This window comes from Scomber japonicus, chromosome 14, assembly GCF_027409825.1.
Source record: "Scomber japonicus isolate fScoJap1 chromosome 14, fScoJap1.pri, whole genome shotgun sequence".
Taxonomy (NCBI): domain Eukaryota; kingdom Metazoa; phylum Chordata; class Actinopteri; order Scombriformes; family Scombridae; genus Scomber; species Scomber japonicus.
This window is the reverse complement of record NC_070591.1, coordinates 31407635-31459778: the sequence shown is the minus strand read 5'-3', so window position 1 is coordinate 31459778 and position 52144 is coordinate 31407635. Positions and strand designations below refer to the sequence as shown.

The following is a 52144-nucleotide window of genomic DNA, read 5'->3' as shown; positions in this document are numbered from 1 at the left end:
CATCCTTCTCTCACTCATGACCAAGACCCCGAGGTACTTGAACTCCTCCACTTGGGGCAGGATCTCAGCCCCGACCCGGCGAGTGCACCCTTTTCCGGCTGAGGACCATGGACTCGGATTTGGAGGTGCTGATTCTCATCCCGGCCGCTTAAAAAGAGGGACCACCACCCCAATCAGTTGTCCACCAGCGGGTTCGGGGATTGCTGCCACGACAGGCACCGACCACCTTGTGGCCACAGCACCGGTCAGACGCCTCGACAATGGAGGCACGGAACATGGCCCACTCGGACTCAATGTCCCCCGCCTACCCCGATACATGGTCAAAGCTCTCCTAGAGGTGAAGCTCTCTCTGACAGGAGACCCTGCCAGATGTTCCCAGCAGACCCTCAAAATACGTTTGGGTCTGCCAGGTCTGACCGGCTGAACGACACGACTACAAAATCATTGATCGAACTGTGGCCTAGGGTGTCCTGGTGCCAAGTGCACATATGGACACCCTTATGCTTGACCATGGTGTTCGTTATGGAAAATCTGTGACAAGCACAGAGGTCCAATAACAACACCGCTCAGGTTCAGATCGGGGGGGCATTCCTCTCAATCACACCCTTCAAGGTCTCACTGTTGCTGCCAACGTGAGCGTTAAAGTCCCCCAGCAGAACGCAGAGATCCCCAGAGGGAATCCCCAGAGGGAGCACTCTCTAGCACCCCCTCTAACGAGTCCAAAAAGGGTGGATACTCTGAGCTGCTGTTTGGACCATAGGCACAAGCAACAATCAGGATCTGTCCCCCCACCTGAAGGTGGAGGGATGCTACCCTCTCATCCACTGGGGTAAACTCCAGCATATTCGTTGCAGTATCTTGTTAAGCTTCTAAACCTAACTGAATTTTGGTACAAAATACACAGGTTTCCTAATCTTCCTTGTGAGGTAGATGATATTAAAGTCACTTTTAGTTTTGCTGTCGCCTACTCCGTTGCATCTGTTACAAATGTTAAACAGTTAACCAGAAGTTAGCTGCTCAGCCAGTGAAAGTCTGAGTGAGCATGCTCTGTCCATAGAGCATGCTCAGTATACACAGGAATGTTAAACCTGACACCACATTTAAAATCTCTGCATACTGTGTAAATACAAACAGACTTAACTAGTGATCATAGGCTTAATCAGCATTGTGTGAACTGGTTTGGCATAGGCATGGATGTAGCAGACGTTGTTTAGTTTCATTTGTCTACGACTACAGTAAATGTACGTTTAATCATGGTTTTTCTTATGAAAAATCCTTATAGAAGGATTAATTTTTTTAAATGCTTACACCAAACAACTCATGGGAAATGATTATTACTTTTGAAAAACCAGCAGCTGCATAAATGGAGTGTTTCATGTGCATTGAAACCTTATTAAGGACTTGAGACAGCACAACTGAAAAACTGCTTTGGGATACCCGAGTAGTAACTACTGAAGTATGCTGGAATGACCCAGATAAAAAGAAATGCAGAGTGGCAAGTCATGGCAGGTATTGCCTTGTCCTTCTTGTGACCCAAATGTGTCCAAATCAGCCCTGAAATCATCCAAGAGCTCAAAAGTGGCATCACGGGATGGGCGATATGTTTAAATAATTTTTACCTTTGTCATTCCAAATATATAAACTCATCCTCTGTGTATTATGTTAGCGTACTCCTCAACACTATAACAGCAGCCATCTGTGCACAACACCTGGCTGTTTAACACCTTCCCCTTTAAAGTAACAGTCACCATCACTGAAATTCCCTTCAGGCTTGGTTATCGCAGTGCCTGTGCTTAATGAACATATTTACACTTTCTCCTCCCTGTATTTAGCATACTTGGGTAAAAAAACCCTTATATTGTATATTCAGTATGGCAAATCTACTAATTGGACAAGGTGTATTTCCTTGCACATTTGAGAGACACAATCCAATATCAAGTTTGCGCACGTTTCACACATGCAAACTTTTAGTTAGTGTTATGGCTCTGTGTATCTCCACCAGGCTTTTCTGCCTGTTGAAGACTGCACTAAGTGCAAAGGAGGACAGATAAAAGTTGCAGATTATATTTAAGTACCACTAGAGATACTGTTGCTTGCTACATTGTCTCTAGTAGGACCTAAATGCTGAAGTGAACTAAAACAGTAGTTATGTCATTGAGAGCTGTCTTTTAGTTAAATTAATGTTGTTTCATGCAGTCTTAACATGCAGCCACTCCGCCTGACAGACTGATATCTTTTTTGTCAACAGCAATATACTGTATGCTGAAGTCTATTTTGCTGTGTGCTTGTCATTACTTATGTACTTATTTAAGTTTTGTTCATATGAGGTTTGGAACAGTGGTGTTTCTTTTCTATGTTCCTGTGCTGTACACCTGCCCTGCATCAAGCCTTATTAGCCCTGCCCTGCTCCCTGAGCCTCATCCCCTTGTCACTTTAGTTTGTACAGTATTTAAGTCTTGAATTTCAGTCCTTTGTTCTGTATTCTGCTAGAGCAGAATCTCTCATCTACCAGCTTTGTTTTTGCTCCACCTAACAGAAGGAACCAACCAGTCATTGACCCAGTGGAGACAAACTCTTTCTTGGGAACCTGTCTGGCACTGGGAGACCTCATTTTACAAGATGAGCCTCCAAGCCTGTTGGGGACAGCCCTGCATTTGCCTGAACCATGTTGCCACTGTGCCCACCTGACCTACATGTCCAACTGGCTCTTGTTGACTTCCAGTCTTGGCCTGTGAAAAGCTGGTCCTGCCTGCACCTGGGCCAAGCTCTGGTCCTCACTGTGCCGATGTCAACCAGCCCTACTGCTTCAGCCCAATGCACTTGTTCATCCAAGCTGTGGCTGCTATATTAAGATGAAAGAGATTGTGAACACTTACACTGCTGATTAAGGCTGGTAAGATGCCTGTATGTCCTGCATCTGATTGTGCCTTCAGGGTTAGGATTAGCTCCCCAGTTCTAGAGTCTCCATTACCTGGTGTCACAAAAACTGACCAAACCAAGTGCCAACCTCAGCAGCTTAGCTAACAGCCTTCTAAGCAAATGTGCAGCACTCCCAACCTCCTATTCATGCTGGGCTGTAGCAATCTCGTGTTCCTGAGCTGCTACAGTCTCCTGTGGTTGTGCTTCAACAGTCTCCCGTTTCCTTAGCTCCTTGTCTCACCTGCTGACTCCAAGTAATCAGCCTCACACACCAACCTCCTCCCACACCTTCAGCAATCAGCTGCCTCTGCTGACAGACTACCAGACACCAGTTTCTGCCAACCCAAAGCCAGACCTCCCAGATTTTCAGTCAGCCAGATCTCCAGCTTCCTGCCTCCTGCTCTGCACTCCAGTGGTCTGTCTCTCTTGCCCCCTGCCTCAACCTACAGCTAAATATTTTGGTGCTGGTTGCCCTTCCTAGTTTCTGGCTTCATTGCCTGATGGCACATCGGCCAAGCAACATTGGCCATCTGTCCTGCCTTCCGGTCATCCTCCAGATCTGTTACATCCTCTGGGCCTGACTTAGGCCCTGTTTATACGTACCCGGTTATTTTAAAAACGGAGACATTAATCATTGTTTGCACCCTCCGTTTAGACGCAAATGGAGAATTCGCCCCTGAAAACAAAGCTTTTTAAAAACTCCGGCCAGAGTGGAGATTTTGGAAAACTCCGTTTGCATGTAAACAGAGAAAAACGGAGATTTGGGGAGCTGAAACTGCTCCTGGGTTAAATGTGACATTGTTTACAATCTATGGTGATCATGGACGCATGCAGAATAGCAGTCGCATTTATGCTGGTGCAATCCCTTTGTATTTGTTTGCATTTGCAAATACAAGTGCTGTACTATGTGGAGGAATGAAGTGACGTTGTTGTTGTTGTTGCTATGCGGGATTCTGATTGGCTAACGTGGGCTTGAGCTGCTCTTGACAGCATATATACACGGGTTAGTGTAAACGGAAACTTTTCTGAAAACGGACTGGTGTGCACGCAGTTTTTTTGTAAACGGAGAGGATGAAATGTCCGTTTATGAAAATATCCGGGCACGTGTAAACGTAGTCTTAGTTCTAATGCTCCACCCTTGCTCTGCCCCCTTGAATACCAGCTGCCCAGAGCCAGCATGGTGTTTTAGGATCAAAGTACTGCTGCTATTAAATGTGCTTGCTTTGGCATTTTAGACCTGTACATAGAAGCTAGTCTTGGGTGGAGCTGGATTAAACTGTGGCTTAAACTGTGGTTTACCCCTTACTGCCTTATCTTCACACACTCTTTTTAAACTGTCACTTGTGAGTCTTAAACTAAGTTTATGGAAGTGTTTACTGAATTACTGTAGGGCCCCTTAACTTCCTCATTACATACAATAGTTGAGGTGAATCAGTTTGTCTCATTGTGTAGGTTAATTTATTACTGCATATATTTGGTTTTATAAGTACGTTAAAAGTACTTTCACCAAGTTGTTTTCTCTCATGTGGTATAGCATGGTGGAACGTTAGAACATGGGAATATCTGTCACCAGATCAGATTAATAATTTAGTGCATGCAGCTCACAATATATTTTCCTGTAGCTTTTGACACGTTTGAATACACCAGAGATGGATGTGTGTGTGTGTGTTGAATTTATGAAGCAACATGTTGTAGACTGAGTAATCAGCAGTAGAAAGAACAATGCTATCTGGGAGCTGCTTGCTCACTGTGCTGTCTCTTCTGTCAGTATGTGGTTGACTCTGGTCCAGTAAATAAATCAAGTGTTTTCACAATATAAACATTTTCTATATTCTGTTCATCTGTCCCATGTTTTACCACTCCAGAACCTTTTTTGTGCAATAAACAGATGATGTGTAAGCAACATGCGCTGTACTCATAATAACACAATTTAAAATGTATCATCTTTTCTAATGCAGAGACAACTAAATGTGTGTTTCCAGTCTCTAACTCCTGTGATTACAGCAACTCACCAGTCATTAGTATTTACAAGTATTATTTATTGGTTTGACTTATTAGAAATAGCACAACACAAATATGGTTATAATGGATAGAGATGATTTTCCATTTCCAGAAGGTGGTGAATGGTTCTACACTGGAATTTATGGAATGATTAGAAATAATTTACAATGTGAAATAACAATGACATAGTGATAATAGAATTGATAACATTTTAAACTGTACGTAAATTGTGTTTAAAGTCATTTTAATAAAGGAATCACAACTGGCAAGAAACAGAAACTCCACAAGAAGATCCAGTTTGTGGTAGGAAATAAACTAACTGAAACTGATCTACCTGGGAGGCGGGTGGTATCACTGTTCCTTCTTCAGTCTGTGAAACTGTAAATGTGAAACAAAGGCCTCACTCTTCCCTGCTTGAAATGCAGCTGCAGTTTCATACTAACTGTGAAGTCTGTTTCAGCTCTTACTGTCAAACCACCAACCTCAGGAAGTCACAGAGCCTGGGTCTGATGGAGATAAGTTTCCTGTTATCTCCAGCTCTGAGGCAGTGACGTTCACAAATTCTGTCATGTCGTCACTGTGTGATGGATATGAGGTTGTCATGGCAACCCAACAGGTTTCTTGGCAGAGTAGCAGGATGCCCTCTCACCCAAATCCACCTCCTCGCCTCCTGTTCTAGGAATAGTTGAGCTTTTGTAAAGATGCTGAGCACACATGGGTGAAGATTCACACACAGTGCAATGTTACATAGTCACATATACAGCCACTGACAGCTTGATTTTTAAAAAATTGCACGAGAAAGACAGACAGATCACAATCAGTCTGATGCTATAACCAAAAACGAAAGAAAATAAAAAGCTCAAGTTAGTCTTTATTAATTAATTTGATTAATTAGTGTACATTTTTGTTTAATTAATCAAGTATGGCACAAAACCAGTTATCTTCTTCAAAGGTCCACAGCTGGTAGAGAGAAATGTTGACTTCAGATCACACAGTGGTGAAGATGAAGCGAGTGATGTGTCGGTATTCCTCACCAGGATGCAGAAGACAGTCAGGGAATGAAGCCTAAAAAACACACACACAGTAAAAATAATGTTATTTTCCTAGTATTTCTATTATGAACAGTGGGGTTCTATGGAGTTAACTGAAATACAGATGTGATACGGCAGATTTCTAAGGCTGACATATAACTGGTATTATGTATATGTACGAGGGCAAACAATCAATATAAATTTTTGAATGGAAATTGAAAACATGGCCTGATGGATAATGGTACTGTGAGATAACTAAATGCTGTCTGTCACCTGGTTGTAAGTTAGTTAAATTTTCTGATATGTTCTGATACTGATACTTTGGGTTGTTGCTGTTTCCACAATGTAAAAATGCTTGTCACACAAAATCTGTCTTCTTCAGTAACACTCTGTTTAATGGAATGTATGGACTAAATTCATCTACAATCGCATGGAAAACTAAAGAGTAAATAAAACAGCCATTAAAACAGGCATGCTGACATGCTGACATTTGAAAAAGAGGTATTAGTATCACTAACTAAGTATTAACCCTGACATTGAGTTTAGCTGGCTAACTTTGGTATTTATGTGCTATAATATAATGTAGGCTGTTTGTCTTCCTCTGGGTGTTTGTTAAAGGACTAAATGTGAATGATGATGTCTTAGCTGCTCATCTCAGGCTAAACACAAACACTGAACAGCTTGTGATCACACTGCTCTGCAGAGTCTGCAGAGTGAGCAGCTCAGTTCAAACAGACTTTATAATGACAGTTAGTGTGAGTCTGGCCTCTGGTAGACAGTGCCTTTTAGATGAGAACAACAGCAGACTATGCTGCCAATTAATTCTACAAGCCACCATCTTTCATGACTGAAACACATTTTGTGGCTGAGCAAATGTGAGGGGCTGGTTTTAAGAAGACACAATTTATGAAGTGTAAATTTAAGAGTCAATATAGTGTTTAACACTTTGGGCCCCATCTTGCAGTCGGTGCACAGTGGATGGCGCGCGTGGCACATGTGTCTTTGTTAGTTTCCCCCGGCACAGTTGTCATTTTCTCGCCCTGCGCACGTTGTCTAAATAGCAAATGCACTTGCACCACTCTGTGCGCCTATGGGCGTGTTGGTCTCAAAATGAGATGGGTCAGGTTCACTGGTGGCGCGTTGCTATTTTGAGGCAGAGGAAAGCGATTGCGCTACTGACAAAAAAAACAGGTCTAAAGTCACTGGTGCATATGTCACTGTTATTTAAGGGGCGCATTATCAAGAGTCCAATATGCTCCTAGATAGGCGGGTATATAGGCGGGTATATAGGGGGGTATATAAGCGGGTATATAGGCGGGTATAAAGGGGGGTATATAGGCGGGTATATAGGGGGGTATATAGGCGGGTATATAGGGGGGTATATAGGCGGAGACACTGTGCTTGTTACCACACGAACGCGCAGCAGCACACAAACATGTAAAACATTAATTAATAAAAGGACCACAAAGTGAATTCGTATTATGATGTACATCAACATATTAAAAATGCATGTGATATTAGTTAGTCATAATATTTATCAGATTTAATTAATTGTAAAAAATGGAGAGCGCCGTTGTGGACAGTCCTAACAACCTATGAAAGTCTTTAGAGTATTGTTAGACTGAGTTAAGTTAAACTGTTCCCAATAATAGTTGGATGTGACACCTTACTGTGTGTTCTCATCAATCACTGTCATACCTGGTTAACAGCATCAGGCCAATTCTGAGTCTCCAAGCAGAAGGAGCTGTGCTTCCCGTACCTAGCCCCACCCTTTCCTACTATGGAGCCATCCAGGAAGTTGGCTGTGTAGAACTGGACCCCTGGTTGGCTAGTTGAAACCTCCAGGACACGCCCACTGGCTGGGTGACACACCCTGAGATGAGTCAACATTATGAGACAGTGATGACAAAAAGTGGACTATTAAAGACAAAGCTGTGTGTGTGTGTGTGTGTGTGTGTGTGTGTGTGTATGCTAACCTGGCAGCATGTCTCTCTGTCCAGGGGTCTCCAGGTGTTGAAAGACAGAAGTTGTGATCAAATCCTGGACCTGGAACTTCCTTCAGCCGAGAGCCAATCAGAACAAGCTTTCTGAGGTCAAAAGGCGTTGCTTCCACTGCTCTGATCTCTCCTGTAGATAGAGATAGAATGGTTAGATTATTGATCGGTGATTATCTGGGAAAAGGAGCAACTTTTGGGTGTAAATGAAGTATTGAGTGGTAGCACAGAGGTACCACTAACCTTTGCTTATACACACATATATATATATGTGTATATATACATACACATACATACATACATGTATACATACATCGCCTCAGGTTAGGACTGAGTCAGGTTTGACCAATCCCCTCTTGCACCAACTGCAGCATCAACTCCTCTAACTCTTATTTGATTGATTGTCTTTTAGGCCGTTTTCACAAAGCACACAGACTGGGAAAATAAGCGGGACCAACTTGTTTAGACTTGAATATAGTCCTATCTAACTGTAACTGTGGCACAGAGTAGACTCCATATTCTAAGTCTTGTTCTAATCTTCAGTCCTTGAAGTGGATTTTTATTCTAACACAGAATCTGTGATATAAATAAACAGTCATTAGCTCCTCTGTCTCCAGGGGAAACCAAAGCTAATTGCAGAGTAATGAGTATGTTTGTCTGACAAAGCATGAAGGAACACACACCCACACAAAATTACCAGTGCCCTTGCTTCCACACTTCTGTATTGATGTCAAATGAAGGCACACATATTTACTAATTTAAGCTTATAATGAACACACCACATAATAGAGAAGGATACAACACACACATCAACTTTCAGTTATCTCCAACAACAACAACAGGCAACAGGACCTGACCTGTGGAAGCAGACATTGAGATGGCGAGAGTGCAACAGAAAGAGAAGAGAGTGAAGCACACACAGCATGCTGCTGAGGAGCTGGAAGTCAAAACAAGAGACAACATGAAACATGATATTTAGAATATCTTTCACCACTCTACAAACATTTTCTATTTGTATTGTATTGTATATTAAAAAAATATTAAAAACAGACATACTTATATGTGCTATAAAAATACGCTTGGCTTGATCACCAGCTGTCCTGTATGTGTCACTAATAAGTGTTTGCTGTAAAGCTGGTGGGCAGCTGTCAGTATAAGCTGGTTTTTATAGAGCAGATGATATCTGGTGTATTCATGTACCAAAATGGATTCTGATGAGTAAATCTCACAGAAGAGGCTCTACAGTCTTTGTTGGTTTACTGATATGACTCTTCTCAAGTTGGAATGTACCTCAATTTATCACTTTAACTTAGGTTACCAAATTCATCAACAACTAAGATCTGTCCTATGGACACAAGGCATGGTATGGAATATCTCAAACACAGCTAATGATATAAGTTTATATAATTGTATGATGAACACAAGACATAAATGATAACTGTAGTCAGATTGAGTCTTTACATGTACCTTTTTTATTTGTGGTTTGCAGGAAAGCCATGAATGGAAAACATAGAGACAGGGAGGGGAACAAAGGTTCTCAGCTGAAATAAAGCTGAAGAAACTGCAGTCATAAAGAACAGAATGCATCTTAACTAAGATTACTGCAGATGTGATCACTTGTGTCCTTGCCTTTTTATTTTGGTATTAATAAATAAATATGATATAATTACAGTTCAGTCAGTTGTCATGTGAAATCCAAACTTGTGAAAAAAGCTTTGTAAGTTTACAAAAAAGTTTGTAGTGATGTGTTTTATTTATAATGTACAAATAATAAATGTCCATTGTGATCTGCAGCTACCAGACAGTACCATGCTGTATAACTGTCTGCAATAGACTACTGCTGCTCTGAATTGTGACCTGTAGCAGGATAAGGCACAATTACTGTGGTAGGCCAACACATTCAGCTTTAAACAGCATTTAACCCAATGTAAGTCTGTTTGATATCTTTTACCTGTAGGAATTGATGTGTCATCCACTGGCAGGTAGGACTGAGCACTAATGGACACTTCCTGGTCATAGATGTCTGCTGCAGCCTACACACACACACACACACACACACACACACACACACACACACACACACATACACACACACACACACACACACACACACACACACACACACACACACACACACACACAAATGCACGCACACAACTCAAGTTTACCCATTAGTCTGTTTACTCAATCTTCCCAACACACACATATACCAAGAAAGGAAATGACAGAGACAGAAAAAAGAGAGAATAAAAGAAAAAGAACCCAACCAACTTTCTCCCATCTATTCCCTGCACTCTTCACTTAAAGTCTGTGTAAAGTAAGAATAAATATGTGTTCTGAGTTTGACATACCACAGAAAAGTGTGTTGTTAACCACCCTGCCAAATTTGAATGATTTAAAAAATCACCAAATATATGAAATTAAGCTTCAAAGTTGTGTAAAACTCAGACTTTTTCTCTGCTCCCAAACGCTGTGAGCATTCCTGCTGAGTTCGCTGAAACCCCGCCCCCTACCAAGTGTCACCTGTCAATCAAAGTCACCACCTCTACCAGAGACATGGACACCACGTCTGAGAGCTTTCTGCTGCTAGCTCAGCGGCTAACTCAGTTAACTGGCTAACTGTAGACTGTAGTAGTAGTGTTAGATGTAGTAACAATACATATGCATAGATTGATCATGTATTTCTTACCTGTCCTGCCAGGTTGAAGTATGAGTGGTTGGTGAGGTTGATCGGAGTGGTTTTAGTGCACTTGGCTTGATATTCAGCAGTCAGAGTTTCGCCCTGAACAACACAAGTCAAATCTTACTGGATGATACACTGTTAGTGGTTCATCTCTTTCTATGCTAAATAGAAACCTCTGGTGGAATTATTTCAGGTGTGTTTACCTGTAGAGTGTATGTGACAGAGACCTGCACCTCTCCAGGATAACCCTGGTCTCCATCTGGACTGGTAAGACTCAACTGTACACCACCTTCCACTGCAGCAGCATGCCAGATAGCCTGAAGACGTAAACACATACATGTTATACAGTAAATACACAAAGGATTCATTCCAAAATAATCTGCACCTCATATTGTGTTTAATACTGAGACTTGTGCAGTGGTGAAGAATGTCCGTAAATGTTCTGCTGATATATTTAACATCATTCTTAACATCGAATGTTTATAAAAAACTGTTTCATGCAGTCCCTGATTTATAATCCACTTCTTTTTTTCACTGATGATGACATTTATTATTCAATTATTACATTAATGTCTCCCAAATGCCAGGTTCCAAAATCTAGGGGGATACAAGTAATTTGTCATACCCCTAGGAGTCCTCTTAAATGCCACTAAAAGTTCAATCCACAAAGCTGCTGAGAGTCATTTATTTTATTTTTTTTAAATGTATTTATTTCTCCACAGGGACAGAGTACATCATTATACATTTTCAGAGAACTAAAATCGTAAATGCACAAAATTGCAGCCAAGGGCTGATTTCCATTGGTAGTCCCCCTGCCAGATGTTACCGGCACAATTCCTACAATAAAAAAAATTAACTACATTACACATAATATATACGAGGCAATTACAATAAATATTCACAACAATGTACAGAAGCACACTTCATGTTGCTTTGATACATTGTGCTTGTTTAAGCTTTATACCCTGTTTCTACCCCTCCCTGAGCTACTACCTTACTGTGGTGGAGGGGTTTGCGTGTCCCAATGACCCCAGGAGCTCAGTTGTCGGGGGCTTTATGCCCCTGGTAGGGTCTCCCATGGCAAACAGGTCTGGGGGGAGGGGCCAGACAAAAGGTAGCTCAGAAGACCCCAATGACGAGCAACATAGTTGGTTTTTTGTGTCCCTTGCCCGGACGCGGGTCACCGGGGCCCCCCCCCCTGGAGCCAGGCCTGGGGGTGGGGCTCGGAGGCGAGCGCTTGGTGGCCGGGCCTTCACCCATGGGGCCCGGCCGGGCACAGCCCGAAGAAGGGACATGGGACCCCTCTCCCACAGACCCACCACCAGTGAGAGGGGCCAAAGGGGTCGGGTGCAGTGTAAGCTGGGCGGCAGCCGAAGGCGGGGACCTTGGCGGTCCGATCCTCGGCTGCAGAAGCTAGCTCTAGGGACGTGGAACGTCACCTCTCTGGTGGGGAAGGAGCCTGAGCTGGTGCGTGAGGTTGAGAAGTTCCGGCTAGATATAGTCGGCCTCACCTCAACGCACAGCGAGGGCTCTGGAACCAGTCTCCTCGAGAAGGGGTTGGACTCTCGTCCACTCTGGAGTTGCCACTGGTGACAGGCGCCGGGCAGGGGTGGCAATACTTATTGCCCCCCGGCTTGGTGCCTGTATGTTGGAGTTTACCCCGGTAGACGAGAGGGTGGCCTCCCTCCGCCTTCGGGTGGGGGGATGGATCCTGACTGTTGTTTGTGCCTATGGTCCAAACAGCAGCTCAGAGTATCCAGCCTTTTTGGACTCCTTGGAGGGGGTGCTGGAAAACACTCCCCCTGGGGATTCCCTCGTTCTGCTGGGGGACTTCAACGCCCATGTTGGTAGCGACAGTGAGACCTGGAAGGGTGTGATTGGGAGGAACGGCCCCCCCAATCTGAACCCGAGCGGTGTTCTGTTATTGGACTTCTGTGCTCGTCACGGATTGTCCATAACGAACACCATGTTCAAGCATAAGGGTGTTCATATATGCACTTGGCACCAGGACACCCTAGGCCGCAATTCGATGATTGACTTTGTAGTCGTGTCGTCGGACTTGCGGCCGCATGTCTTGGACACTCGGGTGAAGGCATTGTGAGGGTCTGCTGGGAACGTCTGGCAGAGTCTCCTGTCAGAGAGAGTTTCAACTCACACCTCTGGGAGAGCTTCAACCATGTACCGGGGGAGGCGAGGGACATTGAGTCCGAGTGGGCCATGTTCCGTGCCTCCATTGTTAAGGCGGCTGACCGGAGCTGTGGCCACAAAGTGGTCGGTGCCTGTCGGGGCGGCAATCCCCGAACCCGCTGGTGGACACCGGCGGTGAGGTATGCCGTCAAGCTGAAGAAGGAGTCCTATAGGGCCTTTTTGGCCTGTAGGACTCCGGAGGCAGCAGACAGGTACCGGCAGACCAAGTGGAGCGCAGCTAGGGCGGTCGCTGAGGCAAAAACCCGGACATGGGAGGAGTTCGGTGAGGCCATGGAAAAAGACTTCCGGACGGCTTCGAAGAGATTCTGGACCACCATCCGGCATCTCAGGAGGGGGAAGCAGTGCGCCGTAAACACTGTGTACGGTGGGGACGGTGCGCTGCTGACCTCGACTCGGGAGGTTGTGGATCGGTGGAAGGAATACTTCGAAGACCTCCTCAATCCCACCAACACGCCTTCCGGTAAGGAAGCAGGACCGGGGGACTCGGGTGTGGGCTCTCCTATCTCTGGGGCAGAGGTTGCCAAGGTGGTCAAAAAGCTCCTCGGTGGCAGGTGTCAGAGCTTGGTCCGCATTGCCGGCAATAAGTCGGACTTGTTTCCAGTGAGAGTTGGACTCTGCCAGGGCTGCCCTTTGTCACCGATCCTGTTCATAATTTTTATGGACAGGATTTCTAGGCGCAGCCAGGGTGTGGAGGGGGTCCGGTTTGGTGACCTCAGGATTGGGTCACTGCTTTTTGCAGATGATGTGGTCCTGTTGGCTTCATCAGACCGTGACCTCCAACTCTCGCTGGATCGGTTCGCAGCCGAGTGTGAAGCGGTCGAGATGAGAATCAGCACCTCCAAATCCGAGGCCATGGTCCTCAACCGGAAAAGGGTGGAGTGCACTCTTCGGGTTGGGGATGAGATTCTGCCTCAAGTGGAGGAGTTCAAGTACCTCGGGGTCTTGTTCACGAGTGAGGGAAGGATGGAGCGTGAGATCGACAGGCGGATCGGTGCGGCGTCCGCAGCAATGCGGACTCTGCACAGATCCGTCGTGGTGAAGAGGGAGCTGAGCCGAAAGGCAAAGCTCTCGATTTACCAGTCGATCTTCATTCCTACCCTCACCTATGGTCATGAGCTTTGGCTAGTGACCAAAAGAACAAGATCGCGGGTACAAGCGGCCGAAATGAGCTTCCTCCGCGGGGTGGCTGGGCTCTCCCTTAGAGATAGGGTGAGAAGCTCAGTCATCCGGAGGGAGCTCGGAGTAGACCTCCGCGTCGAGAGGAGCCAGATGAGGTGGTTCGGGCATCTAATTAGGATGCCTCCCGGACGCCTCCCTGGTGAGGTGTTTAGGGCACGTCCCACCGGTAGGAGACCCCGGGGAAGACCCAGGACACGCTGGAGAGACTATGTCTCTCGGCTGGCCTGGGAACGCCTCGGGGTCCCCCGGGAAGAGCTGGACGAAGTGGCTGGGGAGAGGGAAGTCTGGGCTTCCCTGCTTAGGCTGCTGCCCCCGCGACCCGACCCCAGATAAGCGGAAGAAGATGGATGGATGGATGGACCCTGTTTCTAAGTTTTAGTAAAGAACTGAGAGAACTAAGCTAAGCTAAGCTAAGCTAAGAGATAGGGTCACCCTGGGTTAGGGATGACATCACAGTTCAGGAATGATCTTAATCACAAGGCTCATTTGAAAGGAGCCAGGCCTGCACAGAATCAATCACTGCACAAATGCATCCAGTTAGATTTGTGTCTGACTTGACCTCTTGAATGTTGTGTGGTTGATGGCAGCTTTTATCAGCCACACAGGATGAATACACATTCAGTAAGCTACAACTAGAGGACTCTTAAAGAAACACCTGACAGTTTCAATATCTGACAGATCAATAAAGCAAATTGTCATCTGTGAATGTGACCACATACTATTGTGAGCAGGGAATGTGAAAAGAAGTGCCAACATGTTTAAGTGAAGCCTTTGACAGATGTTAAAGGGCCCACAGGAAGTAAGGGACAGCTGATTCCTTCCTGATACAGTCCATCAACAGTGAAACCATCTGATGTGCCCACAGCTCATGGTCCTGGTTTATACTTCATTCACTGTGCCACAGCCAAAGATGTGGTAATTACAGGACGCTGGTACATTCAATTATGTTGCTATCTGAGCAGTGAGTGTACTGCACAATCTGTCATCTACTTAAAGGACCAACACATAATATATTTACTAAACTAACTCATAAAATGACCGTGATATGTTATCAGAAACTAAGGGAGCATGCCAAGTTTAAATATTGGCTTCTTTAACTATAATACTACAGCCAGGATGTTCTCCTTTGAAATGACCTTTCTGGTGCAGAATGTCTGTTTTTGTTTTGGCCTATATGGTTCAGCCCACTGCTCATGTAACCTGACTAGCATGTCATTATAAACCATTACAACTGCAGTGTCCATTTTAAATCCTTGCTGTCTGTGTTACATATTCCTCCTTTAAAATATCACAACATGTTTGATGTTCTCTATATCAATTCAGGCAATGCAATCATAAAAGTATGTGTGTTTTAGTCTCATGAGGCAGTTTTTCAAAAATTAGATCAATAAATATAAGCCACTGGACTTAGGTCACTCAAACAGACATTCACAGCCAGACACCAACACACACACACAAACACACAGAGTCCTCATAATCTACTGTGTGTGTAGTGTGTGTGTGTGGTAGTGAGTGGAGCAGTTAATTAAATTATTAGTAATTACTCAATGCTGAGTACAGTTTATCCCTCAGGCCTGCTGAACACATTGCTGCTTAAAAGCCAACCAATAAAGAAAGGCTCATTAGTGTCATTTATGTTAACTATTTAATTTGCCAGCTGCTAACAGACATCACACATCTGCTCAACATTACATTATGATGTATGTAGAATGGATCTAATTCTTATTCACGAGAGGGTTTGGCATGTGACTGGTTATATGTTCTGGGAAATAATAAAAAAAATTTAACAATTTGAAATGCCCACAGGCTTTTATATGAGGGATATAAGAACCATATTGGCACAGGAACTCCTCCAGGCAGTGTTAAAATGTTAAATGTTGGCGCGCAGGTGGTCGAGTGGTTAGAGCGCATGCCACATACGCAGCCGACCCCGGTTCGAATCCCAATCGGAGGTCCTTTGCTGCATGTCACACCCCCCTCTCACTCCCATGTTTCCTGTCGATCTACTGATTAATAAAGGCGTCTATGCCAACAAAATCTTTAAAAAAAAAAAAAAAAAAAAATGTTAAATGTTGTCCTTTCTTATTTTCTGTACACCAGTAATGTGCAGATCATATGAGTTTTGCTGGTGAGATGAAGGTGAGGCAAAAATACTGCATAAGGTGAAGAAAAGTCCAAATTTGCCCTTTTCAGAAACATAACTCAAGTCAATCTGAACACACAGATAGAAAACACATATTGATATCATTCAGTGTGACTTACACTTTCTGAGGATATCATTTTCTCTGATGTCCATCAACAGTAAACCTCTGTAAATCCACTTAGTAACTTAGAGACATTTATAACTTGTCCTCAGTATCACAGTAATGCAGTGATAGTTGTCTGTGCACCATGTTACACTGCAAACATGAGCTGCTAACAGCTGATTTTGCAGTCTTTAAATGGAGACTATCTGCTAATAACTGGTGTGAAGGAGAACAGCTGAACCTATCTACAGCTGACATTACAACAGCCCATTTGATGAGCTTTTATTGGGTCTTACTCTCCTGGTGTTTTTTTCCTTGGTAAACCAAGGAAAATAGAAATACAGGCTGCAGTTCACACAAACACACAGAGAGCATGTGATAGAGTTCTAGAATAAACTTCTATGGACTGATCAAACATTTAACCTATATCAAAATTATGGAAGGAGGAAAGTGGAGAAAAAGGAACAGCTCATGCTCCAAAGCACAGCAGCACATCTGTCAAACATGATGCAGCTTTCATGGCTTAGGTATGTGTGGCTGCCAATGGAAGTGACACACTGACATTTAATGATGATTTCACTGCTGACTGAAGGCAGAGAGAGTCCATAACAAGCAACAACAAGCAGGATGTGAAGGTGGCTGCAGTGAAGGCCTGAGAGAGCATCAAACACCTGCTGGTGTAAGTTCTTGCTATAGTGATATAAACCTACATAAATAAAAACTGAGTCTTTGCACTGTAATGTAGTGTTTACTACTTTATTTCAGTTTGACTGTGCCGAGGCACACAGCCTGAATACTTACTGTATGGATTGTCATTTCTATGTGTATTTATCCTCAATGAATATTGGAGATTTGATTGAGTTGTGACTCAGAAAAAAACAGGTTTCAGTCAAAAGTATGAACAGAACATTTAAACACAACTCGCAACAAGTCATAGCACAGTGAGTACAAACACAGTACAACAAAAAACAGGCATTAGAATACCTATAATAATACCCATAATACCCATTCTAATAATCTATAATAACACCTATAATGCAGGCAATATGGGTATTATTATAGAGATAACTACTGTCTGGCAGGTCATCATGCTCACAAAGCGTGGCACAACAAAGCTGTCGGCATTGATTCTTACTCCACTTATTTCTTCATGTCTTCTATAAGTACAGGCACAAACAACTGTTCTGTCAGTTTTCGAAAAACTTGTCCATCATGTATCTACCAGTCAAAGTTAATGTTCAGTTGAAAAAACTGTAACCATTAAGATAGTTATGTATTTGTAGCAGCTCATAAAATGTTAAGACTTTTATTTAAAGTTTTTGTTTACATGTAGGAAACAAAACATGTAATATTTCGACTCTGGTATTGTATGAAGTTACTGCAAACATTTAAATGAATGGAAATTTAACAAACTCAGTCAGTCTTACCTTATTGAAGCCTCGCAGGCCTCCATGCAGTGCATTAGGTCCATTGTTGATATCTAGTTGGTATTCTTTTCCCTCCACTACAAAGTGTCCTTGTGCAATCCTGTTGGCCACACGGCCCACCACAGCTCCCAGATACCTCTTATCTGACACATAACCTGTAAAAACAACAGGATACACATACAACACCAGCACTTCCTTCTTATGTTACTCTGTTACTCTGGCATCATGATATACAGCCAGTCAATTCTGAAACTCTTCTACCAGAAAATCAGGCTTACTCAATGGAAAATATTTGATTTCATTTTAAAAGAGCGATAGTTTAAATATCATAAAACCTTAAAGCATTGTTTTGGTTTACCTGGCCTGAGATGTACTCTACTATCTGATAACAGTCACAGCTCAAACTAAACAACAAACACAATTTTCAATAATAGTCTCATTCCAAAGGTTAACTATTTTCATTTTTGTATGCAAATATTGCATACTGAAAGTCACTCATGCTACCTCTTACCTTCCAGGTCATCATAACCCAGGACCACATCTTCCATCTTCCCATCCTTCCCTGTGCTCCACACAGACCTGATAATTGCACCCAGGGTGAGAATCTCCACCCGCACCTGGGCGGATTTGAGGAGCCACAGGTCCACAGAGCCCAGACCACACACCTCTCCCCACTGCTGATGGCTAACCTCAGTCATCTTACAGCCTGTATGAGCAGGACAGAGTAACAGACATCACTTTCACACCATAGTTAAATCAATCACATCCTTCTGAAAAAGATCCATCTGCAATCAACAGGTTATTGATTATTCTGACTTAGTTACATTCACACTAACACGTAACGGCTACATTTTAAATGATATTGTTACACTGCGTTTCTTTCTCTGAAAGTCTGCGTATTTACATGCACGTCCACTAACAATATACTAACACACGCTCGCAGGAAGTGGAACAAAGTCTGCAGTTAATAGTAAACGACCTAAATGTTTACATTGCAATCAGCGACTACGACAGAGCTTTAACATCACTGTCTCACCTCTCAACAGTTTATCGTTAGAGGACTTAGGACTTTGATCAGTTTTCTCCTGACTTCTTCATGTTTACACCACTGCTCCCAGCCTGTCGCTGGTCTAATACGGATGTAAGTTGCGCATGCGTGAGCGGGTCCGCCGTGGACAGCTAGGTACGGCAAGACTACTTGGACAAACCACGTTATCTTCTACATGATGTGAGTGTCAGTTAATAAAAGGGCATACACACAAAGTGTGATGTAATGGAGATGATTACAGGGTGATTTACTCTGTCCCTACCACTGACCGTATGCATATCAAGCCCCCAGGACCAGTGCTGGGTTTTGAAGCCAATTTAACATAGCCAAACTCTGATTTCAATGTCACATGATGCTATTGGGCACCAAAACACTTTTTCACATACACTGTAGATCAGTGGTTACATTGTTTTAGCATTACAATCCCCGCAAAACAACTTGTTTCATTCAGACTTTGATCCATTACGTCTGATCACATTTGGAAATTATTGAATTGTTGTATCTCCATTCAAGCAGAGCTTCACTTTAGCATAGCTGTAGGAAATGAAGACATGTTTTCCATATTATACAGTCAGTGGTCCCTACATGAACCAAACACTTTTTGGTGATTAACTCATAAGTTGTTAGACATATGGAGACTGGAGATGCACACACGGCTTCATTCATACTTTTCAGGGGTCCACAGAGTCAGATGCATTCCACATGTCCTCAGTAGTAAACATGGTTGCAGCATGATCATTTTCCAGTTGTGAGTATTACAAACCACTGTAATGTCTTGTGATTAGCCTTTAAATGCAATCATATGTTATTTCAACTTACTGGATCGTCTTTCATTGTTTTACCACTGGTTTGAACAACACACCTACACCAACACAGCCCCTGTATGGTTTCACACAGCCCCTGTTTTCAGCAAGGGCAAAATACAAGTGGGTATGTGGTTTTAAGCATCTTTGACTTTTGGCTACTTAAAACAAAATATCTTGACAGCTCTGATGGAGCCCAGTATTCACTGAAAAGAAGGCTGGCCTCGTTATACACAACCAATGGGTGGGTACCATCACACACAGAACATGAATTACCATCAGATCCTGACTGATCCAGTGTTAATGTAGTTACTGCTGCTATGCTAGGTGCATAAATGTGCATGCACTCTCTCAATTTTAAGACATTTCTGCTGTGTGCTGCTGCAGGTATTGAATAAAGTCAAAGGAAGGAATCTGACACACACTGCTGTAGCCAGCAGGTAGAACATCAGTACTGATGTTTCTGCTACATCCTGGATACATTCAGTAACACCTGAACAACATTAATGTAAAATTCAGACATTTATCAAACACATTTCAGACCTGTCTGAGTCACATTAATAGCTGTAGCCTGTTCTGAGAGCCAGTTCAGCTGTGAATGAGCTGTGTGCATGATGTGATGGCCACTGCCACACATGGGTAATATCTGACACAGTTACTCTCCACTTTGGTTTGGTTTTATATATGCTCCCTTATGTTATTATGTTGGGTCAGTTCTGTTCAGTTAACATCTCAGTTTCTTTGTTGTTATATTGAATATAGTTATCTTTTGTTGACCTCTTTTATAGGCCTAGTTAATAAGATTGCCTTAGTTTTTGTAAAAATTTTATTTTTTTTACCCTACTTTTCTAATCTACATTCCTGTCTCCTCCTTGCCTCACTGCTTGGTCCCTGACAGTGTGTGAAACACAACTGCAGTAAAAGCAGAAGTAAATATTAATGGACATTTGTTAAGTGTAGTTATGATTATGATTATATTTGTTAATGATTATTTCATACGACAATGTCTGGTGCCTGTCATAACATCGTATTTTTTCTTCAATTCAATTCAGTTCATTTCAACATACATACACAGACACACATGCATAGGATATACTGTATACTATATATATATATACGTATGTATATATAAACAGCTAAAAAACAAAAAATGTTTCTTAATCCTATCCCAAGATTTAAGAAAAGATGAAAATACATTGTAGACAACATTTGGGGGAAGACATCATATAACTTTATTCTGCTCTCTTTAGAACTAAATTTTGAGTCAAAAATGCCCTCCATGAAAAATATACAGATTTCTTCACAAATGTTAAGTGATATCTGCTTAAGTATACAGAATATATTTCAATACAGATATGACATAAAACATTACAGCAAAAATGTTGCTTTATGTTCATTGACAGATTATTCATTGATGTTTTAACACAAATGCTAAGCTTTTTTCAAATGAACTTTTACACACTGAACTGCTTAGAGCACTATAGTACACTTATTCTACAAGTATGATACTGTAGGTACTCTATATACAAATATTTAGTGGTAGCAATTCAATGTATTGTGCATGTGGCTTCTTCACATTGTGCTTCCTTTAGAGACAAGTGTTATACAGGGGTATTGCTGTTAGGGTGTAGTCACATGTGCAAGACATTTGCCAGATGGTCAGTTGGGTAGACTGTAAAGTAACAACATAACTGGAGCAAGATGACTTTTTAAAAAAGTGTTCTGCTTTTGATCATCTACAAATATAATGATGGAAGCACAGTTGCACTGAAGAAGTCTAGGCATTACTAATCATCTTTGATGTAGTTGATCGTGCAACCTGCATATTCATGGAAATATCAAGTAGTTCTTTCTTTAACCAAATGATGACAATGGGTTTTTTTTTAAACCCACATCATAATGTCCCACCACCAACCCTTTCTGTTCCTAAACCAAGCAAGATGAGAAATGATGAATACATACAGTTTATGAATGTTTTTGACTGTAATTTGCAACACTCCACTGACAATGTTGTCCTGCAGACCAGATCAGAAAATGCTTATATTGTTGTTAAGTTTGGTTAGACTAGTTAGACTGACTGGCATGAAGGTCTGCTAAAGGACTCTTAAATTGTTTAAATTTGAATGGTTCTAGGATAGTTCATTCATTGTACCCCTTCCAGTTTTACACAGTAAATCACAGGTTTACACAGTAATTTCACACTCTCTGCTACTAGTTAACCTCATCATAGAAGTTTATATATCAAAGGGGAAATTATAGGATGGCCAGATTGATTGTATCCCCTAATTGCAATGCCTGTAATCTAAATCAAAATCTTACATTATGAAACGATTAAGTTTTTATCCCACACCTTCCAATCTGATGTAGCCAGCTTGCTGCTTAATAATACTGAAGAGCCCAAAAAACCCACTATGAATGTCTCACATCAGTCACTTCATCATTTACAGTAACTAAATCCATATTTAATGTATGTAGTGTTATATTGTTGATGTCCTGTAAGCTTGAACCTTTCACATTTAACCCCCACAACAAACTTTGAAATTCAGAATGTCAGTGGTGATTTAGAGACTGGACCAAAGTGCTTTGATGGTGTTTGAGGAGGTTACATGGTTAAGATCCTTATGATCAAGTCTTGGGTCTTCTTGAGCAGGTTTCAGCCTGTCAAATATACCTTTAAGTACAGCCAACCCCATTGGTTTTCAACAGAGAAGCACTGCATATTCAGTCTTATATCAACAATCTAGGTGATTACAGTCATTAAAACTCATTCAAATGTTTTAAGCTAAATCATTTCCCTGCAAAATTTTGAACTCCTTTCATGGAATTGGGATTGTTTTAAGGAAACATAACATGCTATTCAGGAGGATTTTTTTTTATCATTTGTACAAATTGTCATTCTACACATTCAGAATCTATAAACAGTTTTCAAAGTGTTACAGCCATTACCTTTATAAGCCTTGTTTTGGTCTGTTATTTTTCAGTTGTTTGGTGGGAAAAAAGAAAATGTCTTTGCTGTCAGTGTTGTTGTTGATAGTCTGGGTTCATTTCAGTACATTTCATCATTTTCTGGGACTCTTGACAGTGAATTAGATATCAATTCAAAACTATTAAACTAATAGTTCTATTAAACAAGTGTATATCAAAACCACATTCTCTATCTACTGCCCTAATATTATTTTTGCCCCTCTGCTAGTGGGGCCCAATGTTAGTGATGTCATCTGTCCATCCAAGCAACACTTTGGTCCAGAGCAAGATAGGAACACCATGACTGGCCAGGTTACCATCAAATGTGGTGCAGATATTTACAGTCTCCGAATTATTCCCAATTATTTTGGTGGCCTGCTTGACCTTGCCTTTTAGTGCCATTGCTCAGTCAGTATTTTCCTTTCTGTTCCAGTTTACTCATACTTATTGTAGTCAGTGAAAGTGAAACAGGCTTGAGAGGACAGTGAAATACTGCTGTTTAGACTGCTGTTTAGTTATTCTGTAACTTGGTGACATTTGTACATTTCAAATATATTTATCATGTTTTAACTTAGAATTTTTGGCCTTTATTTAGTTTTTTCTAATTCTTCTTTTTCACAGTCAAACAACATATACCACATTGCATTTAACTACACATTTTGTTTGTGTTATGACTAATAAACATTTATATCCTTGAATTCTTATTCCTAAAACCAACTCAACATTTCCATTTGCACACAAGAAATATCAAAATCTACATAAGTGCTCCCCAGAAGATGAACCCTATCCACTTTAAAGACTTGATGAACCTTCATTAGCACAACCCTCGATCCGGAATGTTAACCTTGTACACTGGATGTCTTATCTCAGATATTATTGCAATGAACATTGTTCAGCACATTTAGTGCTCCAAATTTAATGAACCCCTCTGATTTCAATGACCGCATGGCCTCTACTGTAGGCCCACACATTTTCAACTTCACTTCTGAAAACTGTAAAAACTGATGAATTGTTATTCTATTGTTTGTGCTTTCGGCATATGTTGTAGCATCTAGGGGCTACCATTATGGAAATCACCTCTGTGTAATGTAATGAGTTATTGCAATAAAACAAGTGACATTTTAGAATTGCACCCAATTACTTAGTATCTCTGCAGTAATACCATTTGAGTTAAAGTACATAATTGAATAAAATGGATAAATCCATACAGTAGATGAGATCCTTTGCTCAGCCAGTGATGTTGCTTCAGTATGCTGGTTTAGCTGGTTTCACCAAGAATGGCCAGTATGGAGCTGGCCTGCGAGGCAAGTTTAGTGCTGTTATGATCTGTCATTTTACTGAGGCTTTCCTTCATATTCACAGAGTCCAAATCCTGCTTCATCACACCTAGAGCAGACAGGAATGGTAAGAGGAAGAGAGAAAAGTGTGAGATGGATTGCAATCAGTGGTGGAAGCAGATACAATATAGTCATCTCATGAGTATTCCCTGAACATCTGTGTGTGTATGAATAATATTATTAGTTCAACATGCTATAGAGGCAGTGTCTCATAACTGTAGAAGTAGCTTGTAGTGTAGTGTCTACATCTACTGGACCTAACGCAACATCACAGCTGACACCTGTATCTGTTCAAATGTGATAAACTGCAATCTGCCAAATGGCCACTAGATGCTGGTTTCAAAAAACCTGAAATCTATTTACAAAGTCTCAAGTTCTCTCTCAAGTCAGTAAGAGAGATGATGTTGGGATGTCAATAGTTCATTTCACTTCTTTTTAAGGTGTCTTTGTTGCCATTTTAAACATATTTTTTAACATTTCTAGCAGGTTTATTTGTGTGATTTTAAAGAAAGGTCCACATTGTTTCAATGATATTCACATGCTCAAATGTACATTGAAAGAGTTTTAGTCACTGTAGTTGTTCTTTCTATCCATACAGGCCAACAAAAGATAGAAGTGATGGGAGACAAAATCCACAGTCCTCATTCTGTATAAAAAATGATTCTACTGCTTAGCTGAAGCTAATACTTTACCGTCTGATATAGACACATCAAGTAGGTATCTTCCAAAGTCTTTTGTACGTGTTGCACATGTCAAAATACAGATCTGCTTTAATTAGTATTTGAAGCGGCATAGTTTCAGACTGAGTTAAGGCAAGACAGTGTGGATCTTGTTTACCTGTAACTTTGGAACTGAACTTCTGTAGTTTTATTTTGCACCAAACTCATCCCTTATACTTTAAGTCACTAGTGGTCATTTTGGAAAATGGAAAAGAGTTTCCAGTAAGAATCCAATCTCATGAAAAGATCATGTGACATTTATCAGGCTGAAACAAGCAACTTACAAAATGCTTTAGCAGTTGATAGTGTTTACTGAATCTTGGAACCCAATGACAAAATGTTTAAGAGGTTTATGATAAGAATACAAAAATGTTCATGCAATAGTTTCTAAAATAAGGAATAATAGTGGAGGGAACAGGGACTACTTGTCCAAGCTTTTGACATGTACTGTAGATCTGTGATGTGCCATCCTGGTTAGATCTTCACTTAATAATTCATGCCTCCTACTAATATATTTCCTGACATTGTTTTGGAACTTTATGTGCCACTGTAAAACTTTCAGCTGGATTTCTTTTCACACATGCTGCTGATGTTTTGGGTCTGGATCAATTCAGAATGCATGTGTGATGTAAAACCAAAACACATACTGGAGTTAGCCAGGCTGCAGATGAGACCTAATGCACTGAATTTGACTTCGACCACACCAGCAGGATCCTCCAACATCGTCTTCAGCATGGGCAGCAACTCAGCCTCCCTAAATGGATCCTTCATAGACTCTGCAGTATTCACACACACCCACAAACACACACACATACACACACACACACACACACACACACACACACACACACACACAAATGCACAGGTAAACACAAACATATTCAAGAAAAGTTTTTGCTTTCCCTTGCAATGTTTTTGTGTTCATACTAAAGAAGAAAATACTCTCTTCACATCATCCATCACAATAATGGACTAGAAACAAACAACTTACATACAACTTGTCTGAATTCTTCTTCTGGCTAATACATATACAACATTTTTTCAAGTCTACCTTAGACACAAGCTGTATGTTTGATCCAGCCCTTAATGACCAGAAGAGGTTGAAACTCAAATAACACTTGTAGTATAAAGACCAACTTCATTTCTTTCTTTATTTCATCAATGAAAATCTGTCAATCTCATGGTTGGTCAGAGATGTTTATCAGACAGCTTATTTATTTACTTATTTACTACTATGTGCATAGCCTATTTTTAATGGAGGCTGAGTCAAAATCCACAGAGCAGATCAAGCTGGATCAAGTGTAACTACATACCTACTGGTCCACAGTAGAAGCATAAAAATCAAGGAAAATTACCAAATCAACAAAATTTGAGCAGTTCAACAAAATCGGGCCGTTCAGTTGTGCTGCTACAGCAGAAATTACGGTAGCATAAAGGCACTCTTTTTGATTTGATTGGGCTGCCGTAATTACTGTATTAACAGTGCAACATAATTTAAAAGGTGGATTGCTTACACAGAGTCAATATGCAGAGCTTATCTTGATGGGGTAGTATCAAGGAGGGAGCAAAACCACAGTGCACCCATACACGCCCAGTGGGATCCCAGACCGAAAAATGGATTTCAGTGACTTCAGGGCCCTTATTTATCAAGACTAGTAAAATCAGTTTTAACTGGAGAACATGTTTGGTCCCACTTTTAGGCCTTGCAGTGGAAATATTTGTCCACTAACCCTTAACCTAGAACTCCCAGGATTTAGAATAGCCGCAGAGAAAACTGTTACACTCTTAATGTGAGGCAGGAGTCATGTCAATTCTAGTCAAGGTTGAGAGTGATTCTGACATGCTTGATAAATTAGGACCATTAGACTAAAGATAGTATCTGAAACTCCTACCAATGTCAATGGCAGAGGCTATCGCCAGGGCAACCAGGGCCTCATTCTGCATGATGACATGCTCACTTGTTGCCATAGAAATAAGGTGCCGAATCCCATCAGCTTTTGTTACAGCATCGACAACTTCCTGTCAGAGAGAGGATATAAAGCCATTACACATGTTCAGTTTGTGAGTTTACGCACATTCAGTACATTTCAAGTCTAATGTTAACTGTCAGATCAGGACGAGTGACTCACAGTACTGCGGCTGTGTCGGATGAGTGCAGCCAATAGGCGACTGGCTTCTCCCCGGACTCCTGCATGGTCTTTGGCTTCACACCACTCCATGATCCGAGCTAGCAGCGTGGCATCTTTCCCCAGCACCAGGGCTGCATCCTCTGACACACAGAACATAATAGAGCATGGGCATAACCACACATTTTTGGAGGGTTCGTGCCCCCCCATACTGACAAAACACCAATCTGTCACCCCAATATACAGTAGAAAATATTTTCAACGCTGTCTTTTTATGAACCCTGTCAAGAGATATGTTGACACGTTATTTCCTATTTTTCATCCATTTATTTCCATTTTTAAAGAAAATGTAAGTGTCGTCATATTGGCTTTCTGGTGCCAGAAGTGATGAGAATCATATTAAAAGAGAGCATAGAGTTGGGGAGGAGTTACCCAGGTGCACCACCATAGTAGCGACTTGTCAATCATAAGGTAGCCACACCGTAAAGCATACCCTGCTTTATCATCTATTTTACTCTAAATGGAGCCATAATTTACAAAATGAACATCATTCTGTATTAAAGAGGACTTGAAACCAGTGGTTGAGACCATAAACTTACTGAGATAATAAATCAAGTGAGAAGTAAGATGATTTCCCCATGGACTTCTATACACATGTACTTCTTTTTTACCCCTGCTGGCCATTCTCTTTCTCTCCTTTATTTTCTCCTTCTGCTGGCCATTAGATAGCTTTTAGCTGTTATGCTGCACACAACTGGAACAAACTACCAGCAGAACTGAAATCAGCCCCAACAGTGAACATTTTTAAATCCAGTTTAAAAACACTTCTCTTCTCCTGTGCTGATGATTGAGCTCTTTTAAAGCACTTTACATTTTAATCTTTCATTTGCGCTCTATGTCCCTTTAATGACTTTAAAGCAAATCATTATTTTATGCTGCAATCTTATATTTAATGCTCTATTCTAGCATTTTATTTCTCTCTTTCTATTTTTCTGTACTTTGTTTTTATTATTAGTGTGTGTGTGTGTGTGTGTGTGTGTGTGTGGGGGGGGGGGGGGGGGGGGGGCTAATTGTATGTTTTAATGTTTCTCAAATTACATGTTTTTCTGTTTTATGTAAAGCACATTGAGTTGCCATTGTGTATGAAATATGCTATATAAATAAAACTGCCTTGCCTTGCCTTCACTAAACTGTGAGAGATCAGTTCAAAGAACATGTAATATTTAAAAAAAAACAAACAACAAACAAACACACACACTCACCTTGTCCATCCACCATCATACGCAGTGTACCCAACAGTTTAAACTGAACTGGTGGCATGTCAGAGCGCAGCAGGGTCTTTATCCTCTCAGTCACACCATCTTCCAGCATCCGCACTTTGTTGGTGGCTAGAAGACAAAGACATAATTCATTTTAAATAATCTTTTTTTTCTTTCTAATTATTGTTTTTAAGAAGTTTCACATGGCATTAATGGAATTATAGCTCTATTGTTTCCTTTGATCATTACCAGGAATGGCAAGGTTTCTGAGCGCGCTCAGTCCGGCATGTTGCACAGATACATCTCCTTCATCAACATGCTGCTCCAACAAGGTCAGGATGTGAGGAACCACACCGAGGTCCAGCATCTTCACACAGTTACTGTCTGACAGAAGTACAGCAGGACAATGCTGTTACACACTGGCAAAGTCACTTTAAAAACCTGATGCACCTTAAAACTGTGGCTGCAATGTTTCATCACTTCACACAATTCTAATGTTTACCATCTACAAACAATATTATCATTACAATTAGTGAAGGGATATTTGTATCCATACTCACGTCCAACTATCTTGTTCTTGCCTGTATAATATTCAGTATATCTACTAACTTTAAGAAATTTTTATTCAGCATTTTTATCATTTACACCCCCAGTTACAGTCAGCTAGAGCTGTGTGTTGAAGACAACATCTTAGTGTTTAAATTAGTCAGATTGCAGTTCCACTAATGGTCACACGATGTAGGCATGCACACATTAACCTGTCAGGGGTCCCTTGGGCAAAAATGAAGGCCCCTGTTCAACACATTTCCTCCCACTCTTTGCAGTATAAACACACTGGAATATGACCTGGTCTCAATGTTCATTTGATTTACACAGATCCATTACGAATTAGCCACATATGCAAAAAGGTCTTTCGAAACTCACCACTCTTTAACACTCCAGGTCACGTAAGACCAACTCTATGAACAGAAGCCAAATGATTAATAGCCACTTTTGGGACTCCTAATGTTTGTGGAGCAGTCACCTACTTTATCCCTACACAGCAGCCTTAGCTGTAAGAAAACTATGTTGAAATTAACAGGGAAAAATGTTTTGCAGTGTGTTTGCTTGATTGACAGGTGTCTCAGTCTATTTCATTCAGCTGTGATGGTGGCTGCTTGTTTGTCTCACATAAGCTCCACGAAGACAACACACCTCACAGAAGTTGTTTTACAGTCTTTGGTCCCTTCTGACAAATATCTCACCATTCCTGGCAAAGTTGGCGATGGCCAGGGCTCCAGACAACTGCAGCTGAGTGTTGGAGCTCTGCAGCCAGGATAGAACATCTTGATACACCAGGCCTGACCCCTCAGCAAAACACTTCTGCATAGACTCATCTGACACACACACACACACACACACACACACACACACACACACACACACACACACACACACACACAGACACACAGACACACACATACAGATGAAAAAAACATGTTTATGGTGTATTCAGACATATAGACATAATCATAGGGAACACAAGAGTACAGCAATTATTATTATGCTAGAAGAGATCCAAAGAGGCAAAAATGATGTGTAAGATGAAAATGTTAAATGTCTCTGCTAGTATATATGTAGAGGCTGCAGTCAACAGCTGCAACTTCTGAATCAGCCAATGCATTCCCCTAGATGTTCATGTGCCTGTAGAATAGAAAGCACCTTCACTAAACTACATGGAGACTGGGATGCCTCTGTTTCCAGCACGGATACCTTAACACAATGCCATTCTCAGGCATGATCATATTGAGTAATGTTAGATATGTACATGCACGGTTTTGACCATACTCAGAAAGATTGATGTGTTGTGTGATAATGTTGACTAATGATGACAGGGGACCATCATCACTCTCACAACCGTGCAGTAGACACCACTAAGAGGATAGTGCATGGCATGGTTTAAGGAAAGGCAAGTAAGGAAGTTAATGACCAATACAGATTTGTTGCTGTAAGCACTATAAGCACATTCAGAGATGTCAAACAAAGTCCCACCTGCATCACTCACCTCCTAAAAGTAGTGACACTATGAGGTTGGAGGCAATCTTGATGCTGCAGAGGTCATGGGGGTCCGAACCTCCTTGTAGGCCCCGAATCATCTCTGATAATGCCTCTGGTACTCCTGACTCTGCGAACTGCAGCTTCAATGAGTCTGGTGGTAAAATAGAACCCGGTAAAGTTTTTTTTCAATAATCACTAAGTGGTAAATGTACACTTACATAGCACCTTTCTAGTCTTCCTATCACTCAAAGTATACATTACATTCCAATATTCACCCATTCACACACATTCATACATTAATGGAAGAGATTGCCATGCAAGGTGCCAACCTGCTCATCAGGAACAGAATCTGATGCATTCAGATATGCTCACATATCTCCTGAGCCACAGCCACCCACTTCAAAGCAAAATGGAAAAACTAAGATTTTGATTTTCATGTGATAGTTTATTGTATTATGTAGAAATGAAAAGGCTTAGTACTGTGTCCACCGATGAAAACAAATTATTTCATATGAGAATCTTAATACTAAATGATTTTTACATTTTAATTTCATTTTAATTTCAAAATGAATCTTACAGCTGTTCTGGAGTTTTCAATCTAATCACTTGTGCAGATGGAGTTGCCCTGCTATAACTTTAAATGCAGTCTTCAGTCTACTGCCAGACTGATTCATTTTCTTTGTGAATGAAGCAACAGCACAGTTGCCTTTTAAGATAATAATGTGCATCTTTGATCTCTAAATATTAGAACCGTGCATACCTCTATTTCTTGATATTTATTTATTATTATGACATAATAAATTCAGTTGAGACAAATAAAAATAAAAAAAGCAAAAAGATATATCCGTTTATACAGAAATCCAGCAAGTTAAATGTCTGCCAATTTAATGGTGTAAAAATCAACAATTTTTCCATAATTCCTGTAACAATAGGTTGCTCCCTGTCTCCAGAGAAGCCTTAGCTCAAACCATCCATTGACCAACCCCATTTAATTTATTATTTTTTTAAGTATATTTTTGGGGGCTTTTTGCCTTTAATGTACAGGTTAGTAGAGAGAGACAGGAAACTGGAGGCAGAGAGGGGGGAATGACATGCAGGATAGGACCGCTCGGTGCGGGATTTGAACCGGGGTCGCCTGCAGCGAGGACTATAGCCTCAACACATGGGGCAGGTGCTCTACCCACTGAACTATGCTCTTCCCGAAACCCATTTGATTTAATAATATGCATTACATATCACTCTATGCTGATGATATTTTATTATTTGTCCAAAATTATAATATTTGGGGGGAGGAGGGTCCTCTTCCTCATCTTTTCTAAAGGCTTCAGGTTTCAGCACTGAGGTTTGTTAAAAATTAGTCACAAAGTAACACACTTGCAAAAATCCTACATAAATGCAATATTATAATGAAACAGTCCTGCTTATTGATTTATAATATTATCCGCAATGTACAAGCAAAGATATAAAATAAGCAGATACATGCATGTTACTTCCCCCTGAGCCAGGTTGTAAAACTAGGTAGGCAAAACACTAAGGCAAAATTTCTGATGGCTGAATATATATCAATGTTGCTAAATCTTAACTCTATTTGTCCATCTCTTAGCACAATACTGACTTCATTCATCCAAACCTGAGAGGTTTGAAAACTGACCTAAGCTGAAATATCAAATCATGCTTAATGAAGCCAGACTTCCATCAGTAAGTCTTCCCTTTCCCATGCAGCCTCCTTCCTGGAGCAGGTCTTACCACTCTCGCCCAGTGAGCCCAGTATTTCCAGGATAACATGTCGGCGTTCAGCATCAGGTGCCTGTTTCAGCTGAAAGGTCAGTACATCTGCCACCTCCAGCTCTGACAGAGCCTCCCTCGCAGAGTCTGCAAAAACAGGGGTCTATAACTATAGACAGTGTAGGAGTTTACTAAATATCCTGACTACCAGCTGACATCTACAGGCCATATAACATAGCAGCTTTTTGAAAAGATTCATTTTATTGATAAGGGTTTAACTAACTATTACAGTACTGGCATTAAAAAAAGTGGTTTCCTCTGTTCTTTTGGGAGAAGGTTTGGTTCTCCTTTATTATGACAATTGCCAATTGACAAATACAGTAGCACTGAACTATGACTAAAGTCAGATCTGTATTTTGTTTGTTTGTGCTTCCCAGTGCTTCCTCATAGCTTTTTATACGAACTGTTTCAAAATGTTGGGGCATCACACAAGTGATATTAGGTGTGCGTTAATGTTTACTGTACCTTCATACCTTTGAGCAATACAGAGTTTATGCTTTATATGACTGAGGAAGGAAATACAGGAGAACACATGGAGAACATGCAAACACAACACAAAGATGATCAAGAATGTCATTGGTCATGACATACTGAGACAATGTGATGCCCTTAGGAAATCATAGTTTATTAGTAATTATCTCTTTAATAGTTATGATTATTCAATAATTACCTATGTCAGCCAGGTTACAGAGGGCCAGCAGGCAGACGTTTACAAGGGGGTCATTGTTCGGATACTCCCTCATGATGGACACCAGTCTGGGGATTACACCACTCTGAACCAACTGGTCTTGTTGGTATGCTGGGTGGGAGAGAGGTGAGAGAGTATGGAAGTGATCAAAGATATAGTAACAGATAAAGACTGATGACTGACCAGAAGTAAAGGAAAGCACATTAGGTTAACTCTGTCCCTTCAGTTAAAGGGAGGCATTTCCATCTCTTTCAAAACTCTATGTGTAGTTCAAGACTAAGTAGGTCACAATAGGTCAACAAGCCTTGGGTGTGCATGTGCAATGTGTTCATCTATTGTCTGAAGTAGTGCAATGCCCACTCTAAATGTGCCTGTTTGGACTGGAGCGATTGGTCTCTGGTATTGCTGCTTCAACGCATATAAAATGAATACCATTGATGTGAACTGTGAATGTGTATCAACAACATCACAGAGACTAATATTCTATTATCACATGTTAAGTTCTGTAACTGTGTATCAGAGAGATTTTGTCAAAATGTTTGTTTATTTTCTATGGTTACAGTTTGGACCATGTGAGCTTTGTGCTTATATGGCACATGGTTGTATGGTAGCCCATTGACACTGGTTTTAAACTGCCTGTTGGAAATAGCCTGAGAGTCTGTCCGTTCTCTGTCTACTTTTCTCCATGAAAGAAAAAAAAAACATGAAAAAACTGAGCCGATACTAAAAGTGATGTGAGAACATTGTTCTTTGCATGTTTTTTCAAAGCTTATTAATGCTGAATGTGTTTGTCCAAATTGCTTTAAATTTAACACCAAATTCCAAACTGGGTCCTCTAACAATGCATCCGTCAGGTGTGAAGGATTGGTTGAACGGTTCTTGAGCTATGTGAAAGACATACAAACATACAGACAGACAGAGATTCCTTTCTTTAGAGATTTGGGGGATACAGCCATGTCTCAGCATCCTAAATTCAATAATGTGCTGGTCACTTGTTTAGGTTGCATTCAGACATTCTTCTGAACTCACAAATGTCCAGTTGATTCACCAGAAATAGTTCCAGAACAACTAACACAAACTTGAGTACCAATAATACTCTGTTGGTAAACTGGGAAAAGTTGGACAACTGGCAAATGCAACAGATTGGTGCTAAATTATATAATATACAATTATATATATATATATATAATATAAAGTTTGTTAATATCAACTGATGTTACTAGCTTGAGTCACTCCCACAGAGCCCTTGGAGGGTTGACCTCATGATGGTGGTGGGGATTCTCTGAGAGAAAGTAAACAAGGGCAATTTGGTATCATAGAATCACACATGGGCAACAGCTGTGTCACTAAACCTCTGGCATAAGAAAGAAGCCAGTAATCCTCACCATGATCTCATTGGTTTACTGTAAATACACTCAGATACTAAATTAAAGTGTCAATGATAATAGCATGCAATTAATAGTATCCTAGCATAAAATGATCATCTAACTTTTGAGAATCATGAACACAGTATGTAAGTAAGTAATTAAAACTGAACAAAGGCTTGTCATCTGTCACTCTCTGTACTCTTCAAAAGAACAGTCTCTGCCTCATCAGCACACTGTTCATCATCAGTAAACCTTGCTGACTGAGCCAGAACTGTCACACCAACTCACAGTTGTCAAAGCAGATGCGTCCAATGGCCCTGCCGGTGTTCAGCAGCATCTCCTGGTTATTGCTGTTCAGATGAGGAACCAGCACCTTCACAAGGCCCGCCTCAATGCATGGCTCCCTGACTGTGGCTACAACACACAAAGGATACGATTTAACCCCTGGAACTGCCTTAAATGGCCCCTTAAAGACCCTGTTCAGGTCCCGTTTAAGACATTTACAAATACTCTGTCATGAATAATAATTTGGCATGTTATTTTCCACAAAAATGTACAATGATTTTAATAATTCTTAAAATGAAATCTCCTCCTTCTCCCTCATTCAACAATCCAGAATTTATAAATATGCAAATATTTCATATATGAAACAAGGTGCTGGAAACAAGGTGTCTCCAGCTTCACTGAAATACCTCCAGTGCAAGGTGTATGTGCACTGGAGGTTTACACACAAACTGGAAACTGGACCACAATTGGCTCATAACTAGTAGTGATGACACAAATTATGCTCATAAGTGCACATATTAAGCACAAAGAAAGTTCCCTTCTTCAGCAGATGAATGTGAGAACAGACTTCTGTTGTTATCATCGTTATTATTTTGATGTTATAGTGGTATCCTACCTTCTCGAGCCATCTCTGCCACCACTAGAGCCACCTGGCAGCTCAGGTTGCTTTTCTTCTGTAAAGCTTGAGCAAATGTGGGCAGAATCCCACTTTTGGCAATCTCCACTGCAGCACCCTTCTCTGTGGACACACACACACACACACACACACACACACACACACACACACACACACACACACACACACACACACACACACACACACACACACACACACACACCATTTCATAATGTCAACAATGTAGGAATAGGCAATTACAGAATGTACTAGAAATATGTAAAGTCGTTTGTTGGGGGGGGGGGGGGGGGGGTTCTTGTGACTTACTTTTTTCCAGCAATGCAGCTAACACTGCATCCAAATGAGGCTTGAGCTCCTCCTCAATCAGTTCTGTACTCACAGTGATGGCCTTTATTGCCTCACTCAGAGAGTCTGCAATACACACATAAACATACACCATCAGCTGCAGCAGCAACAGTAAGAATAAGAGGAGGAGACACAACAATACACACACACACACACACACACACACACACACACACACACACACACACACACACACACACACACACACTCACACACACGCAGATACATTGTGAGGAAAGACCTGCAGATGGTAATCACCTTGGCTAATCTGCTGTAAGTCGAATGAAAATAACCTGAGTGGCTGAGTGGAGGGGGCTATCAGGCTGATACACAGCCTGCCACGTCAGGAACTAACCCTTATGTCCTTCTGTTCTGTGTGTGTGTGTGTGTGTGTGTGTGCATGTGTGTGGCCATGTGTATGTATTCATGTGCTCCATGTGCGTTTGACAAGAAGGCAGGCAACTAATTTACTAATCAGTCCCACAGAGTACTGCAAGGGAGTCCCCAGAGTGATTATTACAGCTGCCACAACTGCACTGCATGTCTCCCCACAAACACATACACACGCACAATATCTATATTAACATGCATACAGGAGGCGGACACACAACAGTGATGGCTGCACAATGTAATCCAGTACAACAGTCCTGCAATAAATCCCATCATTGAAGTTTATGTTTAGTGGTGGTTATGATATCAGACAGCTGTAGATTCAACTCAAGGGTCATTATTAAAACTGTACATTTACCATGCATGGATTCAAGCCTCACTTCATCTGTTAGCAAGACAACTACCAGTCAGCAACAGCAGTAGCTTCAGATGAGGCTTGGTTTTCAGATTATAATGCATGACATTGGATACTAAATAGTTTCTGTCCTTCCACTCTTGAGCTTTACAGTGCTTTACGCTTACTGCTCAGTGAAACAAACAGCTTGGTGTTCCAGGGACTGACATCAGGACTGGTGCAACTCCACGCCTTGCACCAAAAAAGCTGAAATACTTTAACTTTTATGCAATGATGAAAGAAGAGAGGAGCCAGTGTTTGCTCTACTACTGGCATTTCTATCTATCTATCTATCTATCTATCTATCTATCTATCTATCTATCTATCTATCTATCTATCTATCTATCTATCTATCTATCTATCTATCTATCTATCATACGTCATCACTCATACGAAACCATGCACACAGACACAGACACACAGACACAGACACACACACACACTAAGGATGTTAGATATGTTGCTACTCACCGGCGTCTGTCATGGCTGCTGGTTGGCAGGCTCTCTGCTGGCTGGCTCACTGCCTCTGCTTGCTAACACTGTATATGTATATGTGTGTGTGTGTGTGTGTGTGTGTGTGTGTGTGTGTGTCTGTGTGTGTGTGTATGTATGTGAGTGTGTGTTCAGGTGTATGGCTGGTAAAGGAGCTACCCTCCCTTCTTAAGGTCAGGTGTACCCCGACTCTGTCTCCCACTCTTGTCTTTCTATCTCTCTCACCTCTTCACGCTAGCTCCTTCAATCCCATTATCCTCCTCTCTCTGCCCCCCTCCCTGCTCTTACTGCGCCTGCGTCCTCTCTCTCTCTCTCTGCTCATTTTCTCTCTGTCCTCTTGCTCTTTCATTGCTCTCTCTTCTTCTCTCTTTCACAAATTCAAACAAGCTTTATTGTTTGGACAATAATTCATAAATGTGAAAGCATTTTAAGAATGTGACAATCAACACAAATTTATTATTTTAGCATTTGACGTGTTTTTGAAATGGAAATATTTGAAATATTTAGAAAATTTAAGCTATACTATGGGTGGAAGATAGCCTGTTTAGAATTGAATCTCCTTTAAATCAAATGCAGACGTGGTATTACATGATACATTATACCTGATTCTGTTCTGAATGTTGGCATTAGATGTAAACACACAGAATCAACTAAAATGAACACAATTCTGAGCAATACTGGCCCCTCACTGACGTGCTCTGGAAGACCTGAATGGGCTACCATACAAGCATTATTTATTTGCATCTCTGTCTCCATCTGCTGCAATCTCACTTCCTGCCTCTGAATCTGGTTGTCTTTCACATACTCCCTGTTTCTTCACCCCTTTATTACTCTCTCTCTCTCTCTCTCTCTCTCTCTCTCTCTCTCTCTCTCTCTCTATGTGTGTGTGTTTCTCTCTTTCTCTCTCCCTTGGGTGCAGACAGCTTTCTCTCCCTCCTCCCTAATACGCTCTAAATCTATTCAAAGCTCATCAGTTGATTAACAGCAACAGAGACACTGAGGCTAAAATACAGAGCAGGGAGTCATGACACAAACACACACTTCTCCCTGCTGGGGGTTGTCACTGGATAATGTCACGATGTTTCAGAACAACAGTCAGTAAATTAATGGTTGGGCTGCAGAACAGTAAACTGTTTGAGAGAAGCTGTGCTTGTGTATTTGAGTGGGTTGAGGAAGAGGAGGAAGGTTAGGGTTTGGGCTGCAGGAGCATCTGTCCTTGTGAGAACCAACTTTTAACATCCAGCTATAATGATATGCATATAATACACATCTCAATGAAGAGTTCCTTTTGAAACAAAGCACCACCACCATGAAGCCAAAGCACAATGTCTTCAGATCTAGTACCACTGATGGCCGCTCCATCCCTTTAAAATATCTCTGCCACCAAATTCATCAAAGAAATGTCACATTCTATCACAATATACAAAGTCATACTTTTTTTTTCAGGAACTCTTATAAAGACTTGTAAGTTTTAAAACCACTTCACACAACACAACTTCATGAACTACCCTCTCTTATTCAAGCCCACTGCACAAGGAGCTGTGTTATTGCTGCAGCTGCTTGCCTAAGGGTGACCATTGAAGAGGGAAATCTAGAGGTGGGTTATATATCTGTCAAAAATCTAAGAGCTCACTGCTCTGAGAAATATGCACAGGAGGTAAAGGAAGTAAAGGACTTGTCCTTTGACAGCACATATACACAGATAGCAAAGTGCTATCTCTGCTACTTTGCTATCCAGTCAAGACAGTTCTACGTGTATATCTACAAACAAGATTCACATTTCTGCCAATTCTAGACTACTGAAGGTTTGTTTCCATGGATGACAGCCCAGCCACCCATGGGTCACACTTCCTTCCAACGACTCAACTCAGTACTTCCAGGTAGTTGCCAGGCCCAGCCTTTCTGAAAAGCTATATCACCTCACCAAAAGAAGACCTTTGAGGCCATTGACCCAGATTTGGATTGTGAAAATTGTCCTCTTGGAACAATGAAACAACCTGTGCAATAGCCTATACTATGTTAAGTCCCAGAAGATTTGAGAATTTCTCCAGTTGGACCACTCTGACCAGAGTGATGGCATGCATGATTCACATCACTCAAACTCACAAAACACCATGGTTGGAACATCTGTCACTCAGGTCCCAGCATAGAAGAATTCATGAGGAGTGTCCAGCATCAGTGTTACTCCAAAGAGTAAGAGTGCTTAGCATTGGCACAGAACTTCCCCACAAATAGCTGTCTGTGAAACCTACCTCCAACAATAAGTAGCAAAGGACAGCCACAAGTAGGAGTCTGAATTAAACAGATGAAACTGGGAGTAGAATGGTACTATTAGACAAGATGGGTACTGGGTAGTAGCAAAGAGGTGCATCGGCTACCTCTTCAATTGTGCCATCTGCAGGAAAGTCTGTGGGAAAAGAGAGCAACAACAAATGGCATATCCTTCAGTGGTAAAACTATAAACAGCACAACCTTTTACCATTGAAATGAGAGCTGCATCAGACCTGGAGTTTTCTGAGAGTTTGTTCCAAATATGTGGAGCATTAAACTCAATACTGTGTCTCCATGTTTAGTTTTGACTCTAGGGACAGAAAGCAGATCTGTTCCAAATTACTTGAAAAGACTGGATGGTTCATTATGTAACAGAAGATCAGAAATGTATTTTAGCCTTAAACCATTGTGTGCTTTTCAATCCAACAATAGTATTTTAAAATCAATTCTTTGACAAACAGGAAGCCATTGTAGGGATCTGAGAATCGGAGTGGTCTTAGAGAGGACTCTAAAGTTATTGTACTCGACTCAAGTCTACTGAAGATAGATGCATGGACACGTTTTTCCAAATCCTGCTGAGACATAAGTCTAATTCTTGATATATTATTCGAGTGTTAATAGGCTGACTTTGTAATTGTCTTAAAGTCCATGTAAAGTCAATTCATTGATTTACTTCTAAACATATTATACATGTTGGAAAATGGTTACAGAAACATGTGAAAAGGCTGATAACTATGCAGCACTGAATTGTGGAGATAAAGCCTTAAACTGTTTCTCAACTCATTTTCCTGATTTCGGGTACTCCGTGATGTAGTGGCGTACCCACGTGACCTTGGTCCCTCCCCTGCTATATAAGACCGAGAGGCCGCTCTCCTCAGTGGTTAACCTGCCTAGTGGCCAGTTATTATTACTACATCTAACACTACTACTACTACAGTCTACAGTTAGCCAGTTAGCTGAGTTAGCCGCCGAGTTAGCTGCTGAGTTAGCTGCTGAGCTAGCCACTGAGCTATCCGCAGAAATCTCCATTTTTCTGGTAGCGGTGGTAGCTTTGATTGACACTGTGACAAGTGACATTTGATAGGGGGCGGGGTTTCAGCGAACTCGGCAGGGAACTCTCACAGCGTTTGGGAGCAGAGAAAGAGGCAGATTTTTACACAACTTTGAAGCCCAATTTCATGTACTTGGCAATTTTTTTAATCATTCAAATTTGGCAGGGTGGTTAACAACAAACGTTTCTGTGGTATGTCAAACTCAGAACACATATTTATTCTTACTTTACACAGACTTTAATGTGGCTGTTGAAATCCAGCTCTGAGTCCATGACTACACCAAGATTTTTGTTCTTTACCATTTCTGATTGAAGCTGTTCGCTAACTATTAATTGTTTTTCTTTAGCTCCAAAACAATTACTTCAGTTTTATCTTTGTTTAATTACATATTCCGTCTGTTTTTTTCGGGCCTCAGAATGGAGCCTTGGGGAATTCCACAGGTCATTTTTGTATCTGCTTAGATGTGTATTTATCTGATTTGGCTCACAAAGCTTTGATATGGGTGTATAATTGTTTGTTAATGAAGTGTTTAGATTGTTCTTTTTTAAGAGTGGCTTGATGATAGCAGTTTTCAGGACTTGTGGGAAGACATCTGAAGTTTATTCCATGACTTGGCTACCTTCCAAATCTCGCCATAAACACTTTTTAAATTTTAGAATCAGTCCCAGGACATGGCAGATGTCTGATTGAGTATGTCACTGGTGTTTTCAGTGATGTATCTTTTTTTAATTACTTCTGTTTGAACATTTGTCTGCACAGAGATAGCACCCTCAAAAACAACAATACAGAAATTATTAGACTGAGCAAAATCAGTCGCCACAACCTGAGAAATGTTCAGACCCTTTGAGATCGTCCAAAGTCCAGATTTTGCTCTTTGTTGTGTGTGGGCTCCATCACATGCTGAGTGAGTCCATAGTTATTAAGAAGACAACACAGTTCTTTAGTCTGTCTGTTCTGGTCATTATCAATATGGATGTTAACCACCAACAATAACTACACATTCAAAGTAACACAGATCATAGACAGCAGTAAAGCAAAGTCAATAAAAACTGGCTGCAGAGTATTTAGTGGGCCTGTAGATATTTAGAAACATCAGCTGAAGAGCAACATACTCAAAAGAAGCAACATTTACATTACATTTACATCGCATTTGAAGGAATCATTAAACAAAATGGCAGCGCCACCTCTTTTCTTATGAACTCTAGCTTCACTCATAAAATTTAACTTGTGGGGCATTGAGACTTGATAAGAACAGCTACACTCTTATCTTGGTCTAACCAAGTTTCAGTTAAAAACATAAATCAAAAGATTTTATTCATTAAAAATGACAGTTAATAAAGCTAGATTTTGTGTTTTACAAGCATTAACTTCCCAGTTTTTTATGTAAAGTAATAGTAAAATTGCTTACATGCTTCATGTTTACCAACAGCTATTAAATATGTTTCCATGTTGAACAGTGACTGATTCTAAGGTTGTTGTCAGGTTTACATGTTTTATGCTAGTGATGCCTGTTTGTATTAGGGGTTCTTAGTGTCCTATTACTATAGCTATGTTCAGTTGCTATGGGAAACATGGATGGAGACCTCTTGAAGTGGGAAGGAATAACTATTTATATCCTTATAAAACATGCTAATAGTTTCAATAATGCCCCCCCCCCCCCCCCCCCCCCAAATCCAATAACTTGTAGGAATTGTATAATAACAGAATGTTCATTAGGACCACAATTAAAGTATTTGAATTCATAAATATGTAATTAGAGAAACAAACAGCAGTCCTGTGTGTTAAAGTCACATGCCTTTTTGAATGAAGAAGTTAGAAATTAACAGTTAATTAAGAATATGAAGAATTTCATCCATAAATCAGGATGATGCTATTAAATCGATGTAAATTCCCATTCAGTATTTAGCCATGCTTACCAACAGCAGGGGCCAAAAGCTCAGCTGGGAGAACTAAAAGAGATGGAGGCCAGTGGCAGGATTTCTGCTGTCTTTGATCTCTGAACAGCAGGGGGAGTGCTTGTACTTACTTATATCTTGTCTTGAAGGGCGGTCAACAGGAATGCGCTTCCACATAATGGTTACCATAAGCCCCCCAACCCAACCCAGCACTGGGCTTACATCCAGTTTCGTCATCTGGAGATCAGCCTGATACTGTGGCATGACGTAACCCTGCAGGCCCTTTAAATGGCCTGAGAAGCAGGTGACACCATCAGTGAAACAATCCACCAGATCCAATCTATTTCAAAATGCTGTAAACTGGTCATTTTAAAAGGCTCAATGCAGAAACAGCTGAACAAAATATAAATGGGGCTGGAGCAGGTGAGGCAGCATTCCTTCTGAAATCCACAACCATCTCCACTGTCTTTAGAGTGTTGAGCTCTTAGTTGTTTTGTTTGCACCAAGTCACTCTGCCATCTGTAGGCAGTCTCATCCCCACCAGAGATGAGCCCAATGAGGATTGTGCCATCCATGAACTGATGATGATGCACTGATGACTGGAGGACACTATGGTGAGCATTCAACAAGATGTTTATCCATTGTCATCATTGTCCTGACACTGACCAGTATATCACCTGACTGTGACTTTTGCATCCATAAAAAGCATAGCATTACATTGTGGTATTATTAGCAGGATGTAGTGGGAACTACTTTTTTCATTCCATTTTTGAGTGCACAATACAGAACATCAGTTTTACAATAAGACTTTTAACACTTATGGAAATTGACTGTAAATACAGTGCACTGCACAGTAAAATGGGAGTGATATTTGAACCCACATTGTCCTGAACTAGGTTGTGCTTTTTTTAAAGTGAACACACTTGTGTGGATCATGTTAATGGGAATCATTCAACATAAAACAATAGTAACAATAAAACTGAGTTTGATGTTTAGGAAACCAATTCCAGCCCTAATGGTAGCTTATGCTTTTCACTGTGTCCTTACATTAATGATTCATGAGTTTTAAACAATGACCTTAAAGCCAATCTGAGTTATTACATTATGTGATGGACGGAACCCAAGAACATATTCCAGGATGAACATATTTAAGAGATTTTCATTTGAGGGAATGTTTGTCCCCAAGTTACACTTTTTTTGCTTCACAATGTGTGGCATGCTGCAGACTAGATTACAACATATAGCAGTAGCAGATGTCCACCTATCATAGGCATCACTCCAAAACTTAACATTCAAGAATTTATAAACTTTGATTGTTGTAAGATGAAGAGGTGTAGTGCTGGAGTAGAGGTGCGGTTGGCTGGTACACAGTGAACTTGGGTTATGACTATGTATATAAATGGATAATGTCATTAAATATTTAGTTGACTGTCTGATAACCTGATGCAACACAGTTGAGACATTTGTTCTATCTAAGGGAGTTTGCTCCCCTCAGGCTAACTCAATTTCTACAGCAGACAATCTAATTGTGCTCACTTTCCATAAGTGGACTCCACTGGGTGAAGAGCTCCTGTGGTAACTTACTTTCCATTCTATGTTGAGTAATCTAAATCATGTGGTTTATTTTGTGTGGATTTGTAGCAACTTTTGATAAATTCATTGAAACCCATTGAGACTTAAGTTGTTTTGATTCTTAGAGGAAACAGTGTTGGATCGAAGTCTTAGAAACCTACACATAGAGGTGGGTCATTAAAGTGATCATTTTAGGAATGTGAATGTGCCTAAAAACCTCAGCACAATCAGCTTGGTAGATTTTGTAATTAATGTTCATTATGTAAGATAAATTGTTGTCCTAATGGTGTCTAGATTAAAGCTAAGGTCACCAACCTCAGTAATAATGATCCTCTGGGGAACATGAATATCAACTGCACATTTCACAGCAGTCTGGTTGTATCTGTATATGGGTGGAATTGTTGGATGGAATAACACACTGACTGACAGACCACACATACAATAGCATTTCTTATGTATTCCACCTAAAACCACTAAATGCTTTATAATGCATAAATTAAACGAGACACAATGTATTACTGTAATTAGAGAGCTCTAGATGTGCTAGGTTTTTGTTTGTTTGTTTGTTTTACTTTGGACAGAGACAGCTGTTTTTTCTGAGTCTCTCTCTTATGCTAAGGTGCTATGGCTAACCAGGAGGTAGAGCGAATCATCCACTAATCTGAAGATCTGTGGTTTGATTCTCAGCTCCTCCAGTCCACATGTTGAAGAGTCGCTGGGCAAGATGTTGAACCTCAAAATGCTCCCAATGGCGCTGCCAGCACCCTGCCTGGTAGCTTGCCGTCATTGGTGTGTGGTTAGAAGACTAGAAAGGCGTTATATAAGTGTAGTCCATTTACCATAAACAACTTACTGACACCAGATCCATACTTTACATGCAGATAAATGATTGATACTGATCTTCTCATCTCACTCAGGAGTATGTTTGAAACAAAGAATATCTGCCAAAATGTTTTTCTCAATGGCTGAGAAAAGCAATTTGAAGAGTCTTTTAACACATTACCTCCTACTGTGACTCATACAGTGTGCAGTGTGCAAGGACTCTTTTAAATAGGTAGCACATCAGTATTCAGGCACTTCCTCCTTGTCATACAGAGATATAATTCACACTACTGCACTGGTGCATAAGAACAGCTCTGCCATTCATTAACTGGACAACAAGGCATACGTGAGAGTGAAATTGTTTAATTCTATGCACGATCACTCCATCTGTCTGAGAAGAACATGTATTCCCTCATGACTGCTAATTCTTGCTTCTTTCTACACATGAATGTGTATGGCTAATGATTTCAGTCCTGTAAAAAGCAGCAGTGATGCAGCAGTGTTTTGGTGTGAGGAGGGAGGATGGTGATTTCTCTGAGGAAAACACCAGTATACTCCAGACAGACCCCCGCTTCATTAGCTAATGGTCTTGTCAGGATAATCTATTCAGTCTGTCAGACAGCCACAGACAGTCTGCTGCTTTCCCACCATGCTGTCCTTCACCTCCCATTGGCTCCAACTCACTTCCCCAAAAGCACTGATTATTATATTCTTCCCTTCCCTGTTTCTTGGGGTTTTTTTTGTTTTGTTTACATTTTCTTGTTTTATTATTGTGGTCTTTGTCATTTTTGTTCTTGGTTGAATTCAAGTTCATTCTTTATGTCAGAAGTAAAATTGTACTCAATGTTGGCTTACAAGCTTTTTTGGCTATTTTCAAAGACATCTTTAAATTACTCTGGCTGACTGCCAGAACTCAAACTAAATTAAAGAGTCCATGTGAAACCTGCCTTGAGATAACTTTTGTTGTGATTTGGCTCTATGTAAATAAAGATTGAAATTGAAATCAGCAGGTGGAACTAACAACTATATTCCAGATGTGGTTGAAAGCTCCAGATAAATAATAAATGCTTGTTATTTCTGCATATATGAATATGCAGTTCAGCAAGATGCCTCACATGCAGATCTCTGTGCAGTTAGCTACAATAGTTAATGGGACTACTTGCTGTGTTTACAGTCAGCCAGATTCACAGTTGAAGCATTTGAAATGATTCATGTCCTGAGATATATTTGAAAAGCTTTAAGAGACTCATGCTGCTTGCCCTGTTTTTGTTTTGTTTTTTGTTTTTACTTTTTCTCTAAAACGAAAGAATTTCAGCTATTTCTATAGCTTTAAGTGTAGCCTAGATGATTACACTGTTTCACTGGCAATAATACAGGCTACTCCTGTTTGATTATACTGATGTGTAAGCTGAGAGATCAGCTGTGGGCTGACTTGTCACCCAGCTCAGATGGCACATTGTGACTCATGTGTGCTTTTGTCTTAACACACACTTTACACACAAGTCAATTCACTGTCTGTTACTGACAGCTGTGGTTGTGGACCACTGGTCAGCAGGGGGGAGGGCAAGGTGAATCACACACACACACACGCACGCACACACACACACACACACACACACACACACACACACACACACACACACACACACACACACACACACACACACACACACACACACACACACACACTTCCTCTTTGCCCTCTCCACACTATACCAGCTGTTGCTTTCCCCAGACCCTGTGCCCCCATCTATTATGCAAGAAACCCCTATACACACCCACACACACACCACACACACATACACACACCCACAGTAGGGACCTCTCTCAATCACGAGCATAGCTAAATAAACTGTTGGCGTGTAGTATTGGAAGATGGTTGCATGGTCTGAAAATGGCATTTTTAAATAAAGTCAGTGTTATGTGGTTGTTGTCTGCAGATGTAGCCAGGTAATGTTGGAATAATATTTACAGAAGCTAATGTAATATTAATAGAAAGTGCCCAGAAATGTGTACCAGTTTACAAAATCAGGGGTGTTAACACAGTGACTGCGACACAGTACAGAAACAATATAGAAAAACAGGGCCTTGTAGTTTAGTTACCAGAGCAGATCAAGGTACTCATCACTCCATTTCACATGCTAATGCATTGAGCAACAAAGCTTTTACCAGAGGACCACAAGAATAGTATTCTCTTTCTTTTGTAGAAGAGAACCAATCCTTCCAAGTGTGTGCTAATCTCTGTTACCACAGTACAGCAACAACATACAATACACACTTTTCATCAAACTGATACAAACATATGATATCAAATTCAATTTCTGTACAGTACGTACAAGGATACAAAAGGATAAGAAACGGGAATAATAATGATTTAAATGGATATAAAAACAACTGGTACAATGCCATAGATGCTATGCTGCTTCTGCTTGCCTAATTTGGCAATCTAATTAGGCAAGCACACAAAGTCACCTTGGTCATCATCTCTACCCCAAATGAACAGAGTCCCCACCATGTTGAGTGTGGACACAAAAAAATCTGAACTCAATCTATGTACGCTTTGATGTTAACACTGCTAACATTAGCATTAGCTCATCTGGTGGTGCAGCTGGAATGACTCAGTGTTCCCAGGGTTGAGAACACACTCACTGGAGGGCTCTGAAGCAGGTGAACATTAACATTTCTAAGCATGTTCTTCAGACCTGCCTTCAGATTTGACCTGTATTCAAGGACTCTTCACTAACCTGTTTGAATAACTACTGGCCAGTACTCTTCTAGGTAAGCACAGATGACCCAGTTTGCTTATCAACCAAACAGATGTACAGACATTGCTCTGGTACTACACATGACCCTACAAACATAAGGGTGGACTATGTGAGCTGGCTGTCAGAGTTCAGTGTTTAGTACCATTTGGCTGTGTGTTGTATTCTCATTCCAGCTGAATAGGGAGACATTTGTCATCACAAACAGTGGGAGGGCCTGGACATCTTGGTTTATCCAACAAGCTGCTTCTTTAAGGTACTGCTCCTCCTGCTTCATACAGACACAGCAGTAACATACAGTAATGGTTACTGTTGCTTTGGTTGATGTAGTCGTTATTGTTGTGAAGTGACGTCACATCTGCTTGATCAATCAGAATTTTTGAAAGTACCTGGAACTTGCATACAATATTATCTCCTGTGTAGTGCTCCAGTGTATATCTAGGAAGTAGTCTGCAATGGAGACGAGACAGAGAACAGTGGAAACAAAATCAGAGCACATAAAAGGGGTTCCAGATTACTTTATGTTTTGTGTGGTGGAAAAGGGCTATAATGGTCAAATGTATAATGTGTGTGTGTGTGTGGGGGGGGGGGGTCTGAGGTTTGCAGGAGCTGAAGCTTGTTTAGCTTCTGTAGGAGAAGTCAGTTCTAACAAAGCAGCTTGGCCTCCCACACACTGCACTGGTAAATATACAGGTCTGCTGAAGGCTTTCAGGACTGAGTCATTCTGCAGCACTGAAGGCAAACAAAAAAGAAGGGGTCAAAGGTCATGCTACAGCTGGAGAAGCAGAAACACAAACAAGGCATTATCCCAGCTCAGTCTGTTCTCAGCATCACACTGTTCCTAATTGAGAAGGGCTGGAGAAACATTTGGTGAGATGAGCTTGTATAATGTAAGCCTGGGAAAATGTTCCAGAATGCTTTTATTAGACAGCAAGCTGTTTCTACATCTGTGCATCATAGTCATTTTACATTTTATACTAATAGAACCTCTAAACTGTTTATTGGCAGGCCTGTAAATGTATTTTTAGAATGTTGATAGGGAGGTAGGAAATATTGGGTGAAGGGGAATACATACTGAGTCAGTGAAAAATTGCCTAAGATTGTCACCTGTCACTCACGATTTCATCCTTCTTCAAACTCTCATCTTCCTCACTGAGCTATTCACAGTTGTCTCCACACAGGGTCTGTGACTGGGATTTGAATCCCAATCTTCCAGCTGACAAGCAGAGGTGTTAACAAATCCACCATTCTGAATAATTGTGGCATACAGTTGGCAGGGTTAACATTTCATGCTAACTAACTTGTGTATAGGAGAAGCTACAGAGTCTAATTGCAGACTGAATTTCATATTTTATTTTTTACCTTCTTGTATGTGTGTATGGCATGTACTCTGGTATAACTGTGCTTATTAGTCAACTGACAAAAATCAGTAAAATATCATTATTTGAACCCCCTCCATCCACCACATCACTCCTGTCACTCTGCTCCCTGTCTCTGGAATTCATTACCACCCCAACTCAGAAACATCGATTCATTCCCCCATTTCAAATCACAACTCAAAACACATCTGTTTAAAACAGCCCATGAATGGAATGTGTAATGTTATTTGTATTGTTGCTTCTTTTTAATGTGTTTTTTAATTTCTGTAACTCTGTACGGTGTCCTTGAGTGCCAAGAAAGGTACCTTTAAATAAAATGTATTATTATTATTATTATAAGTCTATAAACCTATAAAGCTATTGGTTTGGGACTTTTGGAACTCAGAGAGACAGAGGTTGACTGTGATAATATATCAATGAAAACAATGACTTGTTGTTCACATCTTTATCATTCATGTATCATTCAAGAAATGACATCATGATTTACCATCCCCCTATCACTGTTGATAACCCAAAACAAGCTCCAAGCTGCTTTTGTGTGCTCTGCTGTAGGAGAGGAAGAATACTTCTGTTGTGCAGGCACAATCATTTCCCCTGTTTACATAAAGATTATCACAACTATGCCATAATTATACAGATATGGACTGTGTTGGAACCTGACTCGTCAGCAATTCATTCAGTGAATGAGTTCAAAGCTGTAGAATGATAAGCTTCTATCTAATGGTTTGGGGGAAAGTCAGATATAATATATTGTGTCCTTGTCAGGTCTGAAGTTAGATTTGTGAGGTGAGACATTAAGATAAAGTTTCTTTGTATACATGAAAACTATCAATTGAAGTAGAAACATGTATTTAATATAAAAACCCTCTGTATTCCATGAAGATGATAAAAAAGCTCATGGTTTGACTTTCATATGTGCATTTCTAGCACTGTAATGTGTAAACCATGTCTGTGAATTTGTCTTGTTCAGGTTTACTGGAGAGGAGAAAGGTCAAATGCGTCATTAGCACATCAGAAAAAACACTCAAACACTGTCACCATGATTTATCAGTCCACTTCAATCCACACAAAAGAGTTTTCAGATCTTTTAGACTGCCCTCTATTGTTACTTGTATGTGTTCTCTGTGTGTTAGTGTTCGAGGTCGTGAAGGTTCAAAGTTCACCCCCCCTTAGGTCCTAGCACAAGTTTTGGCACAATGTGTAGCTTTGTTGTTATGTACACATGCAGCACATTGTAAAAACAAATATAAGAAATGAAATGTGTGTGTGTTAGTAACAGGGTGTGAGGACTGAGACAGATCACTGTGGATGATCCTGGCACAGAATCAAGCCCATATTTCTCCCAGCACAGACAGATAGACAGATGTGCAGCACAGTTCTTGCAGTTGAAGAACGTGCAGAGACACAGAGAATATCAGACAGCTTCCAGGCAGAGAGGTACAGGAATGTGCCAGTGTGTTCACCCCTGGAAACCTGAGGACAGAGGATGAACACAGTTTTATAATAATAACAATAATAATAATGATAATAATAAATGGTTGTGCTGGGCAGATTGGGATACTGTGGAACTTCAGAGAGATGAAACGTTGATAATTTTTTGCACATTTTCATAACATATTGTAAATTTTTGAGTCTGAAGAAGATATCAAGTCACCAAATATCAGTGTTATCACCTTCATAAATCTTCTCTCACTAAAGCTAAGTTAGCGAAAACACTCTTCTTGTTTGTTTGTTTTTCTGTGTGTGTGTGTTTGTTTGTTATTTTTTGGGGGGGGGGGTAATTAGTATGTTGTACTTATGATTAATATCTATGAAAACACATTCCTTTCAAGGAAAGTCCCAAATCAAGTCACAATTATTAATTATGATGTTCTGTGTTCACAAGAGCATATTCAATACTTTATTTTTTATAGTTATACTAATAGTTTACTGTTGTGGATAGTCTACAAGTACAAAGAGGTCACACAATGAACAACAGTTAGGAATAATAACTCTACAGGACATAGTGTAAGTGTAAGTGAAGAATCTTTTGATGCTCATTTGTGAGAGTGAATTCTTCTACTCTGCATATTTGTTTGAACTGTGAGTAACACAGTGTCAGTGTGTGGGTGTGTTGTTTCATCTGAAGGCTGATATTACAAAGCTGAACCTGATCTCATTTGACATGATACCAACAGTAATAGCTGCTGACATTGCATCTACTCTGAACATGCCCTCAGAAATAGGCCAATGTTAAGACTTGCCTTGCATTCTCCCTGAATGTCATGTAGCCATAGGCCAAGTGCCAGAAGAACACGGTGTAGAGGGCTTTCACACTGGAAACTGTAGACAAACTGTCTTTATCAGTGACAGGAGTGGATCAGTGAATTTAAAAGTGTGGAGGGACGTGACCCCCGCAACCCCTCACCTTCCCGCCATCACAGTAACACAACATGCCAAATCAGTTGGAATGCATGCAATTTTATATTTCTACATTTTTTCTACTACTGTAAATGTAACCACTGCTTCAGTTCTTTACTATAAAATAATTACCATAAAACTGTAGCATTAATTTAGGTTGTGGTAGCAGTTTACTAGCTATATCAAGTTATTTTATGTTTAAACTGCTGGACTGGAGCATAGCTATGCTTGTCATAAATTGCAGAGCAAATGGACACAAATGCAGAGACTGAAGGCAAAAGCAGAGCTAAAAACAGTCTTTATTCTGGGATATGCAGGCAAAGCCAAAGCTGAGCAAAACAAGACACGACTGAACTGAACTGAATTGAACCAACTTGGCATAACAGGACAGACTAGGCTGAACAGACTCAACAAAGACTGAACTGAAAAGTGGATTTAAATATAAACCAAACTAATCAGACATCAAGGAACAGGTGGCACAACACAAGGGCAGGCTAGGAGCTGATAGGCTGGGGAAGATATTGGGAGTAGGCCAGGGCTAACCAGGAAAAAGCATGGCAGCACAGGAACACAAGAGGAACACAAGGAGAACACAGAGCAAACCAAAACCCAGCAAACACAACTCCTTTCAATAACAATAAGCCACAGTTCCAGCATAAATCAAACTGTTCCAGAATAACACCACAGAACTACAAAAAATAATTCAAGTAAAAGTCAAATAATATAAACAAGCAAAATCAAATGACTAAGCAACATAAGACATGACATGACATATGACAATATTTACACTTCCATTAGAATTAAATGGATAAGTATAGATGCTAAACAAATTGGTAACAAATCACAATCCTCAAATAATTGTCTTAATAACTAGCAATTATAGATTCAAGCTGGAACTGTATTCTGTTGCCCTTAAAACAACTTTGAGTCCATGGACTAGTAAATCCAAAACAGTCTTCAATTTAAAAAATGTTGTCTCTTTTAGTAGCAATCCGAAGGGTTCTTTTATTGTCTTTAATTGGGAAGCAACATGATGAAGCTATCTGTTCTTGGAACAAGCAGCCCCTCTTCATCTGTAGTCTTCCTCAAAGCTAACAGAAGAACATCACATGAACAGAAGATTTAAGGTGAGAGTGCAGACAGTTAGCAACTAGCTTCCACAGGCTAAGAGCCACGGCCACAACCGTCTGAGTCATTTTCAATCTAAATATAATGAATAGTGATATTACAGTGCTCTAGGCTTAATACACAGCTGTGACAACCCCAGGCCTCAAGACCAATGTCCTGTATATCTAGGATCTGGGAGTGGCCCATTAAGAGTGATGGCTGACACCTTGGTAAGTGTTAGTCAGTCCCTCTCTTCCTTTCCTACTTGTTTTGGTTGGATTTTGATTCATTTACTTTTGGTTTTCTTGCCCTTGACATCCATACACAGTCAATTAATCTATATTGACCAAAGGGTTTTCATCTCTGGTTAACTCTGTTTTGTTTAATCAAAGACTAACTCAGGAAAAACAATCATGTTTCTGGGAAAGTAACACCCCTAACACCTGATCTGTGAGCTGCCATCACTGACACCATGCAAGAACCGAACTGATCTGAAACCATGGATGTATTAGAAGAACTG

The 52144-nt window shown here is 40.7% G+C and overlaps 2 protein-coding genes across 2 annotated transcripts; both read right to left on the bottom strand.

Moving 5' to 3' along the window:
• Positions 1-4948: 4948 nt before the first annotated feature.
• On the bottom strand, positions 4949-18814 carry galm (galactose mutarotase). The gene is made up of 9 exons (XM_053333175.1): positions 18725-18814; positions 18200-18394; positions 17689-17843; positions 10832-10945; positions 10635-10727; positions 9897-9978; positions 7928-8078; positions 7650-7824; positions 4949-5985 (listed from the first exon to the last, which is right to left on the bottom strand). Exons 2-9 carry the CDS (start codon positions 18384-18386, stop codon positions 5908-5910), a joined length of 1035 nt encoding a protein of 344 aa, XP_053189150.1. The 5' UTR covers positions 18387-18394; positions 18725-18814; the 3' UTR covers positions 4949-5907.
• Positions 18815-23761: 4947 nt separating this feature from the next.
• Positions 23762-34750, bottom strand: si:dkey-191g9.5 (rap1 GTPase-GDP dissociation stimulator 1). The gene is made up of 12 exons (XM_053332999.1): positions 34723-34750; positions 34110-34235; positions 32437-32565; positions 31728-31853; positions 29989-30132; positions 29189-29320; positions 28194-28328; positions 27948-28073; positions 26689-26828; positions 26452-26578; positions 25207-25335; positions 23762-23889 (listed from the first exon to the last, which is right to left on the bottom strand). Exons 1-12 carry the CDS (start codon positions 34733-34735, stop codon positions 23762-23764), a joined length of 1455 nt encoding a protein of 484 aa, XP_053188974.1. The 5' UTR covers positions 34736-34750.
• Between the last annotated feature and the right edge of the window lie 17394 nt (positions 34751-52144).

Coding starts and splice junctions, on each gene's coding strand:
- galm (XM_053333175.1), bottom strand. CDS start 18,386: ATGACTGAGGTTAGCCATCAGCAGTGGGGAGAGGTGTGTGGTCTGGGC. Junction 17,844..18,199: donor GGGTTATGATGACCTGGAAG/GTAAGAGGTAGC, acceptor TTGTTTTTACAG/GTTATGTGTCAGATAAGAGG. Junction 9,979..10,634: donor ACTTCAACCTGGCAGGACAG/GTAAGAAATACA, acceptor GTGTGTGTGTAG/GCTGCAGCAGACATCTATGA.
- si:dkey-191g9.5 (XM_053332999.1), bottom strand. Junction 32,566..34,109: donor ACGCATCTGCTTTGACAACT/GTGAGTTGGTGT, acceptor TCTCCCACCCAG/CATACCAACAAGACCAGTTG. Junction 28,329..29,188: donor CGCCAACTTTGCCAGGAATG/GTGAGATATTTG, acceptor TACTTCTGTCAG/ACAGTAACTGTGTGAAGATG.